We start from the raw sequence: 72,089 nt of genomic DNA on the forward strand, positions 1-72,089 counted from the left end.
GATCACACAGTCATTGATCACACAGCAGCTTAGGGATGCCCTTCAGGAAAGGTGATGTGAGCATCAGGCTGCCTGGCTTTCCAAAGTCCAAGGGAGAAGCGGAGGCTGGAGAGCACAAACAGGACTAGACCACACTTGGTGCATTTGCAGTACATCCCCTGTGCTTATATTCACAATAAAGAGGGGATGGGGGCTTCTGTTCATGGGGACATGCATTTAATAAACACTGCAGACATCATGTACCAGGGGCAGGGATGCACAGGTGGACGTCTGGGCAGAGCCCTGTCCTCCCACTGGCCACTCTCTGTTTTGGAGGACTGCGTGGTGAGGTCACAGCCCATCTTTGTGCCAAACGCTGCCAGAAAGGATTCACAGGGAAGCCGAGACCACTGGATTGTGACAATTATCCAAGTGAGGCCTGAACCAGCATGGCGATGGTGGGGGTGGTGAGAAGGAGATGGAGTCCAGAGACACCAGCAGGGTAGAATCGAGAGGGATATGGAAGCAGATTTCATGGGGTGGGTAGGAGAGGGGTGTGGGGAGTGGTCAGTCAGTAGGGTGCAGCGATGTGTGTCATGGTAATGGTGGTATGTCTGTTGGACCTCCATGGGTAATGTTAGAGTAGAAAACAGGATTTTTGCATATAGAATTTAGCAGAGGACCCTAGCCATGACTGAATTTTGCACGTGGATTTCACTGTCAGTGGTTAAATGGTACGGGATGAGGAGATGGGGGAGGACAAGGTCATGCCAAAAGAAGGTATAGACTGAGAAGAAGAAGGGGTGAGGTGGAGGTCATCAAATCTCTACCTTGGGCACTACTTTGAGTAGATTCAATGATGATGACTCATTAAGGACACAAGGTCACCAGGAACGAAGATTAGGTCAACATTTTTAGCTCTTAAACTTTGTAAGTTTCCCACTCTGCCCCACAGTCCAACAATCACTAGGTGCCCCCTGGACCCTGGCTTCATACTCCGAAAGCCCTCACCCCACATCCTGTGCTTCCCCATCTCACTTTTTCCCTTTAAGGCGCCTCCAATACTTGCTTTTGCGTGATTAAACTGTCCATGAGAGAGGTCCCAGAGTATGATTTACCTGGCCTTGTTTATTCATTTACTGACTACAAAATCTTTTTTCCCCCTTCTCTAAGCACTGAACATTAGATCTGTCCTGAGGAAGACAAGTTATTTGACATGAACGACTTGCTTTAGGATGATTTCAAAGGCAGCTGTGAAGATACCAGGATAAAATGTTGCCAGTGAGTAGGAAGCCCACCTATGCCATGTGCTAAACTCTCCTGGGAACACGGCGCCACTACCTGCCACACGGCAAGCTCAGCCTCCAAAGGAGGGAAGTAGCAATAGACTTGGTGTGTTTTCTTTCTTTTTCTTTTTATCAGTTTTATTGAGAAATAAAGTGACATACATCGTTGTATGAGCTTAAGGCATATAGCATGATGGTTTGATTTATATATAATGTGAAATGATTCCCACCGTAGGCTCAGCTAACATCTGTCTTCTTGGAAATACAATAAAAAGGAGAGAAGAATTAAGAAAAAAAGGAAAAAACATTCTCCTTGTGAGAACTTTTAGTATTTACCCTCTTAACAATGCTCCTGTATATCATACAGGAGCGTTAGCTACAGTCACCGTGCCACACATCACGTCCCTTGGGCTTATTTCGCTTATAACTGGAATTTGTACCTTTTGGCTGCCCTCATGCAATCCCCCTTGCCAACCCTCACCTCTGGTAACCACAAGTCTGATCTCTTATTTCTAGGAGTATATTTTTGTTGTTTTGTTCTCTGATTCCACATGTAAGATCAGACAGTATTTGTCTTTGTCTGACTTATTTCACTTACACGATGCCTTCAAGTCCCAACCCTGTTGCAAATGGTAAGACCTCATTTTTCATGGCTGAATAATATTCCACTGTTTATATGTACCACATCTTCTTTATCCATTCATCCATTGATGGACACTTCGGTTGTTTCTACGTCTTGGCCATTGTAAATAATGCTGCAGTGAACATGGGGGTGTGGATATGCTTTTGAGTTACTGTTTTCATTTCCTTTGGATATATTTCCAGAAGTGGAATTGCTGGATCATATGGTAGTTCTGTTTTTAATTTGTTGAGGATCCTCCATACTGCTTTCCACAGCAGTTTACATTCCCACCAGCAATGCACAAGGGGCCCCTTTTACTTCATCACTTGTATTTGCTCTGCTCTGATTTTTTTATTCTACGCCTGGTGTATTCACCATATACTCTCCCTCAGTACTCTATACTGCAGACGGAGAAGCACACCATTTCTGGTGGGAATAAACACATGTCAGCTCAAACCGATCCCACCTGTCTCCACAGCCTGCACAGCCTGTGTTTACAGAGACCTGGCAGCTGGCCCAGCCTCCTGCCTTCTCAAAACTGCTTTTTTCTGCCTGAGGCTTCAAGGGTTTTGACACCAGGAGACAGCCTGTCAGGGCACAAAGTTCCTCTCAAGCTCTATGTACCCCTGTGGCAGTGAGGGAAAGCCAGCCTGAGTCAAGGGTTATCTAGATGGGTTTCCAAGTTTTAAAATTGGTATAATGTGATGCTTAATTGGAATTATTTCTAGGAGCCTGAGGGATAGTCAGTTCTAATCAAGATAAAAAGTAATTAGTGGGCAACTGTGAGGTGGGAAAAAAAATCCAAAATACCTCTGACCCATTTGCTACAGTGTTTATGTCTGCTAATCGCTTCATGTCTTCTCACAACAAATTCATTTCTTTCATTAACAAACTTAACACTGCAGTTTATATTAAGACCACACAATCATGACTGGTCTGCAGATCCAAATGAAGGAAATAAAGTCAAGGGACATCAACCCAGTCTCACAGGGTGAACCTGCTAGTGCCACGTGAGGCTGCCATGCCCACACTTCATGCCCAGCACAGCTTGGGTCCTGCACGTCCTTGAATGGAAGTCTTCTATCCTCAGGTCTCACTTGGAAAATACCCAGTTTTCCTGCTTACAGAATGAGTCTCAGATGGAATGAAGGACCTTTTTCGGCAGCTCTGTTCTGTTTCAGCTCCAGTAAAAGTGCCTGTGCTAATCATATGGCAGGTGCTGTTCACACGGGTCTGCAATCATGCCATCCCTTCCCTGGAGCCCCACTTCTGTGCTGCTGAAATCGGATTGCTCCTACCTGCTGTCTTCTCACTGACATGCTCTCAGTCATCATTCTATGCCTTTGCTCGCACCTGTGTTTCAGCATGCTTCCCTCTGCTAGGTGTTCTGCATCTGTGTGCCTCTCTTCCCACTCAGAGAGTTCCAGCAAATATTCCTGAAAGCAGGACCGAACAAGCACACACAGCGAGTCTGTAAAGAGCTTGACTGAACTGAATTGAACAGAATTAAACCAATTCCTGTGTCCTTAATAGCAGGAACAAATTAACAGAAAATACTAAGCACTTTAAACATATTAACAGGTGCATATCAAGGGGTGCAAAGCTCATAGAATTTATTAAAATTCCATTCTTCAAAAATGCTTCTTAAGAGTGTGCTCTGTGTCAGCCATGGTCCTCAGCTCTCAGGATCCATCAGGGAACAAAGTGCCAGGGATCTCTGCCCTGGGAAGCTTTTAGTCTCATGACAGGACAGATCAACGAAGGATGAAAACAATAAGTTGGGAATTGGTTAGTGTGTTAGGAGTGATGTCTGCTATGGGCGAGAAGTAGGGCAACATAAAGGTGTGTGGGAACGCTGGGCGTGAGGACCGACTGCGAGTTTAACCGGATTGGTCAAGACTCGCCTCACCGAGTTGGTGGTGTTGGAGAAACATTAAGAGAGACGAAGTCGGGTATAATGACATCTGGGAGACGGTCTTTCCAAGTAGAGGCGATAGCCAGTGCAGGTATGTTAGCCTTTTTTGAAGAATAGCAAGAGGCCAGCATGGCTGGAGCAGAATGAGAATAAGAGAAAATTGATATTGGAGAAGCATTAGGGGTGTGTGTGTGTGTGTGTGCATGTGTAGGACTGTCAAGGGGTATAGCTTGTGTAATGCCTTGTGGGCTACTGTAAGGTTTTTGGCCTTGATGGCTAAGGAAATGGGGAGCCATTGCAGAATTTTAGAAAGAAAAGTAGCATGACTCATCTTGTGCTTTTAAGGATGCTTGTTGAGAGATTCTAAGCAAGGCTTGGGAGAGCGCCTCAGGGATGATAATGAACCTAAATGCGAGTCACTAAAGGCTCAGATTCCAGGGAAAACAGTACAGAGGCTCTGAAGGGTTCATGTTTTGGATATTTGGAGAGAGGTTCAATAGGTCACCTTGCTGTGGGTGAGACACAAAGAGGGACCCAGCATGACTCTCGAGCTTTGTCCTGAGCACCTGGAAGGATGGACTCACTACTGACTGAGCAGACAAGGCCCATTCCCATGCCTGAAAGAAGAGGGTCAAGGTTTCAGCTGTGGACAGACTAGGTTTGAAATATCTATCCAGTGACCACGTGGAGTGTCAAAAGACCACTCATACAACTGAGTCAGAAGCCCAAGCAGGAGGCATGAGCTAGGGATATAAATGTGAGAGGAATGGGCACTTCCATGGCATTTAAACCATGAAATATGATGAGACCACAAGAGAGGTTCCTACCAATAGACAAAGAAAAAGGACCGAACCCAGACAGAGCCCTGGGGAAGCTGAGAGGTTGAGGGGGAAAGGAGGCATCAGTGGATGAGTCCAATGTGGAAATTAACTCATCTTAAATGAGTCCTCTGGGAACAGAAGACGGAACTTGTGTTGTGGGACCAACACCCAAGCGGGAACGTGTTGAATGCCTGCTGCTCCGAGGTTGTGCGCAGGTGCTCTGGGCACTGCCTGAGGACCAGAGAACAATCAGATGGGAAGTGTAACAGGCAGAGGTACAGGAGACAGTAGGTGCCCATACAGGAAACATCATTAGTAATGCAAAATGTTGAAATGGGTGTTAATCAGAATGTGTAATACACTCATATAGAACATCAGAATATCTGCTTTCCCAAATGAAGGGGTTGGATGTACATCTTGGAGGACTTTGATGCGCTGATGGAGAGGCAGCCCAAGCCACAGGGAAAGCGTGCATGAAGATGCAGGCGCGCAGGGCCATGGCGGCCCTGGGGGGCCGAGAGAGGGGGGGCCGCAGGTCGGAGAATCACATCTGGACCAGCACGGTTCAAACCCATGTTGTTCAAGGGTCAACTCTATTAGCTGTTCTCTATTTATTCCATCACAGGAGATTTTATTTTCCTGAGAAAATGTGAGCACTATTTCCTTTGAGTTTACCTCTTCTGAGAGTCCACTTGGCTCTGACAAGATAAACAGAAGAAAGTCTGAAAAAAGAATCCGTGTCGACTGAGCACGTCCTCTCCAGGTAAAAGAACAGGATGGTGGAATTAAACAATTAGCAATCATCCCCAAAATACAGGTGGCAGGGAGCAGCACCTGGGTGGGAACCTGGGCTCCCTTCCTGGTGCCAAGGGAGATGCATTTGCAAGGACAGTGGGCATTTTTAGTCATCCTTGTATCAAAAGTCACGATGAGAAAATTGGCAAGTTCCAGTGTTTGCACCAATATGATTTCATCTGGCCTGGTTCAATGGGTCACAATATTTGGAATCCCTGTGGTCCCAAGGTAGACCTTTAAGTTGAAACTTTTATTTGATTTTTGGGATTTCACTAAAAATAGTTTCTTACTTTCTGATACATATTTTTCTTTCTTACCTTTGGAACACCACTCCCCAAACTTATCAGAGAGGAAGGGGAAATGCACCAGAGGGAGGCAGCAGAGACGGGAAAATGAAGCCACCCACCAGAAGACCTGTTGGGTGTTCAGTCCAACTCTGCTGAGAGTGTTGAGAAATTCTACTTATAAGTCTGTCTGCTTTGTTCTCTGGCCTGTGCTGAGCAGAAAGGAAAGAAGTATCAGCTTAGGGTCTATCTGAGCTGATATGAGCTGTATGCACAGAGTACATGCCATGGAAGAGCAAATATACCAAATATTCCAAACATACCAAATTGGCAGGCTTTACAGAGGGATGGAGCATGGATATTATATTGTGTGAGTGCTAAAGAAACACTAGAAGGAAAAGTGGAAAACTCTAGGCTGGAAGGTTGTGTCCTGGGCTCTTGCTAAAGCTTGGGACTAAACACGCCCTCTCACCCAGGTGTGCTCAACTTCGTTCTCTGTTAAAGGGGGACTTGCTTAGCTCACAAGGTTATCATGATGATGGTCAGATGATAAAGGTCTGTGTATAGGCTCTGCAACTTATAGAGCACTAAGGAATAGTGTATGAGAAATAGAACTGTTAGAGGGTTGAAATAATGGGTAATGTCTTGCCAATGGGTTCCAGCCCCGGGCAAGTTCACTATGGATTCAATGTGACCGACGAAATGACAGTAGAACATTTATTACCTGTCTTGTTCTCCTGGCGGCAGGTCGAGGGCTAGCATCTTTGCCTTGGAGCTCTCTATATAGCACAATAATAGCTTATTGCCTATGGGTGTGGAAGCAGTAGCCTAGCAATAGGCCAGTTATATCCTCAGGTGGTGTAAGTTCAGTGAGGATCCTGGCCATAGGATCCCCAACTTCCCACAGGAAGGAAAGCCTAAAGATCTGAGTGAAAATTTCAGGCCACTGTCACCTTAGAAATGAAAGCACTTTTATTTGAAATAAATTACTGAGGTGATAATCTATGTAAAATGCTAAGCACACTGACGTCACACAGAGAGCAGCCTATGGACACTTGTATTCTCTATTTTATAGTCAGATATCTGCTCCAAGGTGCAGAGCAAAAGGTAAAAGACTCAGTTGGGAACTGGATGCCTATTGAGCAGAAAAAAAATCAACAGGGTCTTAATTTTTTTTTTTGCCCATTTCTCCTGTAAGACCCCCTAGGCAAGTCAATACATCAGGATCCCACTCAGGGGAAGTTCTTTCACTGTTTGGTATGCCTATTTCTCTTTAACTGACTGAAGTACAGCTGAGCCTTGGGTGACATGGGGGTCAGGGCCACTGACCCCCTGCACAGCTGAGAATCCATGTATGACTTTTGACTCCCCGACACTTAACCACTAATAGCTTACTGTTGACTGGAAACCTTACCAACGACCTAAACAGTTGATTAACACATATTCTGTCTGTCATATGTATTCCATACTGCGTTCTTAGAATAAAGTAAGTTAGAGAAAAGAAAATGCTTTTTAAAGTTGTTGCAAATCTCCAAAAATTTTTCCAAATGAAAAAAATCTGTATTTAAATGGATTAGTGTAGTTCAAACCCATTTGAGGGTCAACAAAATAAAGGATATTAGTGGAAAGCAAGCATGTTTCTTTGAAACACTGTTCCCTCTGCATCCAAAAGTCCAGGATTTCTTGTATTCACATGCAACATACTTTCTATAAAGGCAAGTTTTTAAAAGTGTATTGATATTTGATTTCAATGACATAAAATTCTTATGAATTGTGTTGGGGAAGCGTTGTATAATTCCCTCGATCTTTGTCCCCACTGCAACAAAGAATTGAAGGGCAGAAACACAGTAGAGAAGGACAGTAAAAATTTTAAAGTTACTTAGAAAAAGTGCAGGTGATCTCACAGAGAAAGGAGTGCCCTGAAAGGTGATGTTTCCCCCCTTTTTAGTATTTTTCAGGAATATGACTATGGACTGGGGATGCAGATTTGTTAAGTGGTCCCTGAATACTTAAAATTAACTTAACACAAGGATTTTATTGCTCTGATTTTTCCCTGAGATACCGGCATCTTAGTCTGGGAACATATCAAACAAGACTGCCTGCCTAGCCCCCAAGGTGGGCTGAGTTATTGTCTGCTTGCTAAAGAGTAAGTTAAGAATCTTACTTAACTTCCTTGATTTTAAAAATGCAACCATATTTTTAAGATGGAGTCCTTCCTGTCTTTTACTGTGTTGTTTATGGCTGGGCCTGCTTGCTAAGTTAGTTGCCCAGGTTGCAAATTACTTGATTAGGGATGAAGGAAAAAAAAACAGAATATAGGTAAAGTTAAAAAATAAGCTGGGCCTACATGATTAACACAACAAAGACATGGGCTATGCTGAGGTACCCTCTGGGGAGTATTCAAATATTCCAGGCCAAGTTGTTCCTGGCTTTTTGAGCTTTAACTACTTAAATTTCTACCCTGCTCATATCTATTTTCCTGCCTAACAACTGGACAAATGCATAGGACTTGGTAAAACTGCAAGATCAGGTTGAATATAATATACACTGTAGTTTAGATGGAGGAAGAACTCCTCGATTAATAATTTGAAGACTTTACATATATATTATGCCCTTCCTTCAAAGAGGATGAAAGAAAACTCAGGCAATTGTTGAAGCTTCTCTCTTAGTGACAAAATACCTGCTGAGTGATCAAGTTTCTCTTTAACTATTCATAAAAGTGACCCCAGTTTACTTAAAATAAGCTTGCCCTGAACAGGCTCCCTGCTCACTTTTATGTTCTAAATGGAAGTTGCTTGGCATAAACACAATGGCCTAAATGGGAAGTGGCAGACGGCACGTTTGATGGACAAGCAGTGAGGGAGGAGATCAAACATGAATTTCACAGAGCCAGGTTAGCACACCGTAAACATGATACACAGATGCAGATGAAAAGAAAGCTCATGAATTATAGATGAGGGATTCATTGAACACTATTAAAATATGCAGACTAGGTGGCGGAATCCAGATGGAATACGTTCAAAGGACAGGTAAGTGAACGATACGGCCGACTGAAGGAGCTGCTGAAGTGCTGTGGGGAGACGCTCCCAAAATAGCAGCTCTGGGAGCAGATTTTAATTGTATGCATCTGAATGAGCCTACTGGCTGAAGTACACGCAACATGGATATTACACTAATAAGCAAAGGTATAGACAGTGCTGGAAAAATAAAAATAAAATGAAATAAAGGAAGATGACCAGGGGATACAGAGTTACATGGACAGACTGCAAATACAACTGGACCTGACAGTGGAATAAAAGCGATGCCCTTTCCTTTCAGGGGACACTCGGGCAGGGGCACGCTGAGCACCAGCTTGTTCTCGGAGAATGCCCTTTGCTTCAGTAATTCATAAACTCAGAAGAAACCACAGATATGCTGAAAACAGCCAAAGATGCTTGCTCAGAGAGTGGTAAGTTTCACCACAACTTACTGTCATTATTTCGGTGGAAACAAATGTCCTCCTCCCCTCGGGTGCCGTGCTGTACACTCGATGTTAATTCAGCCATAGCCTTGGTTCTCATTCTCAAAAAGTAAATGCTGGGGTTTTTTCAGTCCATATGATTGTAACTCAGCTTGTTAGTGTTTTGAAATTAATTTATATGGAAGAATACCTTAGTTCTTGGTTTTCATAGGTTAAAATATTAGCATATTTGATCTTGCATTTCTATGACCTTGTACACAGAGTCAGACACACAGTCGGGTCCAGCTGCCCAGGTGTGTACGGGGAAAGCAGTGGCTTACCTGCAGACACAGCACAGAGGTAGGAAGTGCTGAGGCTGTCAGGGAAGCTGGGAGAACATTCCTGAAGATAGTCCATGAATATTTTGTTAACTCATGAGATAAAGCATTCACAATAGGACTACCAATAGCAGCTAACTGTTATGAGGATTTTCCATTTGTCAGACATTTTGTGAAGTATTGGCAGGCATTATTGAATCTGCCAAACAGTATGACCTCAGCAGGGAGGGGCACGGGAGACCCCAGCCTCATCCCCACAGATCAACATTAGACAACCATTCATGAACACAAACAGCTCAGGAGGTCCTGGAGCCCCTTAAAAACCTCAGCAACGCTGCAGAATGAACACCTGAGAAGAACCACGGACGCGAAGGCAGACAGCTTCATTCCGCTTGCCCTTCCCCTCTCCTGCGCCGACACGGCCCAGGAGGGGGCTCCCCGCTGGAGGGGCCTCCCCTCGCTGGGAAAGGCCCGTGCAGGGCGCCGGCCTGGGCCTCCACAGCTGCGCCCCCCTAAGCCCCACGTGCCCGGCTGGCCGCTCAGCCGTGTTCCTGCACGCCCCTGGCCTGGCGCCCATCCCAGCCTCCACTGCTGCGCACAGCCCAAGAGGAGAAGGCAGCCACGGGGCAGCGTGTGCCCCAGCCGGGACCCCGCGGCGGCCTGCGGCCCCAGATCAGGCCCTGTTCTCTGTCGCCGCCCTGAACCGCTGTGCTCGCATGTGGTCAGCCCTCCAGCCAGGTACCTGCGCGCCTCCAACCGGACCCCCGTCGCTGGCTCTAGTGCCGTGACATGCGGTGAGACCAGCAGCTGTGGTCGCACATACCAACGGCCGGCGTCCCCACCACTGTGGGTGTCTGTCACCAGCCCCTGCCACTGGCCGCACAGCCCACTGTGTGCGCCAGAGGCTCCAGCCGCACTGCCGCCTGCCCCGGTCCCTAGGCACTGGCCTGCGAGGTGCCACCAAGGAATCCAACAGCCCTGGCAGCCACTTCAGACCCCCGGCGTTCTCGCCGAGAACCACGTGGCCGTGCCCGCTGGGGGCAGCCTGAGCCAATCAATAAAGAAGAAGGCCATTGTCCTCCGAATAAGTGCCGGCGATCTGGCTCTCGTGTTTTGATCAAGGGTAAAGGCAGGACATAAAACAGAGAGCTCTGACGTGCACCCCTAAGACGCTGAATTTATTTAAAACAGAAAAAGGGGGCATTATAGGCCTAAGGGAATGGTAAAAAAAATCAGTGGAAATTTTGATAGTGAGCGAGTGAAACAATAAGCTAGCTGGTTTACCAGAGAGAACAAGAGGGGGGAGCTCAGAAGGGTCCTGCAAGGGTAAGAGCGGAGCACAAAGAGCCATCTCAGAAACAACCACTGCGACAGGAGCCGCACCTACGAAGGAGTCAGGCCCCAGGGTGCTGTTGAAAATAATAGGACAATCAGCTGGCAATTAGTGGAGCTCAGCAGCTGGATGCTGTCAGAAGAAGGGACATGAAGAGCCCTATTAAAACCTCTGTCATCCAGGATGAATGTACTTTGAGGAGCAGCATCAGAGGATTTGCACTGCAGGATAAACAGACATCCATAAACAGACATGGGTTAAAATAGTTCACCCAGTCAGTAAACAAATTTTTTTAAAGTAAACAAAAATAAGAAGGCAGATGTGAGTAGACAGGAAATCAGAACTATTATAATACATTATCCATAATATCCAGGTTCATCAAACAATTATGAAGTACACACACACAAAAAAACACCAGACAGGAAAGTCTGACCCATACATAGTAAAAAAAAAACATAATAGAAACAGCCTGTGAGAGGGACTGAATATTGAGGAAACAGATATGGACTTCATAGTAGACATTATGTATATATATTCAAATTACTAATGGAAACCAGATTCAAAAGTTAAAAATAAAAAATTTACGACAATGTCTCATCAAATAGAGAATAACATCTTTTGAAAGACACAAATATTTCAAAAATGAAATTCTGGAATGGAAAAGCATACCAATTAGAATTAAAATTTACTAGGGCTCAAGAGATGTAAACTGGCAGAAAAAGGAATTAGCATAGTTGAATACAGATCAACAGAGATTGTGTGACTCAAATAACAAAGAGAAAAAAGAATGAAGAAAATTGCAAAGAAAATTCCCTCTACCAGAGGGAAAGGAGAGAGGAAAAGAAGAAAAAATAGTCAAAGAATCATTAAAATCTTCACAAGTGAAGTGAAAAACATTCAAATAGCTCAATGACCTCCAGGTGGAATAAATGCTAACAGGTCGACACACAGACCCGTCACAGCAATAATGTCACAAGCCCAAGACAGAGAAAATATTGGGAGCAGCAAGTGAAATCAACTTGCCACATGCAAGAAAAAAAATGTCAACAGCTGACTTCTCAGAAATAACTGGGACCAGAAAGCAGTGGGATGGCATTCAAAGTGCCAGAAAAAGATACGGGTCAACCAGATTCCTGTATCCCACAAAATTATTTTTAAAAAATGAAGATATTTGAAGATGAACAAATAAAAAAACCAAGAGACTTCATTGCTTGCAGATCACATGAGAAGAAATACTAAAGGACATTCTTCAAATTGGAAGCAAGTAGACAGTCATGCGAGTCCACTCACATTAATAAAGGGGCACCGGTAACAGAAATTATGTAACTGTGAAAGACAGCATTAATGCATATGTCACAAATACATAGATATTGCTGGACCTACAACATAAAATAGGTTATATTTATGAGTAACATTACAAAGAAGGTGGGTGGGGACAAAGTTACATTACAGTAAGGAAATGACCCCAGTTGGCAACTTGAATTTACCAGAACAAAAGAAAAGAAATAGAAATGATAAATAAGAAGATAAATATAACAAACACTCTACATATACTCTTGCTCCCCTTTCTCCTCTCCACTTCCTTAAGAGATGTAAAATTATATACAATAATAATTAAAATAATGTATTTTGGGGTTTTAATGTAGGTATACACATCAATTATAGCACAAAAAGAGGGAAAAGAGAATAGAGGTCTATACAAAAAAAGTCTCTTTTTCTCACTTGAATTAAATTAGTGTAAAGGTGAAGTAAATTGTGGTAAGATGCATTTTGAAAGTTCTACATTAACCACTAAGAAATAACTCAAAAGAGAAAAACAGTAATTAAATGAATTAAAATATTAATTAAAAAATATTTGCTTGAGTTAAAAGGAGTAGTAAAGGAGAAACAGAGGAACAAAAAGACATTGAGAAAACAGAAAAAGCAAAATGTGAGACATATATCAAGTATATCAATAATAACATCAAATGTGAGTGGATAAAATAATCCACTTGATTAGAACTTGTATTAAAAGATACAAGTTGTCAGACCAGGTTAGAAAAAAACTCAGTCCAACTACAGGCTGTCTAAAGGAGGTATTTTAGATTAAGTTGAAATTAAAAGAATGGAAAAAGATATGAAAACAGCAAACATATGAAACATATAATTATACTAATGAGTTATAATGGACTTTAAAGCAAAAATGTTACTGCAAAAGCAGGGACATTTTAAATGGTAAAAGAGCCAATCATTCCAGAAGGTATAATTTACCAATGTACCTGCACCTAAAAACAGAGCCTCAAAATAAATGAAGCAAACACTGACAGATTGAAAGAAGAAATAGACCAGCCAACAGTCACAGGTGAAGACCTCAGTACCCCACTTTCAACAGTGGATAGACCAGCTAGTGAGAAGGCAAATAAGGAAATAGAGGACATGAAAAACATTGCACACGGAGTAAATCTGAGAGACACTTCTGGAATATTCTACTCAAGAAGAGGGCATAATTCTTTATGAGTATTCTTATAAATATAAAATATTTACATATAAAATATTCTCAAGACTAGACCATATGCTAGACCACAAAGGAAACCTCAGTACACTTCAAAGAATTTAAATCGTGTAAAGTAGGTTCCTGACAACAATGGAATGAAATTAGAAATCAATATTATAGTGATTTGAGGGAAATTAATAAATACGCAGAAACTAAATAACACACTTCTATGTAACCAATGTGTCAAAGAAGATATGACAGGAAGATTAGAAAATGTGTTGAGATTAATGGAAATGAAGATTTATAAAATGAAATTAAGAAAACAATCCCATTTATAATGGAAATGAAGTAAAATACTTGGAATAAATTTAGTAAAAATATGCAAAACTTATACTTTGAAAACTACAAAATGTTGTTGAAAGAAATTAAAAGACAACTGAATAAATGGAAATAAATACATTGCTCATGGATTTAAAGATGTGGTGTATTGATACGGCAATGTTCTCACCAAATTGATCAACGGACTCGACACAGTATCTTTCAAAATCCTAGCTAGCTTCTTTGAAGATATTGGCAAGTGGATCCTAAAATCCTTTTGGAAATCAAAGGGATGCAGAATGATCCAACTAATCTTGAAGAAAAAAGAAAAGTGAGGCAAAACACTGCTCAATATTTTCCTGGAAGTCTCGTGTTAGTTCAGGCCTTTATAGACGCCCTTTATCAGATTGCGGGAGCCTCCTTTTGTTCCTACTTGGTAATTTTTATCATAAACAGGTGCTAAAGTTTGTCAAACACTTCTTTTCTGAACACCAACATTATTATTTAAAGTAAAATTAACATTAAAAATATTCATTCCTTTGTAAAATTATTGTGTTATTATGCTGGTTAATGTAATTGATTTTCAAATGTCAAACCAAACCTATGTTCCTTGAATAAACATCAGTTTGCCATAATGTACTGCTTTTTAAAAAATACATGCTGGATTCAATTTGCTAACATTTTGTTATGGATCACTCAGTCTATGTTCATGAGGAATATTGGCCTGTAATTGTTTTTTCATACTGTTTTGATCACTTTTTTGTATCAGATTATGCTGGTTTGTAAAATGAGTTAGGAGTGCTTTTTCTGCTTCTATTCTCTGAAAGCGTTTGTATGAGATTAGCATTTTCCTTAACTAATTGATATAGTTCACTGGTGAAGCCTGTAAACCTTTTCTTCACAAGTATCCTTTCACTATCTTCTGGTCTCCATCATTTCTGGTAAGAAATTGGCCATCCGTCTTGTAATTATTCTCTTGTATGTAATGTGCTTTTTAAAAATAATTTTATCTCTGCCTGTCAACACCTGGACTGGAATGTGTCTCAGAGTGTTTTTCTCTGGATTCATCCTACTCAGGGGTTTCTGAAATTCTTGGTTGTTTTAGTTCTTTACCTCATAAAATTTGTCAAACTTTTGGTTATTTTTTATTTCCAAGTACATTTTTTTGCCCCATTCCCTACGTTCCTCCTCTCCTTTTGGGGCATTATTTGCATGGATGTCAGGTGACTTCATAATGTTCTTCAGGTCAGTCTCAACTTATTTTTCCATTTTCTTTGATACAGATTGTATAATGCCTGTTTTCTACCTTTTGGTTCCTTCCTTGATTCCTTTTTTTGCCATCTATCTGCTGTTTAACCAGTACTTTGAGCTTTTATTTCAGATGTTTTACTTTTTAATTTTGGGATCCAAAATTGGTCTGTTTTTATCATTTTCATTATGATGCTGCTATTTACCATCTGTTCATTGACTATGCCATCTTTTTATGGATTCAGCATATTTATAATAAGTTCCTCAAAGTCCTTGTCTGATAATCCTGACATCTGTGTGAACTGAGATCTGCTTCTTTCGGCTGACATTTTTTTCCCTCTTAATTATGGTTTGTATTTTCTCATCTCTTCTTATGCATATTGCTTGACTGCATGACGATCATTATATCTATATGTACATTGTAGAGTTTGTGCTTCTTGTTTTGTTCTCTGAATATGATTGTTTTTTATTTAATAGACAGACGGAAATGACCAGCTGGATTTGAACTTGCGGGTGCTTGGTTTCATGTGGCATTGGTGAGGCTATGCTTAGGTTTGTGCTTTGTCTTGGGGAAAATCCTAACCCATAGAATGTGTTCTTTATTCATTAAGTATGGCCTTTCTTGGGCTTCCATAGGAATCCTGGTGGATTATTCCTCTAACTTGGTGGGAATAATACTATAAGTACTATCTTCACTTTGGTGGGTGCTGGGCAAATCTTTGTGCATGTGCTTCGGTTTCATAACTGTTACCTTCCATCGGATTCCCTGTTGTCTTCCCTGTGCACGTGCAGTTCGTGGGTCGGAGACAAGGGAGAGCCATGCATATACAGCCCTCAGGTGCTGTCTCTTCGTGGTTTCGGACTCTTTTAGGACTGTGCCCTCCACTTAGAGCTTCTCGGCTGCCCCAGATGAGGGCTTTGTGCTGTGTTTCTATGCCATGTCCTCAGAAAAACAGCTATGTGAGCATAAACCTAAGTCTTACATATTTTTAAAGATTTTTAAAAAACATTTTGTAACTTAGTTGCTATTAAAAAGTCTGTACTATTATTTTTTTTCTACTTAGTTATTAAGGATAGGTCAAATACAGATTGATTTGAGTACTTTGGTTTAAAACTAACTTTCTTGCTGACATCATAAATGTATATAAGTTATCTATTCAATTTTCTGTTCATTTCAATGGGGCATTACATTTGTTTCAAATAATAACATTACCTTCTATTTGCTTATAATATTTTCATAGTTTCACTTTGCTTGTGTAACTGAATTGGCTAGCATTTTTAAAATTCTTATTCAACTGTTATTATTTTTTTGTAGATACTATTTGAATCATATTATGGAGCATTTTACTAGTTTGCTAAGAGTGCATTTTAAAAATAGTAGTAGATATTGGCTGTCATTATGTTTTTTAAGTATCTCTTAGAACAACTACATCTGTTCTTTTTTGACCTAAAGATGTGAATGCTTTTAATAGATGTCATGATAATGAATCATTTATTTGTTCCAGAATGAATATTACTTGTTCTGAGAGTATTACTTTAATACATTAATAGGTTTTACTTTCTATAAGTTTATATAGAACTGTTGAATCTATTAACAAATTTAATTGTGTGTTTTTTTTCTTTTTTTTCTTTCCACCATTTTTTGAGTTAGTAATGCAAGGTTTTACACACACTAAAAAAATACCACAAAGCTGAGGTGTATGCTTGGGAACCCTTAAATTCTAAATGAATAGTTTTTTTTACTAATGGTGTATAAAAACTCATTTTTCAAGGTCTGTGGTTAATTTTTTTCAACTTATTTGTAGCTAAATTTCTTTGAGAACTTCTACCTCTTACTCATTTAATGTAAGTAGTTTATATTTTTCTACTTTATAATTTTTTAAAATTATTTTCATACAGATCCTAAAATGCAGTAACATTAGTGTATGTTCCTTTTGAATATTTTTTATCTGATTGTATCTATCATTTAATTGTATGTTAACTTCTAGTTTTGCAGATTTTTAAGCATATTTTTATTTTTATAGCATTTTTAGCTTAATGACAAAATTAAGAGGGAAGTACAGAGATTTCCCATACATCTCTGCCCTCACATGTGGATATCTTCCCCTATAATCAACATCACTCACAAGAATTGTACATTTTTTTACCTACCTGCATTAATCTACCTGCATTGGTACATCATAACGACTTCAAGTCCACAGTTTACTGGGGTTCACTCATGGTGGTGTACATTCTGTGTTTGGACAAAAGTGTAAAGATATATGTCCATCTTACATCACACACAGTATTTTCACTATTCTAAAAATCCTCCGTGCCCTGCCTATTCACCTCTCCTACCCACCCCGACCCTGGCAGCCTCTGGTCTTATTATTATCTCTGTAGTTCTGCCTTTTCCAGAAAATCATATGGTTGCAATCATACAGATTGTAGCTTTTCCATATTGGCTTCTTTCATTTAGTAATGTGCATTCAGGTTTCCTCCATATCTTTTTATGGCTTGGTAACTAACTCAATTTTGTTAGTACTGAACAATATTCCATTGTTTGGATGGACCACAGTTTATTTGTCCATCACCTATTGAAGGGCGCCTTGGTTGCTTCCAACTATTGACAATCATGAATAAATATCCATTTGCAGGTTCTGTGTGGATATAAATTTTCAACTCTTTTGGGTAAATACCACAGAGTGTAATTACTGGATCATATGGGTAAGTCTATGTTTAGTTTTGTAAGAAATTGTCAAACTGTCTTGCAAGGTGGCTATAAATTCTGGACTTCCGTCAGCAGTGGATGCAAACTTCCGTTACTCCACATCCTCCTTAGCATTTGGTGGTGTCGGCATTTGGGTTTTAGCCATTTTGGTAGATGTGTGCTGGTATCTCATGATTGCCTTAATTTGCATTTCCCTGATAACAAACTATGTGGAGCATCTTATCACATCTTATTTGTCACCTGTATTTCTTATTTGGTGAGGTGTCTGTTAGCTTCCTTTTTAATGAGATGGTTTTCTCATTGCTGAGTTTTAAGAAATGCTTATATATATCTTTGGAATAGTCCTGTATTGAATGTGTCTTTATTAAGTATTTTCTCCATGTCTGTGACTTAACTTCAAATTCTCTTGATACTGTCTTTAACAACAGAAGGCAGAAGTTTTTAATTTTAATGAAGCCCAGCCTTTCAGTTATTTCTTTATGGATCACGCTCTGGCATTGGATCCAGAAAGGCGTTCGCATACCCAGGTCATCCAGCTTTCTCCACCTGCTATCTCCTAGGAATTGTATAGTTTTGCATTTTGCATTTAGGTTTATGATCTATTTTGAGTTAATTTTCGTGAAAAGTCTTAAGTTCTGTCTCCTGAGTCTTGTTCACTTCTTCTTTTTTGTTTCTGCAGTTCGGAGTCCAGTTGTCCCAGCACCGTTTGTTGAAGAAACGATCTTTGCTCCGCTGTATTATTGCCTTGGCTCCTTGGTCAAAGGTTAGTTGACTATATTAATTTGGGTTTCTTTATTCTGTTCCATTGATCTATTATTTGCCTTGTGTCTTAATTACTGTTTGATGTGTTTTTCCTGCTTTTCTTTTACTTACTATATTAGCTTTTCCTTCTCTATTTTCTTGGCTTTTCAAAGTTTAACTACTTAGGTTTATTAATCAGTTTTAATATCATTTTGTTTTCTAATATGTTAATTCTTGATTTCACCTCTACAATTACTTCGGCTATTGTTCTTTTGCTAATGTTATATATGCAATAACTAGTTCACTTAGTTTACACTGCATCTAACTTGTCACTACAGGGGCTTTAGTATGTCAGTTTGGGTGTTGATATGTGCTGTTCTAATTCTAATTCTAATTTATAATCTAAATATTTAATTGCAAGTTTGATTCCTTGTATGATGAATTAGTTAAAAGAATCCTAATTTCCAAATGGTTTGTCTCTACTACTTATACTTTGATTATAAATACATGTTATATTTATTACAATGTAAATGGATACAATAAATTTCATACTTGTATATGCTGATTTTGTCTGGCTAATGCATCATTTTCACAGCATTTCCCTTAAAAATCTGTTTCTTCATATAGTAAGCCATCATTTAACATTTCTCTTGTTTTGAGTGTGTCAGATTTTTGTTATTGTTATTTGTTGTTTTTATGGATATTTTTAAGAATAAAAATTTATTACACAAAACTCATCACTCTGAAACTTTCACTTCCACATAATGAAGTAACCTGGGTACATTTTTAAAGCCAGCATCATGTAGCTACATACATAATCATTATGTATCAACATCTGTCAAGGGCTGACTTTTTATTTTTCATATTTATTCATATGTTGGTCAGACTAATATCTAAATGATACCAATGTGTTTTAGTTTGCATTTTTGTGACTATAATTCAGATTGAGCATCTTTATGTGCATTTATGAGCCTTCCCATATCATCTCCCATGAAATTCCTGTTCATGGCTTTCTGCATTTCATGTTGGATTGAGGGTTTTTGCTTTTCTTGTACATTTATAAAATTTGCTCTCATATTTTGAGTACTAATTCTGCTTCAGATTGCATTTATGGCAAATATTTTTCCCTTTTTGTGGTATGGATTTTAATTCTGCTCTGTTTTTTCTTTAATAAGTTCATAAATTTTAATGGAGTCTATTTCTTTTAGATAGTTCAGTTTCTATTTTACCGCAATTTTGTTTTGTTTAGAAAATCCCATCAACTTGGAGCAATGAAGATCATTTCCTATATCCTCCTTCAAAATTCTGAAAGTACTGCTTTTTATATTTAAGTCTTTAATCCAGCAACAATTAATGTTTGGGATGATATGAGGTCCAAGTACTATATCCTGGGTTTTTCCCACATCAATAAACAACTGTCCCAACATTATTTCTGGAATGCTGTACATTTTATCATTTGTTTATTCATTCAGCTGATATTTACTAAACACCTGTTTTGTGCCAGTCACTGTTTCATATATTACACTTATATCACCGACCATATTAAGGCATTTGGAAAATACTAGTGAACAAAACAGGATTCTGCTTCTAATGGAGCTTGTGTTCTAAAGGGTCACATATAAGGAACAGTAAACCGAATTATTACCATGCAAAGTGAGAAGAGGGTAAGTGCTGTGAAAATAAGGGCCGGCTAAGCTGGGCGAGAGTTTGAGGTTCAGACGGAGTGCTTGGGATAAGCCTCACAGAGCATACGATTTGAGCAAAAAGTCTGAGAGTTGAGTATATCTGGGCAAACAACATTACAGAGAGAACAAACTCGTCAAAGTCCTGTAAGAGGTTTTATTATAATATTCCTTGTTAAAATAAGAACTACTTTTTAGTATACATTTTACTTCAAAGATATGAGGATTATTTATCTCTCCACTTGTTTCTAATTTATATATTTTTTTACAGTATGGTCAGAAAATATATTCTCTATGATGTGGAATTTATTGAGACTTTTTTCTGTCTTAGAACATAGTTCTTTGTACATTCATCATATGCTCAAAAATAACCTGGAATCTCTATATATATGAATTTGAATAGTTTGTTAAATCTTACTAAACTTGCTATTATAATTTTCTTATTGCTTATTTGTTGTTCATTCTCTACCTTTCCTGAGGTTATTTTATAATTTTAATAACATGTCTAATTAGTTTTCTTGCCATGTATTTTGTCAATTATCATTTTTATAAAGGTTATACTGTTAGATACATATGTGCTGTTTTAATAACATGCACTTATCAATCCCTTTTTATAATATTTGCTTGTATTCTATATATTTCAACAATATATTGAAATTGTTTCATATTTGCTGAATTACCTTTCCAAATTTTCTGTATTCCTTTTTTTAAAATCATTCTCTTATGGACAATATATTGTTTTAATATAACAGTGAGAGTTTTTTGGGTGGTGCTAACCCACTTATATTTATTGTAATCTCTCTTACTATCAGAACTCATTTTTGCCATTTTGTTTTATGTATTTTTTAATTGACATGTTTCTCCCTTCCTTTTCCTGGCTGTCATTGGGCAGAAACATTTTATTCTGAGTATTTGAAAGCTATGTATTTTATTTTTTCCTTGGGTAGTTGCTGTATTTATCTTCCTGCCGCTAATGTGTTTTCTGTAATACAGTTTATATTCCTCCTGTAAACACAGCAGGCACTTGAGAATGCTCTCGGCAGCCTGCAATACCTCCTCCTCCGCACTCCTCATCCCGTTACGCTGGTATTGCCTATTGCCTACTAGACTTGTAATGCATTTTTATAATTACACAACATACATTTGAAAATTTTCGCTCCTTGTTTAATTAAATCTGGTTATTGCACCTTCATGAAGATCTGTTTTTTTTCCTCCCTGGAGAATTTTTAAATTTTCCTTTTATATTTAATCTTCTTAAGTTTCACTGGATTCTGTTATCATTGTAATTGACATGCTAAGATTCCTTTTCAACTGAAGCATTTCATCTTGCCTTAATGAAAATGTCTTATTGCTTGAAATATTGTGCTCTTTCAGATCCATGTATATATATGCATTTATTTCTCTGTCCTTTTTTTTCCTACTGGCATGTACTTTAATTTTTTAATTTATTTTTTCAATTGAAAGTTGATATATCATATTATATTGGTCTCAGGTGTAATGATTTGAGAATTACATACATTACTAAATGATCACTATAGTTACCATAGTTGCTGTCTGTCAGCATTGTACCTCTTTTATCTCTTAGCTTGAAAAAAGAAAATGACTAGGCCTTCTTTCCTGATGGTTTCTTAAAGAATTATCTGATCTGGGCTTTATGCTTAGTAATTTATTCTCTAGCTCTATCCTCTCTGCTATTTAATTCTACCTCATGGCCCTATATTTGTCTCAGTTTTTCTGTTTGATTTCTCTATATATCTGTGTGTTCCTGCTTCATATTACCAATATTCTTACATATCTGTTTTAGTACATCTATTATGTCTAACTAAATTGTCTATCTGTGGCATTAATTCTATTGGGCTTTGTAAGAGTTGCTTAGTTCCATATCTATGAATGGTCAGACTCACATTCACCTAGACGGTCAGCTGTGCTGGCTGCCAGCAAGGCCAAGTAAGAGCACGTCCAGCCTGAGCGCCCGCGCGTGGAGGCGGCCGGGCAGATGGAGGTGGCTCTGCCCTCCAGAGGACAACTGGCTGCCCACTTACAGCCTCGCTAGTCCTGGCCTCATGCGAGGGGCGGTCCCCTGCAGGTCCATGGACGGGGGACAGGAAGGACACATTCGCGGCCCCTCTTTGCAGCAAGAAACCTTCTTTTGGCTGAGCAGGTCCTGTGGTTTCTCTTCCTCATCACGGGACCCGGACAGGTGATGTTTCACCTGGTGTGATGAGCATTGAAAGGTGGCAAAATGAAAGCTTCCCCCAATTTGTCTCCTTTATCCTGGACTGTGTTTTCTCTTCCATCTACTGTTTTTTTTACAGTATTTATGCTATGCCAGATCTTTATCCTTCCCTCCCCGGAACTTGGCTGGGGCTGGGTGGGTAGGGGTGGCACCCACGGCTGGAGTTCGCTCCCCATTTTGCTAGGACTCTGAAGTCTCTGATAATTATAATGCTTTCCAAATATATGGCCGAGGCTCCCTCTTCATCTCTCCCATGGGCTACAGACTCTTGCAAGAAGTTTATTACCTGGGCATAGAAATACTCTGGTTTTTTTATCTTTAGAAATATTTTCTTTCACTTTTACTAACTCCATTTCTTATCTTTCTTAAATGCTCTTCATAAATTCTTTTGGTTTATTTGTGCTTTCTGTGAATTTGTATTAGCATTTAATATTATTAATAAAAATATTTATGATGAGGACTTTTCCTCCAAAAAAGTCCAGGTTCTGTCCTTAAGGTTCTTTTCTGATTTTCTTGCCTTCCAAGTAATATTTGCCCTTGAATTTTTTTAAGGAAAATATTTCTTAATTTTCAAATGGCTACTTCTTGTCTGTTGTTTTAGTTTGCCAATTTTTCCCTTGTTTATTTCTGCTTTTATTTAGTTGTCAAGACTATAGCTTTACAAACATCCATTTGAATATTTGTGGTGGAGATTTTTGATTGTCAAGTTCTTAAAGACTTATTTGTAAATGTACTGATGGCACTTTTATTTTTTAAATCAAAATCTCCTTGGTGTACTTGGTCTATTATTTGATGTATTAAGATTTAGGATTGTCATAATTTGTCATGAATTCTGTTTTCTCTCCTTGTCATATATATATTACTTTTCCTAGTTGAAGATTTCAAGTTATATTTTAATGTTGAGTTTATGTGGCTTTGTTCATTCTTTAATTTTTATCCTTCATTTATTGTTTTGCCTAACTATGTATACTTCAGTTATTTTTAACCCAAAATTCTTATTTTCAATGGAATTACTCTATCCTGTCATATTTAATGTAGTTGAAATATTTTATTTTGTTCCCTCTTATTTCATAGTAGATATTTCTTATCCTTTTTAAATTGTATCTTCCTTTTTAGTTCTCTTAGGTTGCTGTCCATGATCAATTCCTTCTTTTTCTTTAATTCCTCCTCTTTACATACCAACCACCCCCCTGCCCCTCGACACACACATGCACAAAGCATGCCTGCCCCTTCATTTTAAATCTGACGATGCTTGCAAAATTTAGTAGTGGTTAACTTTTTGGGTTGAATGATCACAATCATAAAATATAACCGCATACCTGTGTTTATGCTTTGTTTATATACTGTGCTGCCACCTCCATCGAAGATGAAGTATTTCTGAAAACACCACCTTCTACCTTCCTGTAATTTCCCTGGTCTAAAATGTCATGTTTGGCTTTTATTAATATTGGTTACAGTGCATCTCTATGTTCTTTAACTCATACTTGGAATTAATGTTACACATTCCTATGGAAATTTTTCTCATCTTTTCAGTCTTAACATAATTTCCTACTATTTTCTCCTTTCTTACTCATTTTCTTTTATCTTGATCTTTTTAGTCTGTATGGACTAAATTTGGGGAGGGAAGAGAGTGTGAATTGAGTGTTTTTTTTTTATTTTTAGATGAGAACATGAGGTTTATTCTCGATGCATTGCAGTCTAAAAATGTGGCTTTGTTTGTCCTGAAGAGCTCACTTACTCATGCAGTTAAACTTTTTAGTGTGCGAGGCAGGGTTTTGGACTTTGGGAACACAGTGGAAAATAAAATGGGTGGGATTATTTGTTCTCCTCAGCTTGTATGTTTTTATCTATGACAGAAATTCAGTGAATCATTAAAGATTAAGTGGAGCCGATGCCAACAGGTGCGGGGGAAGTTGAAGCGGCCGAGGCCCCAGGAAGCGCTGGGGTGTGGTCGCGCGAAGCGGGGCGGGGTGGCACTGCCGCTGAGAGGGTGACCTTTGAGCAATGTCTGCAGGACGTGAGGGAGAGAGTCGCTGATGGTGGGAAGCAGAGGGTTCCAGAAGGGGGAGGGCCGGGGTGAAGGTCCTGCTCCAGGGGTGAGTGCGGGGCTTGCCGAGTCAGACCAGGAGGCCTGTAGGCTGGAGCGAAGGCGGCCCGGGGAGAGAAACAGGCTGAGTGCGCAGACAGGCAGGAGGATGGGGCCTCGTCACCTGGAGGCACGGGTCCAGGACGAGCTCCGTCAGGGCCAACTCAGGATGGACAACGATTAGGTAGGTTTGGGCCGAGGAATGACCTGATCTGACTTACACTTTCTGGATCTTTGCAGCTACAACGGAGAACAGAGAGAAGGAGTATCCCGTAAACAGCAAGAGGACAGCTAAGAGGATATTACTGTCATTTTGATGAGAAATAAAGGTAATCTGATTATGGGCATGATCGTGAGTGGTAGAAAATGGTAGGCCCTGAATCCATCTCGAATATAAAGAAGACAGAATTTTCTGGCTCAGTGGATATAAAACATAAGAGAAAAGAAGAGCTAGAAAACTCTCTAGGGTTTGGGTCCGGGAAACGGACATGCTCGTCCCGCTGTGGGTGTGCAGGTGCAGGAGGAAAGCTTGCTGTCCAGGATCCGTCTATTTTGTTTGCAACACCTATTGGCCATTCAGATAGGAAATGTCAAACACACAGACGGACAGGCCTGGAGCTCCTGCAGAATTTAGACTGGCTGGACCTAGGATTCATGGCTTACGTATTTTTTCCTCAGAAATCTGAAGATGTTGACACTCTCTTCTCACTAGTAGTGTTGCAATTAATATCTCATGAATTTTATAATAGATTAAAAAAAGAAAAAAGACAAAATTTCTACTACATTCAATGCACATGAGGAAAAAGAGTTACTAATGATTCTTAATAATAAGCACCTGTATTACAATTATATATCTTTTCAAGAAAAAATCTTACAGTTAGATACTGTTTTCTTAAATCACATTACATACATGCAGGTGTTTGAATCTTCTTCAGATTCAGAGTATAAAGCGCTTTCTGCAACACACCAAGCCGTGGGCGGTTACTCACAGGGATGGGGCAAAGGTAGCAATTTGACTTTGAATATAGAGCAAGGGTCTTGATCTTTGACGTTCTTAGCAAGGACAATCTTCTATTAAAAAGCACATCACAGAATCTTTGACGTTGCACTTCTTATTTGATTAAATCCACTGGTTTTTCTTCTTCATAGAATTGAATATCACAAGATATTAACTTATCTTGGAAGTTTGCTGGAAAGCTTTGGCCAGATGCATGACTGCTCATGGGCAGCAGGTCCTTCCGGTACATCAGTCAGTGAGAACAACCTTTCCTAGATTCCAAAGTCAACTCTACTGCTCTAGATAAGGGGCTAGGTTTGCACACCCCAAGCCTCATCATAACCTTGTCCATATATTGGTTTGTGCTTTAATATGGGTTTTAGAATCTATCCTCTTTCAAGTCAACCTTCTCCACATCCCTAACTCAATTTTCTGCCATGTCAGTTCTACCCTTTACCATTTTTTATGCAGTTGTAAATTCTTCACTGGAAATATTTTCCTAACTTTTTTTTTTAACTCAGCTGGTTTCAAATTCATCTCAGTTTGGTGTCCTGTCTCATTGATTCAACAAGGCCATGCTTCTTTGATGTACATATAAAGCAGTTTCTGTATAAAATTTTACTCTGATTTATGGAGTTAGTCTCCAAGAGTGCTTTTCATCGGTCTCTTGCATGCTATATTTATTTTTTCTTCTTTTATGCTATAAAATTTCTTCACAAGAACCATGCTTCTCCTTTGTTTATTCACATTCCTATTACTCAAACCTAAGGAAACCAACTATTTGTTCCAAAATATTGTTCAGTTTCCTCTTGGTTCCCCCTTTTTCTTTTCCTGGACACTGTTAGACTTCTCCATTTTGCATTTATAATGAAGGACGAAATGATTTAGGCTTATGATTTAATTTATTTATCTAGAGGAAAGAGAATGACATGAGTTCATCTGTTGTAACTGGGGACTGTGTTTCTGTGGTTTTCTTTTTCTTTTGGGAAGTCCATTAGCCAAACACTTTTCTGTTGGGTGAAGACGGAATCATTTCCCTGCACTATAATCAGAGGTGAAATGGCTCTGACCGCAGAAGAATTCTCATCTCTCTCCTGGTCTTCCCTCGCCTCCTGGTCTTGACCTTCTAGGTTAGAGAATGTTCCTTATTAGGGTCAGTGGATTTTGTCCCTATATCAAGAATCTTTGTCAGAAAAGAACAATGCAGCTTGGTCAAACATCTAATTCTTTTTCAAGAGAAATGATCTCATAGGGTATCTCCTGAAATCTCCCCCTTTTTTTTTTTGCACTTGCCCCTCCAAACTAGAGGTAATGAGTGCCATTTTTATTGTAATACTTAATTATAGTTTCTGTGATAGTAGCTGTGTTTTAGGACCTCAGGACCTCTTTTTTTTTTAATTGAAAGAATAATAGGATCTTTCAATTTGGACCATCTCCATGAGATTGCAAAAAAAAAGATGTTCTTTAACTTTTGAAGGGGTGTGTGTGTGTTCATTCAATATGTTCTCTTTTATCCCAAGCCCTCCCATCTTCTCCAGGACCATGGATGTTGGAATAGCCTATTTTCTGATTAAGTTTCTTTTTTAGTTCAGTCAGTGAAATTAGATGAAAAGGACTATTAGAATAGTACCTTTCTCTGGACCATTTTTGAGGATATGTTTTAGGAGCTATGATTTTTGTCTTACTATGTCAGATTTGTTTCTTGATCCTTGACTCTGTTATTTCCAGATATAAGTCTGGATTACAGGGTAAAAATGATGTGAAGGACAGCCACACGAAACGGCCGCCAAATGGGATGTGAATGAGGAATACTTGTTGCAAGTCCCTGAGCTGGGTAACTGCTACTGCGACCTGATCTGACTGACGCAGTGTCCGTGTGGATGGAGGTTTCCCTCTGCATTTGTTTTATTTTGGTCACACCGTTGCTTTTAAGGAGTTTAGGAAGATTTTCTATGCTACCATTTTTCCCCATGTATATGTTCAATTTAATTTAATTTAGTAATTGAATTAAATAGAATTGAAAGATATTACTAAGTTTAGCATACGCTTGTGAATGCATATACCCCCACAAAGACAGATGAATGGAATTACTCATGTTTTCTGTTTATATCTAAATTCAATTGATGTTTTGTCTATCACATTCCTGAGTACTGTTCTAGCCCAGTTTTCTTCTGACTTCAACCTGAGTCCTTTTCTCTCTCTACAATGATGACTTTCCTTTCTATTCCTGTTTCAGAGATAAGGCATACAGGCATAATTAAAGAAGAATGTATAAATAATTTATACATTGTATTAAATTGCATATCTAAAATTGATTATAACAATCAGGTTTATATATCATGAAGCAGAAAGTGGCTGACGTGGGCAAGTTATCAAGCCAACCTTGAATGACTTACTGAGTCTGCAGGAGGGTGAGTAGGAGACCAGTCAGGTGGGAGCAGAAGTTGTATTAGTCTTCCTTTGGTGATCTGGGACTCTATTGTCACCACAGATAAAGTTCATCAGATATAAAATTTTGGAATGTAAGGGAAAATTAAATAGTGCCAGTTTCTTTCAACCGCCACTGAGAAAAATAAGTATTCCATAATGAGGAAAATCTTTCATAATATGAAAAAGGGCATATATATTAGAAGGATATTCTGCAAAAGAATTCCATTTTTAGGAAATGTTCAACTGCTACAGACTCCCACATATCAGGTAAAGAGGACAAGTCACCAGTTTGCATTATCTATACTATTCAGTTTTGAACTTAATTATACGTAGCTCACCGAAGGCTCCTGTCTTTGGACATTTCTGTGCTACCATCTGTCTGAACTGCCTTCTTCCTATGTCACAGGCAAACTCTCACTCATCTTTTAAGATTTGGTTTAGTCTAAATTAGGGAAATCTCTTTGGTGCAGCTATTGTATTCTCATAAAGCCAGCTGCTCTTTCTAGCAGTTGTCACATTCTGTTATCATTAAAACAGAAATTCCTTAGGGACTCTTAGTAGGTGTTGCATAAATGTTTACAGAATGAATGAAAGTTAGAAGGAATAGAAAGGAGGAACATATTAGATGGTTTGAGTCAAACAGCAATTAAATTTGGCAGGGTTAGAAACTGAATTGACTTACATCTTAAAAGGATCAAAGAGTTACATATAGATTAGCTAAAACCTTAAAAAAAGACATTGCCAAGTGCTGGTGAGTATGCAGAGCGACTGGAACTCACAGACACTGCTGGTGTGAATGCCAGAGGGTAGAGTTACTTTGGAAAACACTTTCATAGTTTCTTATAAACATCATCAAAACACTCAGCAATCCCACTCCTAGGGCTCACCCAATAGAAATGAAGTCATTGGTCTCTACAAAGACCTATAAACAAATATTTATAACAATTTTATTAAAAAAACAAATTGGAAATGGCATAAATGTTTCTCATTGGTAGATGGAATTATGGTATATTCATACAATGCAATATTCTCAGAAATAGAAATGAATGGACTACTGATACATGCAATAATAGGGATGAATTCCAACAGTATTATACTAAGTGAAAGAAGTTAGACATGAAAGACAGTGTATGAGATGATTTCATTCATATGACATTTTAAAAAGGCAAAAAAATAGAGACAGAAATCACACGGCTAGGAACCTCTCTGGTGGAGGAAAGTGCTGATTGAAAGGGGACCAGAGGCCCTTTCTTCGCTGTGTAGGGGCTGTTCTCTATTTTGATTGTATCAGTAGTTCAATGACTGTATATGTTTGTTCTCTTCCCTCAAAGGAAGCAAATGTCCTATGCATTTATTATGTTACATTATTTATGCATCCTCACTAAGCTATATTAGCTAATATAAATTATGAAATATCCAGAAAATTAAAACACGCATTTTGCTTGCTTGCTTTGTGCCAACACCATGCCGTGTTCTCCACAGTGCCCCCCGTCACTAAAGCAATACCAATGTCATCATCATGCTACTTCTGCAGACACGCACCTAAAGAGAGAATAATGTAAATGCAGTCGGTAGGTAAGCTCTGGGATCGGGTCCCTAACTGGTCCATCATGACTGACATGCATCGCCAGGGTCCATACAGGCAAAGGGCCTTTGCGCGTGTTGCTCCTTCCTCTTGGAAGTCCTGGCGTTCTCTTTCTAGAAGGGATTGTTTGCATCCTTAAGGTCCCAGCCTAAGTGCCATTTCATCAGTTATGTCCCCTTACCACTCCATGTGAGGGGGATATCGTGTCCCTTGCTATTATTTTATTTATGATTTATTCTTCATTTACACGTATTATTTTCTCCCAACAAAGAAGCCCAGTATATTTCTCAGGATGTGGTAAGTCCTCAAAACATATTTTGAATAAATGAATGAATTGAAGTTTGGCTGCCATAAGCAGGCACAGAGAGAATTGCTATAATCTTGTTCAAAAGGAAGGACCACAAAAGGAGACCTTTTGACTTTCCAAGCTGAAAGCCGAGGCCTGCATATATTAATGAAAATCAATAAATAGCAATGGGCTCTCTAGAAAGACACAAGCTAGGATTAAATCAATTAAGAATGTTGTCTCTATGTAAATTAGAAACATCAACTAAATTAAACTGCTGAAAATGGGAGATTAAAAGAATATTAATGAGCTGATGGAAACTTGATAAGATTTCCAAAATGTTTTATTTTTTTAATGTTTTTACTTTGATGAGAACTAAATGTAGGGAAAGGCATTTTGCAAGAGTCTCCTCACAAACACAACTTGCTGAAGGGCACCGCCTGAGACGTCCGTCACCCAACGTCACGGAAAAGACAGGTTGGGACCTTTTTTATCTTCCACCCACATCAAGATTGAAGCAGGATTCTTTCAAAGATGAATGCGTCCTCCTGTACAAATGTTCCCTGCTGGCACTATTTCTGAGGTACTCATTTTCCTATGATAGGTGCCTTCATATGGTGTCCTCGATACCCCCAGCAGCAAGTTTCGGGGTCCAGGGGACTCTCCGTTCTTCTGCTGGGACTCCATCTCCCACCTCCAGAAACATGCCCTAGCAGGAGGTTCAGTTAGAATGGGCCTTCCACACAGACCGGCCTCCCAGCACGCACGCGCGCGCACACACACACACACACACACACACACACACACACACACACACACGCACTCCTCTCCCGTCCTTCACCCCCGTTTCCCAGACAACACAGTACATTCATGCATCTTCTCTGCACGAGGATGCACACCCCTGCCTCTCTCCCAGTTCCCCTGAGTTCTACCCGCTTCTAGAACTCAGGCTTATCAGCAGTGCCCCGCGTTGCCTCACCCTGTCCTCGGGGCATTTCCGCCACTGTCTTGCTCCGACGTAAGGCTGACTCTGGGGACAGGGCTCCCCTCAGAGGAAGCTATGACTTTTCTCCTTTCTGCTGGCCCTGCAAGTCGCGTTCTCCTACCAGGGCCCTAGACGGCCCACCAGTCCTGCAGCCGACGGCCTTCCTGTGGTTCCGTCCTGCCGGGACAGCGCCTGCAGGCCAGCCCCCCTGCCCCTGCGCCTCCCGAGGGCGGCCGGGCGCACCTGCGGAACAGACCCGGACGGCGCCCTGCGCGCCCCGAAACGCCTGGTGCGGAAGGGGGTCCGGGCGCTGCCGGCAGGGCCGATACGGGTCTGTCCCCGAACACGGTCCGCGTGGCCGAGGGCCTGCTTCACGCCGCGAACAGCTGTCCAGCCCCCATCACCCGCGAGCCCTGCTGGGGTCACCGAGGGAGGAGGAGCCGCCCGCGCGGACCTTCCCCCCCACCGCGGAGCCCCCCGCCCGCCCGCCGGCCCTGCCCCCCGCACCGCCCTGAGCGTCCGCGCGGCCACGCACCTGGCGGCGGCCCCCGTTCATTACCCCCGGTCCCTCGTGGGCCCCTGCCTGGCGCCTTCTGGGGGCTCCTGGAGGGCCTCCCGGCGGTGCGCACAGCGGGCCGCACTCCTCCAGGCAGCCCCCCGCCGCGGCCCTCGGGTCGGCCCGCCCTCCTCTCCGGTTCCCCCCTGCCCGCCCCCCGCGCTCCCCCCCAGGCGGTCCAGCGCCTCATGTTAGATGAGCCCGCGGACTCAGCCCGGCTGGCGGTCCCTGGGGAGAAAACGGCCGGGATTCCCACCTGGCCCTGGTCGGCTCGCTCACCGCACACGTGCGGGCGATGCGTTAGCGCTGACCGTGCAAGCAGCTCCCCCAGGGCCCCGGCTGCACGGCGGCAGGAGAGCCGAGGCCTGGGAGGCGGCAGCACCGAGGACAGGGACAGGGACGGCTGCGGGGACAGAGAGGCCGGAGAGGCGGCAGCACCATGGACAGGGACAGGGACGGCTGCGGGGACGGGAGGCCCCAGGCAGACACCGGCTTGCTGCACGCAGACCTGCTCCGAGTGGACGGGATTCTAGTGACCGACCTGCCACTGTGGGAATATTCAGCTCCACTGGGCTCCACTCTTCCTTTAACAGACTAAACAGGTTAAAACCCCAGGACCTTTGACGTTGTCTAGAATGACTTTATCCTAGTGTCTCTTGCACGTACTGGGTCACTCCCATCTCTGCTCATGTGTCACCTTGTCATCGAGGTCTTTGATGACCATATCTAAAACTGCCTTCTCTACTGTCCAGCTCTTATCCATCAATACTTCCTTCATAGCACTTTCTGTTACTTAAAGTTGTATACCTATTGGCTTGTTCATTTACTGACTTTCTTTCCTGTCAGAGTGTGAGGGCAGGGTTCTGGCATACTTAAGGGTTCCATAAAGATGCTTTTGAAAGGATACATTAATTAGAATGGCCTCATCTGCTCTTCACTATGTCTTCTTAAAACAGATGATATTGACACCTGCTTACCAATCAGGAAGCACAAAGAACTCCAAGGATAGATATTTGGGTAGCCAGGATTCAAATCTGTGTTAACCGATAATTCATTTCTCCTAGGAAGTCATTTGTGATCTCTCATAGTAGAGAAATTCTTCCCAAAGAGCTTCGGGTTATGCAAAGGATACCAAGAGGCACACACAGAAGTGATCATGCGCTGATTTGTCTGTCTCCTTCAGTCCAAAGTACTTTGAGGGTAGGTGGGGCATATCACTTACCATCTTATTCCCAATGTTTAGGGTAATGTTTGGCACACAGCAGGGGTTCATTACTAGGTGTGATTGTTGAATGATTCCATTCGTTCATTCATGTCAAATACATGAACAAATAAATGAATGAACACAAAATTAGCCCCAATAGGCAGTATAGTGGGCGATGAGGCAAATGCTGGAGACTACTGATCACGGCAATGGCACGAAGACATGACCATAAAATTTCATTTCATTTAAGACTGTACAAATAATACAGAATCTGCAATTTCAAAATTAATATAAATATAATTTTATATTAAACAAAACTCTGTCATGGTATAAACTATTATTTTAAAAAAATAATTAAATTGGGCTTCTCCACTTTTAACCTGATTCTCCTATGTTTGGAGATCAGACAAAGTCTTATTACCGTGAATCGATGGAGGGATGGGCGGGTGGGTGAATGGGGTGGGTGGGTGGATATTTCAATGAACAGATAATGAACAAGTGAAAGGAGATATAGTTTATTATAAGAGCAATTTTCCCACAAAACTGGCATTGAATTGGAATTTCTAGCTGTCATTTTGTACTAGATCTAGGAGGGAAAGATGGCAGCAGGGGCTGTAGGCTTTTTCAGAGGGTTCTGTGACTAAATATTAATTTCCCATCAGATGTAGACATGAAGAGTCAAGTAAGGTCTTCCCAAGGATCTGCTCTCACAGGGCTCATTGATAAGGTAATTTCTTTTCATTGTTACCCAATCAAAAAGTGATTCTTACTTCCAAATGTGGTGAACCATGTAATTCCATCACTGCAGTGTACCGAACAGTGCTGGTGGGTGGGAGAGCCTGAGGACCAGGCACGGGGGTCGCAGAAGAAAGGGGACCACGGTCTGTCTAGGCTGAGAGCAAGGTGGACAGTCAGTGCAAATGTGCTTATTGGGAAAGCCGTGCTTGTGGAAATTTACGGCTAAAGACTTCTGAGTAAATTCTCCATATATAAAAAAGTGAAGAATAATAGCAATATTATTATTATTAAAATCACAAATTAAATACAAGTATTTACATCTTCACGTGAATGAACCATGCTTAAATCCAAGCTGCCTTTCATTTCTTTAGGTTGAGTGTTTCTGAAAGGAAACATAAACAGCAAAAGTCCATGTGATTTTTCTTTGCTAAGAAATACATATCTGGGAAAAATAATTATGGCGTTGGGGTCTAAAAGGTGGGCCTCTTTGTTCTTATCCTCATGTGATGCTATGTGAAATGAATTTTCTCCACTCAAAAGCTGAGCAGAAGTCCTGTTTTCAAATATTAAGTGACAAACTTCAGTCTTGCATTAACACCTGAATAATCAAAGTCATGGGGTCACGAATGAATCTTCTCTGAAGAGGAACCAACGTGCGGGCTGCCTTCAAAGGCCTCAGTGCGGACCTGTGAGCAGACAGACCCGCAAACGGCGCCCCTGGCTCCCTCCAGAGGACCATCTGCGGCCCAGCGGTACCGTGTTTGTTCAGTACTGGGGTCTGCACCACACGCTCTTTCAAGCGCACGGCAGGGAGGGCTGCATGGGAGGCAGTTAAACGAAGCAGTGGACTCCTCACATGAGACTCCACTGCCCCCAGGTCACAGAGAGCCCGCCAAAGAGGGGGGGACACCGACTGCTCCCCCCAACATGCCTCCACTCACTGGTCAGCAAGACTTCCATCAGCAGAAGGGAATTACCCGCTTCTGAAGACACCCAGCTGATGCTGACAGCAGAGACCAATGTGGAATAAAACGAGAAAGATACCAAAGAAAGCACCTGTGCTTATATTCTGGTGTTAAAGTGGTCTTCTTTTACATAATGATTGAAGAGATGGCATTTAAAAAAAAATTTTTTTTGGTTCTGAAAGTGCCTTTAACACTAAACCATACATTAAAATGTTATGTTAACTATGAAGGTTTAGATTCTTTATTTTTGAGATGAATGTTCCTGTTTTATTGTTAACAGAAGGTTGCAGTAAAGAGAGAGTTCCTTTTCTTTTTCTTACATTTAGCTTTAATTTGTTTATGGACTCTTGGTGTAAGTGATGGTGGGAGGAAGATTTATATGTTGTGTACTATCACTGTTTTTCCTATAAATGCATTTTTAGGGTTTATTTTAAATCCTCTATTTAAATTTGACAGGGAAAAATTGACACAGAAGCTTTTATTATTTTTTAATTTATATTTTTCTTACAGTATTTCTGTAAATACTACCTCTATACTTTGGGAAGGAAACATTTATTTGAAAATTTTTTACTCTTTCACTACTTTTGAAGAGAATAGTTGCATTAAATGATTGTTACTGACATTAACATTATTAGAAGTGATTCCCTACTTTGTGACGTGTCTCTTAGCTACTTTTAATGTACTAACTTTGAACTGATTTGGATTAAACAAAATTTAAAAGTTTCATTGTTTGAATTGTTACAAATTTGAAGTATGAGGGTTAGTGAAAATATTGATCCCTTTTTGCTAACCAGGTCACTGTTGGAAGCGACCTCTAAAATTGACATTCATTTATAGACTCGAATCTACTTTTTTTTACTGAGGCATAATTGATATGTAACACTATGAAGCTTCAGGTATAGAATGTAGTCATTCAATACTCGTATGGAACTGCAAGATGATCACCACAAGAAGCTTAGTTGCCATCCATCACCATACATAGTTGCAGTTTTTTTCTCTGAACTTTTTGTAAGAGGAGATTAGTCATGTATCCTGGTAATGGAGACCTAATGAGTTCACAAATGCTCTCTAAATTGTGTTGGCACATAGTAAGTGTATAAAGTACTTATAAAAAGTGTTTGCTATGATTATTGTTACTGACTTACTTAAATCAGGAAAATTTAGTGGTAAATACCGTGGTATTTTGGAATTATGGGCTATGGAAACACACATCTGCATTTGGGTCCATTATATTCTAACTATATGTATTTGCAAAACAGTATCTCATCTTCTGGGTCCTGTTTTTTCATGTGTAAAAAGAAAATATGAATAGAAATTATTTGAACAAGTACTATGAGGACTAAATAGGGAGTTTAAAGATTGAAAGGCACAGCTGTTAATAAATACATAAATGCATGTACATACATGTGTGGTGACGTGCATGTGTATGTGTACCTGTATGTAATATGTATGTAACCAGGATGTCCCTGGAGGTCTTGTAGCCCCTGAGCTGAAGAGGGGCTCAGAGGGCCGTGAATTACCCATCCCCTTGGGAGCCCAGAGCCCTCGTACCCTGCCCAGCACATTCCTAGGCATCTTCCATTCACTGCTCAGCCCGCTTCAAGCTGCTTCCTGCTGTGAGGATGGATCATCTCGTCGCTACACGCTTCCTCTGCCCAAAAAGGTAATTCAGTCCATTCAATAATATCCACTCAAAATCATCTCAAAATGGAAGACTGACCAGAAAGCAGGACAAACAGCTGGGGTGGGGCGGCCGGACCCCACGCAGCCGAAGAGCTGGTGGCAGCCCCCCCAGGGGACCTGCATTTCTCCACCTCACCTTCTCCTCTGGTTTCCCACCTACAAGTTTCCTCTCATCTCTTCTCACTCAAAGTAAGTGTTACCTTTTTTCATGCAAAATAATCTGGCCGACTTTTATTGTCTTGGAGAGTTTCAATGCCAAAGTACAGAAATAGAATTATGTTTCTGTCTTAACACCTCATTAGTTAGCCCCTGAAATAAGAGTGGATGTGGAGATGTAACTAAGCTTGGAGGGAATCTTGAAAGATATGACCAAAATATGAATAATATGTCAAACTTCGAATTATATTTTGGGAGCTTCAGGGAGCCCTTAATTACTACTTTTTCATTCATTCTGAATGCTGAGACACATAACTGTAGCTGTTTCAAGAACATACTTTTAGATCTTTACATTTTAAAATATTTTACCATAATTTGATGGATGAAAAACGTTCAGTCACTATCGTGTGTTGGGTTTATGTTTCTTTAGTGAATACACATCAGAAATGATAAAAGGCCAGTTTGACTCAAATACGCACATCAGCAAGAGCTAAAAATTAGAATTGTATAAGAGTGTCTCCAAGCGCTGTGGCCATGTTATCTCCGTGAGAATGGGGTTTCCCCCCCTGGAGCACGGGGGGCGCATTCGTGGCTGCCGAGCAAACAGGAGCTCTTGCCCCTGTAAACACGGCTGAAGAGCAACGTGGGAGAAGCGCACGGAAAGGGAGGGGCAACCCTCCTCCCAAATTTAATTTCAGCTGAAATTAAAATATACATGACTGAACCTCAGGTTGGTCATTTGTAAGAGGAGATAATAGCACGACTGCAGGATGACTCTGAATGTTCCAGAAGATGAAATCAGCAAACCACAGGGAGCAGCTTGCATCGCCCGGATGCACAGTGACGGGCATTCCCCTGAGGGCCTCTCCCCCTCATTTTCCTCCCATTAGTTTTTAGAGATAGTCATTGTCTCCTGTAGTCTGACTTTCCTCTCTAATGGTCCTCTGCTGCAAAAGTAAGTTAAACATGCTGATTTTATTCCGTTGCTTTTCTTGCACCAAAATATCCTCCAGCCCAGCCCTGCCACTCCCCTCCCCCATAGCCTCAGAGGAGCATTTTGATCCCTGACCATTTGAGGCCATGGTACATGGGACGCCAGAGGGCCCCCGGTGATGACATCTTTGAAGAAATGCAGCCAGTACTCTTGCAATTTATTCTTCAATTTATTCTATCAATGAATGGATTCTGTTTGCCTAAGAAGATCAGTAGTTGAGCAGAGAACTTTTCTGTTGAACATTTTTAAGTGAGAAATGTGGAAGAGCTCGGTTAAAGAATGGACTGAGAGATAGTTTGGAGACCTTCAACAGCGAGTGTAAGAGGCCATGTGTGATGTCACCACCTCCAGGAAGCTCAGAATATCAGCTCATCTCCACCTGTCCTATTCTGAAGGCTGTCAGCTTTTGGAACCAGCTGAAATTGAGGTACACATAACACAAACCTAACAAGCTTACAGGTCCTTACTTGGTCCTGGAGCCCACTCTGTGCATCAAGCCCCTTCAAGGGCAGACGGCCCATCCCCTGGTGCAGCTGTCAAATTTGCTTTGTTGGAGAAATTCTTTTAACATTACTTTAGTGCCCTGGCTGCCAGGAACAGATGAGACTGATGGTGGCTGCCTTTGATCTGCAAATTTGCATTTGTTTGGAGTCTGGGCAGCTGCCAATGCTGACCCAGGACCCACCTGTCAATTTCCTCCAGCAGGATTTACAGGTGCACCTGTACCGCAGGTGTACAGAGCCAAAGCAGAGCTCTGGGGGCAATGACCACCTTTAGGTATGCAGCCCACTTTGATTTCTTAGAAACACAATTAAGCTAGAAATAATAAGTGGCAGCTATGGCAGGCGCATTCCTGATTATTTTTATGTTTTATATTTACAATGTGAACTATTAAAGCAATTCATGACACACACGTGGGGGCTCCTACTCCTCCGGGCGGCTTTCTTTCTTTCTTCTTTCCCCCTTTTTACCTGTAAACATATTGCTCGCTCACGTGTTTCTTTCTAGAAGGACCAAATACATTTAAATTCTTTCTCAGAGGAAACAAAGACAAAGCCGACTTTGCTTCACCTGTGTCATATATCTCCTTTATATCCCCATAAAAAGCAAGTGCTAAGATGCTCTTTCATCCCAACACCTGCATTTTATGATTCTTATGATATAATATATTTTATTTGTGACTCCTTAAAGTGGATTTAAATGCAAACAAAAGAAATGGGATTCATTTAAAATGAAAGGAAGAATTGGCAATATGTTTGTCTGGACTAATATTTTTAAATACCTATCCACCCAGGGAAGATTAATACGAGTTCTAAAAGACAAATCCACAGACAATCTCAGCTGCCATTTATCTCTTATTCTTTTCATTATTGTTCAGTATGGAAAATGTTTGACCAAATTACATGTCAGTCTTTTAAGGGCAGGCATTATAATATTCAAATCTGAGTAGTCTCTGCTTAAGAAAAAAAGAAAACTAGGCAAGCCCCACCTTTTGTATAACTCAGGCCCTCTGTAATTAATTATACTTTCAAGATGACAAAAATAAAATTCCAAACTGAAATTGTTTGCAATACCTCTTGTAATTGTTGAATAATGACATGATTTTAAGTGAAGCTTCATAATGAGTTTTCTTTTCTTCTTTAGTATCACAGGAATCAAGGTCTGGGAACAGATGCAGCATTTCCAGTCCAGCTTTAGGACACCGGGGAATGTTAAGGGGAAAAATATACGAGTAGAGAGGATCTACAACAGGTTGGCTAAAAACTACACCTCGCACTCAATTACAAGACTTTGGAGAAAATTACCCCTTTGACCCATGCTCCCTGTAGGGTAATTCAGAACCAAATACAGACACAAAATGATGGTGACTGACCAAAATCAACTTTAAACATGTGTCTCTATAATTATAAACATGAGAGAAGAAACCGCAAAAGGTAACCAAGGGCGATGGATCACTGGACTGAAGGGAAAACCACCCTGTCCTTACAGAGTGTACTTTCAGGGTTGGGAGGTTGCTGAGCTCTGCATCCGGTGCGGGCTTCAGGCTGGCCCTAGGGGCTGTGTACCTGCAAGCAGCAACCTTGTTTCTCTAGAGCTCAGTCAGTCCCTCCAAACGGTGGAGTGAAAAAAAATGGACCTTGTGAGATTGTTTGGTGAGTAAATGTCAAAGTCCCTCATGTAAAGCTGTCTGCTATGCTCTGAAATGACTGGAAAGGAATATTGGCCCATTGATTCAGTAGAAAGAATACAAGATTATTCTTTGGGAGGTAAGGGGTCCAGCTGTGGTGGAAATACTTTTTACTGGTAACACTTGGTGGCCTTTCAGCCAGTACCATGATTGCCCAGTATGGACAGTAAAAGGCACCTTCTCTCCCATGTCCCTTTGCCCTGTGTGTTTGGCTTCATGATGTCTTTGGGTAGAATTTCAGCTGGACTACATGTCCTTCACTGTAGGTCAATGTATGGAAGGCTTTGTATTCTCTCTTGTTAATGTAAATCACCTCTCTGAACACAACAACAGGAAAGAGGCGGGAATAAAGGTGTTGGAAGGGATGAAACAAACACCTGAGCCCAGGTATTTGGTAAGCACAGGGCGGAACAAGTGGGGGAGGGAAGGCAGACGGCCTGGTTTAAACCTCTGCTCCATTCCTTAGAAACTGTATGACTCAGTTTCTACATCTGTAACGTGGGTGATAATTTAGGAGTGAATCACAATGAAGCAGAGAGGAGCATTAAATGAGTTAATATTCACAAAGCATTTTAGACTAATATCTATAAATACTATTAAATTTTAGAAAAAGATGTGGAGATAAGTAACAATCAGATTATCTTTATAATGCATGCAAGTTGCCCCTATTTAAATTGTCTTGAACTTGTGAATTAGGAATCGTTCCCCTAATTGGCCATTTTAAAATGGATGTGATTGCTGCCAGCTTTATTACGATGAGCGCACAAATGGCTGATATGATTCTGTCCCTTTAATAACCTAATTAAAAAGAGAAAAGGCAACAAGAACAAATAAGTTGTCTTCACACATTTCAGTCATTAAGAGGAACCCCTTGGAGTGACCATTTGAAATGAAATTAATTAAGTTGTTCTGCATTGACTGCAGGTGGACTTTGACCCACTTAGTCACGGAGACACATCCAAGGCTTCCCAGAGGCCCACGGGAGCTGCTCACGCCGGGCATGTCCCCGAGGATGAGGATGGTCTCTGGAGAACTGGGGGGACGTCCACCTAGAAATTCAGCACCAGTGGGAGGAACTGGCCGTGTCAGGCAGGCAGCTTTAAGAGGACACACAACTTCACCCATCAAACTATGGAATAGGGTATTTAGTTTTTTTTCAAAGAAAGGGTTCCAGCTCCAACCAGAGTTTATTCTTTTTATTTACTTCTGAACAATATGATTTTTAAGTAAAAAGTGTGTTTCACTTGTAGAATCCTGTCAGTAGGGGAGCTACATCTAAATTCGAAAGAATGGTTTAAGATAAATTGAAATGTGACACGATAAGGCAGATTAACACAGACCACGGGCCTCGGCCGCAGAGGAAGCCCTCGGAATTCCCTGGGAGCCTGGCACAGGGCCTGGGTGACATTTTCTCTCTCTAAGCTTCTGCTCACTTGCAAGATCAGAACGCTTTGAGCAGTTCTGAGGATTAGTTCTCCCGCAAAGCTGCCTGTGATTATATCTGACATTTAGTAGGTACTTAAAAATATTTATTCCCTTCCCTGTATTACCATGAAAGGCAGGCTGAATATATGAATAACTACTAGGTGCTAAGAAAAGCTTAATAATTGCTTGTTAAAATTAACTGTTAATGCGTTGGGTGCATACATCTTCAGCATTTTTGTATGATGATGGCCAGAGAGTCATGCCACCCCCGTCTCCCACCATAGCATGATACAGACATTTTCCTCAAAAAATATTGAAGATAGAATTTTGGATTGAGTGAGTGATCAGATTTCCAACTTTCCTTGTTATATACCGCAAATATATTACACATTTTTTCTTTTATCTCTATACTTTCATTATTCCATAAACCAAAAAGAGCATTAAGTTATGGTATTTAGATAGAATCATACAACCTTTAGAAATACCCCACTTTTCATATTTGAAGATTTAATTAAGCTGAGTGAGTAGAAAACTGCCAAACCATTAAAAAATGAGAAGACACACGAAAGGGGATTATTTTGTATTCTGTGGTCAAACTCAAGGGAAACCTGCTGAAGGGGGAGATACATAGTGCCCCTCTGGGTGGGGACTGTTTTACTTAATGGATCATCAAACATTTATTATAAAAAGAAAAGGTGCCTTGGATGTAAGCCATGTCTTTCTTTCAGGAGAGGTGGTTTCAAGCAGTCTGTGAACAGGTGTCCGCGTGCTGAGCCTCTGTCAGTCATCCTGCCAGCGAGCCTGGTTTCTCACCCTGAGCTGTTCCTCACCCAGGCTCCAGGCGGGGGGGGGACCATGTCTGTCCACTGGCCTCCCTAGTTTCCCCTTTCCTGCAGAAGGTGACAGATGAAGGTCGCCTCTCTCCCTCCGACTGTGGCACCCCCGTTTCCCTCCAGCTTCCTCCAGGGCAGTGGACACGCGGTGGGGGAAAGCCGCTGGGTGTCTGGGGGGTGGTGTGGTGTGCCTTCTCGCCCTTCCCTCCGGATGCCTCTCTCCCGACCCTCTTCCCGCCCGAACGCTGGGCATCCCGATTTTGACTGACGTAACCAGTGGCCCCACTTCCCTCAGCCGTTGTCAGTCTAGAATGCCCATTCCCTCCTTCCCTCTCCTGCTTGGGAAGCACCTGCCCCGTTCCCTCCCCAGCAAGAAACAAGTGGAGCATTGCCTCCTCTGCAAACCCCTCGCAGCCCCTGGCCCTCCAGCCACACTGCCCCCGGGCCGCTTGGGCCTCTCCTGTGCAGCACCAGCCGCTGGCACACTGGTGTCCGTGCAGGCGTGTGTCCTGCCCTAGGCCAGGAGTCCTCTGGCTGCACCGACTCCGTGTTAGTTCCTTCTGCGCTCTCAGGACTCGGCCCATTCAAACAATGGGATTTAAGCCACTTAAAACACACGAGTAAACAAAATGTAACAGAGTGAAAAAGCCTGGCATCTCCGCCTTCACAGTGTCTCTGTCTCCTTTGCTGCTTAATCTTTGGGTCAGAAAGCTTCAGCCATAGGAATAAATCCCTTAAGTTCATTCGCCTCCTCATCCGATCTTCATCTGGAGTCCAGGTGGTCAGAATCACAGGAACACTTTTATTTCATCTGCACAGATCTGTCTCCTTGGGCAGAGGGCAGAGAGAGGAAGGGTCATCTGGAGGGGAAGGGGGGCATCTGGCCTGATTCTGTTCCTTCCTTCTTGTCTCGATCCCCCACCAGCCACGCACACGGGCTTCAGCCTCCGTTTCAGTCTTTGATTGTGAAGCCTGATTAGCTCCATTGATCCCTCCCTTCACGCCCTACCGGACCTGTTTGTGTCCTCAAAGGCAGCGGCCTCCCGCCAGTCTTCCTTGTTCCCTCTTTCCCTGGGCCATGGCAGCCCTTCCCCGTGGCCCACAGTCCCTCCTTCTGTGATTCCCTGAGCCTGACTGTCAGGTTAGCTCAGGTGACGGTCGGCTTGGTGGATGAACAGAAAGCCTCTGATCTCAGATGATTCTTCTGCTGAAAGGAGGGTTAGCACAGCCATTGATAATGCTAAATATAGATGATGTTTGTCATTACTCTCTGCATAAGAGATAGATTATGTTTCAATTATGTAAACAACAGTATGGTGTAGCCGGGAGCATTCTCATTTTCTAGAAGTGGACACGGAACTCGATGAACATGAGCAGTTTATCCAACTTTACACCACTTAGTGGCGAAAGTGGAATTTGTATGTGTGGCTGTCTGATGCCAGCATTCTTCCCCAGATCATTACCATCCAACACAGAGTATAATAAAAGGGGCAAAAGGGCAATTAGTGGTGAAGAAAGAAAATGGCACTGAATTTGAGGAGTGCGTGTCCCTGGGCTGTTCGTATTGGGAGCTGCTAACCCCCAGTGTGACGGTGTTTGGAGATGGGGCTTTGGTGGGCAGTCAGGGTCGAATGAGGCCATGAGGGCGGGGACCCTACCTGACGTGGTTCGCGGCCCTGTGAGAAGAGACTGCGAAGTTGGCTGTCTCCCCTCACCGTGTGGGAAGACAGGGGGATGGAGGCTGTCTGCCCCGCCGGGAGGCAGCCTGACCATGTTGCACCTTGAACTTGGAATTTCCAGTCTTCACGTGGTGAGAAGATTTCTGTCGTGTAAGCCGCCCAGCTTGTGGTGCTTCGCTGAGGCAGCCAGAGCTGGTGGAGGCAGAGCTTGTTGCGGAGCAGGAGCCGCGAGCCATGTAATGAGCACCCGGACACCGGCAGCGCCCGGCCCTGGTAGGAGTGCGGCTGGAAGAGGCGTGAGGGGCCTGGAAAAGCACGCGTCTAGTGGTTCTGGTGGGTACTGGATGGGAATGGGGCATGCTATTGTGAACTGGAAAAAGGCAAACATGAAAGCATGTCCTGCTGTTTTGCAGAAGGTAGACCTTAGAGCAGTGGAACGGGATATTTAGCAGAGGAGATTTCTAAACAAAGTGTAGGCATGCCTTTGACCTTCCTGACTGCTTATAGCAAAATGCCAAAGTAGAGAGATGAACTGCAGAAAAAATTTTAAGCACAAAGAAACCAGAACTTGAAGGGTTGAAAAATTCTAAGCTTGTCCATACAGCACAAAATAAGAAACCATGTTCTAAACAGAACACTAAGGGTGTGGCTGAACAATCATTTGGTAGAGAAACCGTGAACTTGGTCAGCCATCTCAACCAAAGCCAGGAATGGAGTTGGGAGTAAGCCAGCAGAGACACTGCCAGTTTGAACTAAAGGGTCAGGGAAGGCGGGATGAGACAGAGACCGCCTCTTCCCATCATCGAGGAGCAACCTGCTGTTCAACTGGGTGTCTGTGTGCCTTTGTAATTCTTTCCTACGCGGGAAACCATTTCTTCACTACTCCTCAGACAGTAATCTATTCATCCTGCAGCTGAAATGGCAGTTCTCTTGTAAATTCTTCCTCAATCTCCATGATCAGGTTCAGTTTCTAAGTCTCTGTGTTACAACTTTATATTCCCTTGATTTGCATCATCACTGTGCTTATTTTATTCTTGTTGCTGTGTGTCTTTTTGTCTTTGTTTCATCTTCATCATGGAACCCAGGAGTCCTGAGACCTTACGGCTCTTACAATATTTTCCCCAATTCCTCCAAAAGGCCCCTCTCTTGGACCCTCCAGATGGCCGGAATGTCCACATTCACGCCTACCAGAGAGCCTGACCAACTACTGCCCTTTGCTGATTGGGTTTCCTACCCTCTCCCTGTTCATCTGGAAGAACTGAACACAGAATCCATGTTATGTATGTTTACATCCCTCAGGCTAAACTGAATTCCCTACACCACGTAAATGTTCATAAATTACGAATGAATGAATACATGAACAGGGGTTGTAACTTAATAAAACTTTATTGACTGAATTCAGTTTAGAAATTCAGTTAAAGTCAAGGAACAGTTTTAAATATTCAGTTTGTACAAAAGAGATTTACTAGGTGCTGAATGCTAGAGATAATAAATGGGTTATTATGGAAAATTGCAGTATCTCTTCCTCAAAAGCTCCTAAAGATAAGACATTATTAGAGTTCGAGCCCACCAATAAATGAGCTATATCTTGAATAAAAAGAGTATTGTCTAGATCCCAATTTGTATAGCAACATAATTTTTTAATTCAAAAATTGGCAATGCTAAAATGTTTATTATTATTATATATTACATATTATATAATATGATTTATATTACTATTTTCTGTTTTTGAATAGTTGCTTCAAACTTTATTAATAATGTATTAATAACATTTATGCTGGTATTATTAAGAAATGTATTGGAATTAATGTTTTTATTCAATGAAATGATTTTATAGACAAATTATGTTATATGTATTATTTATGATATCCACAAGTTATTGGGTGATTTCATTGTACAAAAGCCAATTACTCCAGGTCCATGATTAAAAGACTGGCGGCATTTAAACGTAGGGATACTTTTGAGCTTGAAAGGCTATATTGGAATTAGGTCATGTGGCAAAGTGCTGAGGACAAGTGAAGAAGGGAGGTGACGCTCCTCAATGTCAGCTGTGACAAATTCACCCAAGGGTGATGACACTGCGGCAGGTGAAAGTGGACGCATAGGTGCCATTGCCATGACATGTGGCAGAAGGGTGGACGCTATGTCTGTGCTTGTCTCAGCGTTATTCTTTATGCAATAATCTCTGTTATCCTCCCCCTGCCGCACTGTTTTATGGTTATTTTCTGATGTTTTGCCAAATAACAGAATACATGTTTGCTGTGCAATCACCACACAGTTTGTCCTCGAGGCATCCCCTGTTTCTACTTCCAGGCACCTGACACCTGCACAGTCTTCCATGGAGGAAGCCGGAGAGGCCATACGGGGGCCCCGGATGGAAGACGTGGACCCTGCGCTCTGAAGGTGAGGCTGATTCGCAGGGTAGTGGTGCTGTCGGCAGTAAGTCATTGTTCTCTCCTGCCTTCTTCCTGTATTTTCTCTCAGAAGATTACTGATAGACAGGTATCTGTGAACCTCTGCCTATTCTTTAAGATATCCAGCTCATAATGTATAATAAAAATATGTTTATGTTTTCCCTCTGTAAGATTAAAATGTTTTCTTCACCTTCCTTTACTGAAAATGCATTTCAGATTCAATAGAAAAGACTTTTCCAGATCTTCTCATAGCTCAAAAAAGCCATATAGAAAACACTGATCCATTTATAATACAATACAGTTTATATAATGGGATATGAATCATATTTTTGTACCAAGTAGAAGGAGATTTGACAGTCGGAGATGGATTCCTCAAAGCTGATGCTGAGGAAATGTCTGTAAAAGGGAATATGTTTCCTTAATCACTTTTCTTAGAGCGCTGGGGAGATACTTGCACAGTAAAAATGTTAGAGTCAACAAAACTGAACTTCACCCAGAGGTGGAGTGATGCACTTGGCATGGGGGTATTATGGTAACACGGGATTTTAGGGCATTTTTCTGACTTTGTGAATTTCTCTTCTCTAATATCACCTTTTTCCCATGGAGTTTGCAAATGAAGTTGAATTCCTTTTTTCCCTCACTCTCTTGCAAGACTTTAATTAGATCTACAGCTCCCCAAACTTTACCTACCTGCAAAGTTGACACTAAAATCAAATTTCCCCAATTAAAGCACACATACATTTCAGTTTCCATCCAGTTCTAGAGAGCAGAGTTTTGATTCAGCAAATAACTGATGTGATGTATGTTTAAACAGTAACATGGGCGCAAATATGGGAACACCAGAGGCCATGATGTTAGATCTTAGTCCTGGGCTGAGGGCAAGCGCATGGTGGGATCTTAGCCCCATATTTGCCCTTGAGTTTCTGAGTGACCTTGAATAAGTTACGAAACATCTGAAAACTGAAACAAGTTTCTTTAAACCTGAGATGAAAGGCTTACACTAGATACGTAACATTCTTTCCAGGTATAAAATTATAAATTTAAAGGGACTGTTGAAACTGGGAAAACAAGCCAAGAATTTTGCCAGCCCCGTCAAGGTAATACCAAGGCCCTGCTGACCACAGACCACCCGCCCGTCGGCTCTGCAGACGTCCCAGTGGGATGGATGGACGTGAGCAAGTTGAGAGGAGAGTGTAGACATCCTTTGGGTGCAAAATCTTTTATAGATGCCGTGGAGGAAAAGAGGCACTTTTGCAAAACACATTATCACTTAAATTATTTTCCACTCCCACATCAAAATCACCCATTTAAAAAAAAAGTTCCAACAAATCAAAAAATTGAGCAGAAAGGTGGTAATGTGAGAATTCCTGATGTTTCTTTTGACCGGCGTATGTGTACGGCTGTGCTGACTGCATAGTTAGCAGATATGTGTTTTGTCCCCAGTGGCTTGAATATCTTTGTAAAACAACAAGAGAACCCTGAAATTTCTCAGGTGCTTTCCACTGCTTACAAAGCACATATTTTCAAACTTTACTTTTATGACAAGGCAACTGTCAGCTACATATTGTAACATATATTCTACACACTTAACATATGTGTCACTGCTGGTATTTATCAGCTGAATTCCAAGGAAAATCGGGAAGCACCCAGACTCCTACTTTTTTTCTTCTTCTACAAAGTCAATAAAAGTGTGTCCTAGTTAATGGGCCCTTCGGATCAAGGGTCTGGCCGAATTCACCAAAGGATTGAGAGTAAGTGTCTTGGGTGAGTGGCTACTTCTGCTTGTCTGCGTTTTGCTGCAGTGAAGTTATCACTGGCACCCTCACCATTCCATGGCAACAGCTGATTTTAAGACGTACTGCTTTATCCATTTCCAGCCCCACAATGCTGGAAATTACCCTGAGCTGCTGTAGTCATCCCTTTAATCCCTGTTGATTGATTTTTGTAAATCTCAGATTAGCAGAAATGAGCGATTAGGATGATGACAGTGAAAAACAGATGGTGCTTCATTTGAGGAGAAATGGGAAATTATAATTTACGTCTATGGAAGTTAAGGAATAGCAGCTAAAAGCAAATCCAATGAAACAAACTGTGTATTTATTTAAAACATAAAAGCAATGCTTGTAGATTGTCCCACTATTGTGAGAAAGGAAACTCGGAGATAGAGACAAAAATATTCATTTATCAGTGCGGTTGTGAGGCGCTCTTGATGGCAAGGGTTACACAGAAGCAAGAGTATGTTGCTGAGAGAAATGAAAGGTCAGTGCTTGGAGGTCAGAGAAGGCGACGTGACGTTGAAATGAGGCTGTAGCGGAGCACAACCCGCCTGGAGACAGCAGTGCCGCCGAGACTGGGAGGAAACACACGCTTCTTGTGTGAGCACCGAATCACCCAGTATGCCGCTTAGTTTATGCAAATAATCCTACCAAGTTTTGCTGAATTAGGTTTCTTTTTCATTGTTCTCACCTATTTGCATTACTCAGTTTTGTTCAGTCAAAAGAGTGAAGAAAACAAAATAAAACATAAAAATAAGCATAAACAACGTGGCATCTATTCCTCCAATTGATATATTTAGCTGAATATATATTACAGTGAATCTGTGTATCCCATTTTATTTCTCAAAGATACAAAGTCACCAGACTTTTCATTTGAAAATTAAATGTCTTTGAGACTTAGAATCCCTCTCTGAAAAGATGCTTTCCTTTCCTCTTTGAAATCTCGCTCTGATGTAACTCAGTCGTTGGGATGCTGGCCAGAGGATTCAGCTGTGGTCAGCATGCCTGGAGAAGGAGGAACGGGGAGCCGGCTCTCTCCCCGGGGCGGAGCCTTCCAAGCTGTGCGCTTTCTCCCTGCCGCAGGCGCCGCAGTGGAACTCAGGGCATCCAGCCCCAGGGGTCCTGGGCCCCGTGTCCGGGTGGCATGAGCCCTGGGGACACGTCAACCTCTCTAGATTCAAGAAGGTGTTTTGTGGATGTAGGAGAGCTACCACCCTGGAAAGAGATACTCTTTTCCCAAGGTGCTTCTGCTTGACCATATTCCAGGGTGCCTGCTGTGGGAGCTGGGGCTGAAGCCTGCACCCCCCGGCCCTGGCGGCCGTGCACTCCCTGCACAGTGTGATCCTCTCCGCTGTGCACAGGCGTTTCCCCGGGGCTGGTTGGTGTGCAAGGGTCTCTGCCCTCTGCCCTTCTCCACTGGCCCCGGATGTGCAGAAGCTCTCTCCCCTTCTCAGGCCCAAGGAGCTTGTCTAGTTCTCATCCGAAGGAAAAGGGGACGGTATTGTGACAGGCCCCCTGGCATAGGACTCTGGTGTCCTGGGAGGTCTCTGGGTCCCGTTTTGCGGTCAGGCCGGCCCACAGGGCTGGTTCTGCCTGGTGAGGGCGTGGCCTTGGCCAGCGCAGGTGAAGCACTTGCTGCTGGTGGTCTTGGAGCACATGACACCCTTGAGGCGGTCATGACGCCGGCGGGGCAGCCACAGTGCAGTGCGGGTCCATCATAGGGCAGGTGAGTGACTGTGGGGAGCCCAGCCCCCACCCCACCCCGCCCCACACTGAATCATGGTGGACACGGGACCCAGAAGTAAATAAATCGTTATTGTGTTGCAGGATATCAAGCTTAATTGGCTTCCAGCTCAGCCTGTCTTTGCTCATGCGGGGCGCTGCAGGTGATGCCCGGCTTTGAGGAGTGGCCCACGCAGGCCCCGTGGCGCCCTCAGGAAAGCCTGTGGAGCAGGTCCCTGGCAGACTCGGAGGGCAGGTGGCAGTGCCCCAGTGTCATGAACAGGTGAGAACACGGGGAAGCTGGGGGCTGGAAGGACTGTGTGGAAGGCAGGGAGAAAGAGGAGAGGCTGCCCTCTGACAAGGGGGGCAGGTGGACAAGACAGGGCCCAGGCTGGGGGCGGGGGGCCATTCGACCAGCTGAAGCCGGCGAGCGTGTACAAGGCCTTTGATCCTGTGAGTGGGCGGCAGCACCTGGAGCCTGCTGGCCACAGGGACAATCACCTTATTTAGATGACAGCTAAGGCCACCCGAGGAGGGTACTGACATGATGCCTACTTGTGAATGGATGGTCAGCCCGGAAGGCAGGCGGACCCCAGTGTCAGGCGAGGGAGCAAGACTCCTCTGCATGTGAGTGGACGGGGACACGAGGTCCTGCTCCAGCGCGCCCAGGGACGGGGTCTCCGTTTCACTAAGTCACTTGTCAGAGGCCCATCATGATGGCAGAGCAGGGGCACCCTGAGCCCAGCTCCCCCTCCTGCCACAGGCGCTCCAAGGCCACAGCTGCACAGGAAATGGCCTCTCCGAGAACAACCTGCAGCCCAGCAGAGCAGCCGTCCCCAGCGAAACATGTGAAGGAAAAGCCACATGGGGAAGGCAGGAGGTGGGGAGGCGCGGTCTGATCAGGATCCAGGCGTCTGCTGCAGCGACCCACACATGGAAGGGCTATCGCAATGCAGAGGACCCCATGTGAGGGGGTTCAGGCCCCACCCAGTCACCTCTGCCCTGGGAAGATGAGCCCCGACAGCATCTGGCCTTGAAAATCGGTGGGACTTAACCCCAAGAGAGCTGGAAGACTACAGAAAGGCAGGAATTTGCTCTAAAAGGGACCCCCCACAAACACGCTTGCTCAGGACCCAGCACAGAGGCAGTGGTTTGGAAAATGCCTGGGTTGTACCTGAAGATTTATTGACTAATTTTAGGGCATGTGCCAGAGGGACAGGGTTTGCAAGAACTTTCTCCTGCGCTGGCAGGTGACCTTGCTGATGCTCTCTGTCTACCTGGCTCTCCCCTCTGGACCCGCCTCGGCTTTCCCCTGTGCTGCCACTCAACCCAACCTGCGTTCTCTGACAGGTTCCCCTCCAAAGCAGCTCAGAGTGCAGCCTTAGCTGGGTCTGGTGCCCTCCCAGCCCCATGCAGTTCCACCCTGCTCTACCCCAGACCTCAGCCTGGACCAACACCCCCCAGAAGTGTCTCCTACATCATGGAAATAGCCCCACCCACCAACATGCCTGGGTCTCTCAGCTGGCCACACCGCGGGCCAATGGCATATAACCAGTGGACCCTGAAAACTTTAAGACCCTGATAAAACAAATTAAAGGCATCACAAATAAATGAAAAGATAAATCTGCTCATGGGCTGGAAGAATTAATATTGTTAAGATGTCTGTATTGCCCAAAACAGTCTGTAGATTCAAAGCAATCCCTATGAAAACGCCAATGACATTTTTCACAGAATGAGAAAAAATAATCCTAAAATTTGTATTAACTACAAAAGACACTGAATAGCCACAGCAGTCTTGAGAAAGAAGAATAAAGGTGGAGGTATCACATGTCCCATTTTTAAACTGTACTACTAAGTATTAGTCATCAAACCAGTATGGTTGTAGCACAAAAATGGCCACATAGAACAGTGAGACAGAACAGAGAGCCCAGAAATAAGCCCATTATATGGTCAATTAATTTATGACAAAGGAGTCAAGCATGTACAGTGGGGAAAAGACAGTCTTTTCAATAAAAGGTGTTGGGAAAACGGGACAGCCACATGCAAAAGAATGAAACTGGACCCCTATCTTGCACTGTACCCAAACATAAACTCAAAAAGAGATAAATATAAGGCCTGAAACCACAAAACTCCTAAAGGAAACCATAAGCAATAAACTCTTGTACATCAGTCTTAGCAAGTATTTTTTTGGATCCATCTTACCAGGCAACATCAATGAAAGCAAAAACGAACGATTGGGACGACATCTGACTAGAAAGCGTTTGCCCAACGAAGGGAGCCATCAGCAAAATCAGAAGGAATCCTGCTGAATGGGGGAAGATTTCTGTTCATGATGGACCTGATAAGTGGTTAATCCTCAAAATATATTCACAACCCATATAACTCAACACCAAAAAAAATTAAGTATCTGATTAAAACATGGGCAGGTGACCTGATTAAACATTTTCCCAAAGAAGGCATACAGATGGCCAATGGGCATATGAAAGGATGACCATTAATCATCAGAGAAATGGGAAACAAATGCACAATGAGATATCACACCAGCCAGAATGGCCGCCATCCAAAAGACAAGGAATAACAAATGTTGGTGAGGATGTGGGGAAATGAGAGCGCTTCCCGGTGGGAAGGAAAACTGGTGCAGCCACTGTGGAGAGCAGTATGGAGATGCCTCAAAAAACTAAAAATAGAAATATCACATGATGCAATAATTACACTTCTGGATATTTATCAGAAGAAAACAAGAACACTAATAAAAAAGACACGCACCTCTGTTCATTGCAGCATTATTTACACTGCCCACGATACGGTAAGAGCCTAAGGCCCATCTGTAGATGAACGGATAGAAAAGAGGCAGTATGTTTACACAACGGAGTATTATTCAGCCATAAAAAAGAAAGAAATCCTGCCATTTGTGAAAACATGAGTAGACCTAGAGGGTGTTATGCTAAGCGAAATAAGCCAGACAGAGGAAGACAAACACCATATGGTTTCACTTATCTGTGGAATCTAGAAACAAAACGACATGAGAAAAACAGCAGTAGACTCATAGACACTGAGGAGTGACTGGTGGTCACCATGGGGGAGGGTTGAAGTGGATGGTGGGGAAGGTGAGCGGGAGAAAGGGGCACAAAAATCGCATAGTGTAAGTTGGTCACGAGGATGGAAGTGCAGCATGAAGAATATAATATAGTCAATGATTCTGTGACATCTTCCTATGTTGATAGACAGTAACTGCATTAGTTGGAGTGGGATTTAACAATGTGGGAAACTGTTGAATCACTGTGTTGTTTACTTGAATCCAACATAATATTGTGTATCAACTCTATTTCAATTTAAAAAAATGGTGAAAAAAAATTTCCAGGATTTCACTGTCACAGAACGCTGTTATGAGCAGCTCTTACGTATCACATTGGTAACACTGCATGAGGTGAATAGAAAAAACACATCCTTGTCTGCTGGGTCAAAGTATATGTACATTTTTATTTTTAAAGACACTGCCAAATTGCCCTTCAGAAATTTTGCACCAGTTTACACTCCAACGACTTTTATGAGAGGACTTGTCTCCTCACACACTTGCTGGTAGTGGGAATCATTAAGCTTTTTCATTTTTATTTTTCCAATAGAAAAATCCTTATTTTATTTTTGTTCTCATTTGCATTCTTTAGCGGCTGCGGATGTCAGACATCCTTTCACATGCTCAGCGGCCATCACTCTGTACACAGCAAACTGTTCACATTTTCTTTGTCCATTTTTTATCTTGGGTTAGTCATGTTTTTTCTTATTGTTTTATATATATTATTTTAAATTAATGAAATTAATCTTTTAATCTATCAGTGTGTTGTGATTATAATTTCCTACTTTGCCTTTAGTCTTTTGATTTGTTTGTTTTATACTCTAAAGATATTGGTAGGTAGTGTAGTATTACCTGTTAGACCATCTAGGTTTGTATTACAATTTGCTGTTTTACTAGCATTATGATCTTCGGCATGTGATTGAACCTATTTGTTCCTCAGTTTTTCTCATCTTTAAAATGGGTATATAGTAAGATATCCACTCATAAGGCTTGGTGAGGGTGGGTCATTTACACATGTAAAAAACTATAGAACAATGTATAGCTTATAGTAGCTATGTTCGCTTTTACCTGCTTCTCCTGTGGTCAAATTTGCCAATCTTTTACTTTATAGATTCTAGAAAATAAATCTTGCTTAGAAATCAGGGAATTTTAAGACATCAATTTTAATTTTTTTTGATAAGTATGTAACAGGAACAAATTACTATTTTTCTGATGTATTTGGTCCATGACTTTATTCAAGAGTAATTGAATATAAGTCTGAGTGCATGTCATGGATTATGTGTTATCCCACAACATGGAATGTTTCAGAATTTGCACAAATAATAAGAAAAAATGCCGAAATTATTCAGAAGTGTGCATGCACAATGATGTTTGAGCTGAGGCTTATAATTTCTAAGTAGTAGGTGTAGAGGGACTAGTTCTTCTTGCAGATAATCTTGTTCTCTTTCCTCTGAGGGACCAGTATGCCCCAGACATGTCCTTTATCTTCTGCAAACATTCAGCTCTGGGATGTGGAAGGTGCCTCACACGGTTTGGGTGTTTTTCAGATGACATACAATGAAGGGCATGATTTGCACACCTATGCTGAGAGTTGCTGGGGAAGGCAACACCTGAGTAGTAGACAGAGCACCAAATAACCCGTCCACTGGGGAGCTGAAGTAGGAGTGCCGGGGTCCAGAGGGTTAGCGTGTCAAGAACGAGAAGAACTGCCTGGTACCCCCGGTGGACAGAACTCCCTGGCGGTGTCCCTGAGGTGTTAAAGCTCCTTCTATGCAGATAATGGCTGGTTCATGGAAAGGACAAGACTAATGTACTGTCAGTGGGGCTGGACAGGCTTTTAAATTATTGAAAAGCTCTAAAGGGAAAACACAAGCCCCTCTCCTTCCCTTCTCCCTGGCCCAAATATTTCTCAGAGTTTCATGGACTTGGAAGTGGAGATAGAGCCAGACACAATATCTGGTGCCATCATTAATTAATCTGAAGTTTCCTTGCCTTTAAATGTGGATGTTGATAGGAAACAATCAGGATTAGTAAAGAGGTGACACATGTGAGTGATGGAGCCCACGGCTGCCTGCTGGCGTTTATGCGTTTGGTGATCACTCTCCTCAGCATCACAGACATAGCGGGGGAGATCACCATCCTGACGGCACATTTGAAGGGTCATACCCAGGCCAGAGCCATCCTACAGGGGGTCCACATGCTTGTTGTCTTCAGGGATGTGTTAGAATCCTGCATGTCACAGAGAGAGCAGCAACCAGGACTGACAGGCGCTTTTCTGAGCTCTCACCCTTACCCGACCCTTTGCTAACATCCCGCCCTCACCTACAGTGGGAAGCCAAATCTTGGTAACCCCTGTCCCCTGAAATTGTTCTGCTCAATCTTTTAAATAATTTACTTAGAAAGCAGTCCTTGGGGGGTTATAGTGCTACGGAGTAGGGAGTATGGAAATGGAGAGGGCCAATCTTTAGGTAAAATTCCAGCACTTTCTTTCAGTAACTGACTTAGCAAGTATTACTGAGCACACATCATGGCCATTGTTCCATGATAAGCTCTGTTACTTAGTGCCTTTGTGGTGCTGAGCAAATTAAAGATTTCACCTGTACAGAGAATTATAAGCTATATTAAATGAGATAATGTGTTAAAGAAACTGGAGCCTGGCACAGAGCAGGTGCTCATTAAGTGCCAAACAGATGTCACGACACCATTTGCAATAAAATACATAATAATGTATTTTAAAATGTGTTGTGCTGAGTTGACCTGCAGTATGTGTTGCACATAGGTAGATCCCATATTGAATCTACTGAATATTAATGGTTGTCAACCTTCTAAGTGCTGTGACTTTCAGAGACAAAAACAGGTCTTTCTCTATGAGGCAGGCTCTCTCTTAGCACGACAAGGTATCTGAAAGTTGTAGCAAATTGTTATTCCTAGCTCACCACTGGCCACTCGACTTAGATATCATGGCCTTGAGAGGATAGATAATGAAAGAGTTTCCTGGTATTACAAAATCAAATTCTATGGGATAAGGACAAAAGAAAAATAACCAATGTTTTAGAAAAAAAAAATGCCTCCCAGATATGTAATAGAGATTTGCTTATTTGACTCTCATAAAACCTTATAAAATGGATAATATCTCCATTCTTCCCAAGAAAAATTAAAACTTGGGTAAGTTATATATATTGCCCAAGATTACCCAGTTAATAAAAGGCATTACCAGAATTTGAAATCAGGTCTGTTAACTTAAACACCAACAAGTTTGTTAACAATTGAAGATAGAAAAAAAAAAGATAACTTTTTTAAACAAAATAAAGCATGAGGGTAACAGAGAAAAACAAAAAGCAGGAGAAACAGTATTGTCTGAGGTGAGACATGGACGTGGGAGGAGGGGATGTATAGGCCCTTTTCTGCCTTTAGAATGTGCTGTTACAAAAAGGGTTATTTATTGCAGAATCAGGGATTCCTGGAAGTGTATCATGCACAAAAATAATTGATGAGAAAAAAATGATTCAATGGTAAAAGAAGAAATAAAGCAGAAAAGAACAGTAAAAGGAAGACAATTTTGTTAGGGGCTAAGAGTCGGATTCAGGCAGTTGGCTGCAGCTTGGTGACCAAGAGTCACTGAGCAGAAGAGGTCTAACTGGGAGTCACTCTTCCCAACACAATGTTCAGTGAAGCAGTTTTGGTGCTAGATTTGACTTGGGACTCACTGTAGCCTGTGACCCACTGAGCAGGACTGTCAGGGACTTTCTGGAAGGCTGGGGGAGGCTAGCAGAGCGCCTGCGGCACTGTGGGGTCAGTGGGGGTGATGGAGCAGTGACGGCAGCTGCTCCCCTGGGAAGAGGCTGGGCTGACTGAGGCTGCATTTCTCCCTGCAGGCTCCGCAGGACCATGAAGGAAAGGAGGGTCACGATGAGGATCACGCCAGACTGGACGAGCAAAGTTCAGGCATTTGAAAATGTATGCGCATGCCGGGACCTGGGCGTAGATGTCTACAGGAGCTTTATTCACAGTCACCAAATACTGGAAGCAATCGTGTTCCTCAACTGGTGAATGGATACTCAAATTATGCTACATCCATAAAATGAAATGTTTTCAATGATAAAAGGAAATGGGCTATGAAGCTTTAAAAAGACGTGGATGACTCTCTTACATGCATGTGCTAAGTGGGAGAAGCAAATCTGAAAAGGTACAAACTGTGCGATTCCAATCATACGACATTATGGAAAAGGCCGAATCTCAGCAATGGTTGTGGATGATACTCTGTAGCGGCTTTAGGAAGAGGAGGGGGTGGTTACGTAAACCACACGGAACGTTTAGAGCAGTGGAATTATTCTGAATGACACTGGAGATATATGGTGCTCTGCATTTGTCAAAGTCAGAAATTTGTAGCACACAGAATGAACCTTAATGTATGCACACTGAGAAATAAGACACGTACGGAGGGTCAGGAGATCTCAGGATAGAATGCAGAATTTGACAGAATCATCTAGCTGTGTTAGGAACATATGAGGCTACCTCACTGAATGGAGTGGAAGAGAAGGGCACTCACCTAGTAGCTGCAGATATGAGTGAAGTCTGTAAGTCCAAGGGCCAAAGGAGCTGTTCATCAGCTCTGGACTCTAGCTGGTAAAATCGTTTTCCGTGGGATTACTGGTTAGTGATTCTTACTGCTATGCAAGTGTACTGAAGTCAAACAGTTCAGTGACCTGAGCAAGGAAGGTGGGTGATGGGGGCCCAGTTCTCTACTGCTGGAACGGGCGGTTACATAGAAGCAGGCAAAGGAGGCCAGAATAATCCACACGGGGATGGATTTAAATCAAAGGCATCAGTACGATGCAAATGCATATGGATATGTGTGTATTCTCAGGTTGGTGTGCACACGTGTCTCTCCTTGCTCTGTCATCTGGGAAAGTCCAGAGCTGGCAACATCCCAGGCGCAGTGAGTACACCTGATGCCCAGATACTATCCCGAATCCCATTCTCCAGTGAAAGGAACCAGGTCTCCTGGAGAAATGACTGACACCAGGATCCGTGCGGGAGGAATACGGTCTATGCCTGGAACATCTTGTAGGGCCAGAAAATAAATAATGTTTAAAAAATCGCAATGATAGGGACGTGTCAAAGGGACACAGGACTCACTGAAGGAGCTTCCACGTGCACAAGGAGACTAATGGGGTGGTGTCGGGTCATGACCCCAGCTATAGAGTGAATGACCAATGGTCTGGACTGGACTGTTTGATTTCAAAAGCTACTGAATAAATGAATAAATGAGGGAGAAGAGACAAGTCTCTCATGAGAAGAGTTCCAAATGATTTATGTAGCCAATTTGCCCTGGAACTGGTGGAGCATATCTCCCCACTCTGTAAAAGGGGCCTGTGCATAGTGACTTTCTTCAAAAGCAAGAAAGTGAAAAAGAGTAAATTTACAGTGGAAAAACTGGCAGAATATTCTCCTAGCTAAGTGATCAAGGTTGAGATCGGTGGTGATGAGCTGTGTCACTGGCATGTATCCTCGATACACGGTCATGGAAATGGCATTTTATCTCTGGTGATCTTTCTCCCAAAAAACCACCCCAGTCTAACCATGAGAAAAACATTGGCTGCATACTCACTGAGGGATATTCTAGGGGGTACTTGACTTGTGATCCTCAAAACTCATGATCATCAAAGACAAGTAAAGCCTGAGGAACTGCCCCAGGCAGGTGGGGCTTCAAATGTCTTGGTGGTGTGATGCCGTGTCCTCCTGGGACCCTGTGGCGAGGGAAGAATTGGGGGGTGGGCTGAGGAGACCTGAACAAAGTATGGACTTTAGTTAACAACAACAAATCAATACTGGTTCATAAATTATAGCAGATGTACCATCCTAATGTATAATCTGAGTGTGGGGTATATGAAGATTCCATTGCTATCTTCACTACTTTTCTATACATTTAAAGCTATTTTAGGATGAACATTGTGTATTTCTTAAGTCAGAAAAAAAATTAGATAAATATTGTTCATATGTTGCAGTATTTTGAACTGAACCCATCACTAATTTTCATGAGAGCTTCATAAATCTCAGGGAATAAGTATTTGCTGATTCAAAAGGTTGTCTTATGAAAAGTATAAAGAGTGAAAAATAAAGAGAGGTGAGCAATATTTCAGCTTCATGGAGATCTGCCATATTTATTTAGGAAAGAACAATCCATAAGCACAAGTTGTCTTTTAAAATACAAAGTTTGCAGATATGCACACATACTGGCTCAGCACAAGAGAGAATATTTATATGCCACTTGTTCTAAATTCTGTCTTCAGCGTTTTAATATGTGCATGATTTTCCCAGTTTACACTCTTTATCCTTGAAGAGGTTCAGTGCAGAATGCAGCCTGTGTATCACAATTTTAACAGAATGATGCTCCCTCCTTTCCTGGAAAGGTGAACAATATTTGCAAAAGCAGGTATATGAACCAGCATTGTGTTCTAGAGAAATTCTAAAACGTGGTGTGATGAAGAGGGGCATGGTGAATTCAACAACCAAGAAAAGTCAGTTTTACATGAGACAAGTATTCTCAGCCTGGGTTACAAGCCACTTCCTTCTTCACCTTTAGCAGACAAGCTCAACTTCCTCACAGAGCAAACAGATTATTTGACAGTAACTTTTAGTTTTTTATTTTTATTTTTATTGAGATTCATACAATAAAATGCACACATTGTAGTATACAGCTTGATGAATTTTGATATGTGTGCACAATCATATAACCATCACTCAGATCAGGATATCAAACATTCTAATTTATGTCTTAGAGTCTGTTTCTGTTTTATTGTTTTTTATTTTAAATTCCACATATAAGTGAAATTACGTGGCATTTGTCTTTTTCTGATTTATTTCATTTAATGGAATATCCTCTAGGTCCATCCATGTTTTTGCAAATGTCAAAATCTCATTCTTTTTAGTAATGGCTGAGTAATATTTCATTGTATACATGCTGTTTATCCATTCATCTACCAATGGACATTTAGGTTTCCATATTTTGGCTACTGTAAATAGTGCTGTGATAAACATAGGAGTGTATGTATCTTTTTAAATTAGTCATTTTGTTTTCTTTGGGTAAATTCCTGAAAGTGGAATTGCTGGGTCATATGGCATTTTATTTTTAGTTTTTTGAGAAACTCCCATGCTATTTTCCATAGTGGCTGCACCAATTTACATTCCCAGGGCAGGGGGGCTCCCTTTTCTCCGCTTCCTTGTCAACACTTGTTATTTCTTGTGGCGCTGATACTAGACAGCTGACTGGCCTGGGGTGATCATCTCACTGTGGTCTGTGTCTGCATCTCCCTCATAATTAGTGATGTTCAGCATCTTTTCATGTGTCTGTCAGCCATCTGATGCCTTCTTTGGAAAAATGTTTATTCAGGTCATTTTTTAAATTGGATTATTTGGGTCATTTTGGTGTTAATAATATAATTAGTTCTTTATATATGTTGGGTATTAGCCCCTTATCAGATGTGTCATTTGTAATATATTTTTTCCCATATAGTAGGTTGCCTTTTCATTTTGTTGATAGTTTCCTTTGCTGTGCAGAAGATTTTTAGTTTGATATAGTACCAATTATGTACTTCTGCTTTTGTATCTTTGCCAGGGAGACAAACAGAAAAAAGCTACTGATGCCGGTTCCGTCGCCTCCGCCCGCCCCGCCCGGGCACCGGGCCACCGGAAGCGCGCGCCCGCCGTGCCCTCCCCTCCGTCGCGGCCCGTCCCCGGGCACCTCTCAGGCTCGTCCCGCGTCACCCTTCATTTCTGCCTCGTCCTTAAACGGGTGTTACGTGGTCTGACCCTGCAAGCGGTCTGTGCGCTTGCTGCGAGTGTCCCTTCTCCCCGGGCTCTTCTGCCCCGTCCCCTTCGTCATGTCTACGTCCAGCAGTTACTCTGGGATCATCTCCCCTCGGAAGCTTTTCCGACGCCGCGGGACTGGGAGGACACGCCCCCTCTGTGCTCCCCGAATGCCCGTCGGTGTGTCAACCACCCGTGCTGCCTGCAAAGGAATCTTACTTCAAAGGCACTTCAGTCGGTGGTTCCAAGCTTCGCCGTCCATCAGAGGCACCGGAGGCTTTATTAGAATATAAATAGTTTCTGACATGCACGGAGTTTTTTAATCAGTATTTCTGGGATGGGGCTTGAGTGCTTCTGGGACTGGGTCTGAGAACACGCCCCCGTTTAAGTGGTGGTGCGGGTGTGGCCTGACTTCGGACCCCAGGTGCTGCTGGCTGAGGCCGGCTCGGCCCCGAGGCTCCCCTTGCGCGAGGCGGGAGGCTGCCTTGGCTCGGCGCTGGGTAGGAAGACAGGCTGTGTAGGCCTACGGCTCTGAGAAGGCGCTGAGGCCAAGAGCCGGATCATTACAAGTCTGCTGTACGTTTAAGAGTCATGTTTCCTCAAAAGCAAAGAAATGGCTTGGTCATTTCAATTAATAAAGATTCCCCATCATAACCATTATAAATGATTCTAATAGTACACTTATTTAAAAGCTGCAACATATTTCCTATATGATCTAGTGCAAAATCTTGATTTTCTACTTAATGATATCTCTCTAGGACTCAAGCTCTTTACTTAAGGAGTCTTATTAAAATTGGTGATCAGTTAGTGGTGAGCTGGCTCACCCCCAGGACTAGGAATAAGGAATTAGATACATTCTTGCCAAGGAACGCTCAGCAGGACGTACCTACAGGAATGATCAGACATGTGAACCCATGAAGCTTTGGGGAGAGCATGCAGTGAAGATCAAGTTTTAGTGTCCCAGGTGGTCCAGTCCTGGGGAAGATGCCAAGCATGAGGGAGAATCCGGACCCAGTGACAGAGAACTGAATGGAGACCATCAGGCAGGTGTGGGTTCAAGTTCCAGATATGCTACTTATCAGCTATATGGGCTTCTCTGAACCTCTGTTTTCTCTGATGTAAAATGGGCTGTACCATAGAGGGATCAGGATTTTTGTGAATAGACCAAACAAGGAATTCCTTTTTTGACACACTGAAATAGCAAGAAATTGTGGTAGTTACCACTACTACGAGGTATGTAGTTAAGGGATCCAAGAACATCTGCAGTGCACTCCCAAAGCTTCCTTAGGAAAAACACAAATTCTTTTGGTCTCCTTTCTGCTATATCCCCCATCCTCATTCTCATATTTCTCCACCTGCTACTCAATCTTAAAGAGGAATTAACAGAACCATCATTTTCCCAGAGAGACTTGTGTGATTCACTCAGGCTGGGCCTCGGCTCCAGGGCGCAGTGTGGTGATGTCATCTCTGTATATGCACTTGTCTCCTCCTGCAGGACGCAGTATTGTGATGTCATCTCTGTAAATGCACGTGTCTCCTCCTGCAGGACCCAGTATCGTGATGTCATCTCTGTATATGCATGTGTCTCCTCCTGCAGGACACAGTATCGTGATGTCATCTCTGTATATGTAAGTCTCACCCCCTGTAGGGCACCAGTCGCACCGGCTCCTTTCTTGTTTCCCAGTGTTCACCATGGCCCATGACACAGATGAGACACTCACTTTGTTGGAGTGAATTAAACTTCCCCTGACAGGGAAATGATGGGCTTCATATTCTTTGTAGAAGAGAAGCTCATTGTACTGTTTAGAGCTGGCCAAGGCCACAGCTGTGTAGAAACAAGGTCTCCTTACTTTCTGTCAAATGTTCATTTTACGATTCTGTGTTGAGTTCATATGTAGTGTTCTGTATATTCCAAAATACCTTCTTATCACCCATGATGGTGTATAGTGAATAACAGAACTGAGGAGACATAGATCATGAAATGAATGAGAGAGAAGAGTGCAAGAGAGAGAAAGAGAGAAACAGAGACAGGGAGAGAGAGAAATCCCAAAGAGACCTAGCCATAACGTCTACACCCAACTACCAATGCCTTTCTCTTTACCTAGTGGGAGAAGGAAACCAATATTGAAGAAAAGATATAGGAGGTGATAAATCTGCGACCATCTTTGGAAGCGAAAAGTCCTTCAAGGGCATGGCGCTGCCAAAGCCTAGAGGCAGGGGAGTCATCACCCAGAGCCCCTCCGGATCAGAGAGCCAGGAGTGCGGCTGGAGACTAAAATGATTTCTGAGGGACCCCAAAACAGGCAGCCTGGCTAAAAAGCAGAGAGATCTCCCACATTTCAGAAAGTTAGTGGTTGATTTTTAAAGAATAAAGAAACCTCTGAAGACTCTCCTGGGCTCAAGCCCCACATCTTATAGAGGGAAAGTCCTAATCCTGCCCTCAAAATATTTGAAGCCAGACCCCTCCTCCCATACTAGAAAACAGAAAAGAAACCAAGTGCTATTTTCCAGAGGTAAATAAGTTTATTTGGTCTTCACTGTTCAGTTGAACCCACTGGCATGCTAACAAAATTTATAAAACATGGAAAGAAAGCAAGAAAATAGATTCTATAGTCAAGTGGAGAAACAGTCAATATAAGTAGATCCAGCTTTTTAAAATTGTTAGATAAGGACTGTAAAACACTATAGTAAATCTATTTAAAGATCTAGTAGAAATTTGGGCAACATGCATAAGCAGGTGAAGAATTTGACAAAAAGACAGAAGGTATAAAAAAATACCAAAGAGGGAAGCAGAACTTGAAAAACACATCAGAAATGAAAATATATTCACTGACACATCATCACACTGGCCACAGACTATCCACAGTGAATAAAAGTTATCCAAGTTGAAAAGAATAAAACAGGAAAAGTTAAAAGAGTAGAAGACTTGTGAGATGTGTGAAAAATATTTAAAGGGTTTTGCATGCATGAAATTGGGGTCTCAGCAGAAGACTAAGGAAAGAATGAAACAGAAAAATATATTTGAGAGACAATAGATAAAAATTTTCCCAAAATTGACAACACAACACACAAACAAAAAAACAAACAAAAAATGTGTAAAATCCAAAAGATGGATATTAAAAACAAACAAAACAAAACAAAATGTCTGTGCACATCACAGTCAATTGCTAAAAAGAAAGATAAAGAGAAAACTTTAAAAACAGTAAGAAATATAAAAGACATTTCCAATAACAACAGAATGACATTTCTAATGTGCTGAATGGGGAAACAGAGCTCTGCGCCTAGAATTCTATGCAATGAAATAGCCTTCAAAACTGAAACTGGGGGACTTCTGGATCTGTCCGTGAGGTAGTGACAAGGTCCAGGACTAACTTATCACCATACACAACATACAAAAAAAGGAATGGACAAAATAATGGACACAATGTCTGCCTATTACAGACATTGGCAATAGGCAGTTCACAGTTTTCAGTCCTCTATCCTTGTCACCAGAAAAAATTAAATGGGACCGACTTATGACAATGCCCAGACCTTCCACTGCAAGGTGATTTTTAGAGCATGGGAGGAGGAACATGAACCAAGTTTGGAAAATTCAGCAAGGTGAGGAGACAGAGATTGCAGTTCATGATCCCTGAGCCAGCCGAGGTTTGCACAGTAGAATTCTGGAAGGGAGGCAGAGCTTCAGAAATTGCACAGAGTAATATTTTGCAAAGGCAGGCTTCTGAGGGAAGGACAATTTTGAGAGAGCTGGAAGATGAAGAATTCCCAGAGCTCACAAAGAGCCAGGAATCATTTGAGCTCTTCCAGGCAGGGTGGACAGGCCTTGCTACACACATGAGGATCTCAGTACTGACCAAAGGGGCTCTCCCTTAAGAGTGGATTTTTATTAGCCATAGAATTAATAATCTATATTTTTCTTTAAAGTGCTTAAGAACAAGTCTTAAAAATATGAAATTAATCTGCAAGAAAGAAACACATAATCCAGCACTCAGCAACATACGATCAATGTCCAGTATCCAATACAATTTTGTGCTACTAAAAGATACAGGAAAATGTCACCCATGCCTGGAAAAAAAAATAGCTGGTAGACAGATTCAAACAAAGACAGGTAATGGAATCAACAGACAAGGGTTTTAAAACAGCTCTTCAAACTGAGTGCCATATGATTGAAAATGTAAAGCAACGCATGAATATAACGTGAAGAAAACAGAAGCTAGAAACAGATCTAAATACAACTTCCAGGCATGAGAACATTATCAGAAATTTTAAAATTGAGTGGTAGAAATTAATAGAAAATTAGACACTGTGGGACAAAAGTAGTAAAATTGAATACATGACAATGACATTGTCCAAATGAAGCACAGACAGGAACAAAAAAAGCTGACAAAATGGGTAGAGTTACTGTTACCTGTAAAATATCAACATACATAATGTGATTGTGATTAAAATCCTAAAGGAAAAGGAAAAAAAGAGGGACAGAAAAATCTTTGGAAATCATGGCTAAAGATTTTTTCAGATCTGATGAAACCTGCGGACAGAGACAGACGAGAAGCTCAGGGACCCGGAGTCGCGTTAACGCGGATGAGGAAACGACCCCAGCTCTTTAGAATCACATGTCTGAAAAACCTGTGAGAAAGGACAGATCTTACAGTATCTGGAGAAGAAAAAAGAAATTGTTTATGCAGAGCTGAACAAAGATAATGATTTAACAGAAGAAAAAGGAAAAACATCAATAAACTAGTAAGTATAGGACATAGATACCATAGTAATGAATATTACCGAGGGCAGAAGGTATTTTTTTAATAATGATAAAGAATCTTTTCATCAAGAAGGCATAAATAGCCTTCTTAAATGTATACTCAATAGAACTTTAAAATAATGGAACAAAACCTAGCAAAATTAAGATAAAACTGGCAGAATAAGATAGAACCACAATTATAGTTGAAAATTTTAACCTTTTTTCCCTCAATTGTTAGAGCAAATTGGCAGAAAAATCAGTAACACTACAGAGACTTGAATGAAACTACAGACCAACCAAACCTGGTCGATGTTAATAAAATTCTCTATCCAACAGCGTCATACTAATCAGTTTCAGGTTCAAAATAAACCCTGGCCATGATAGACCATATTCTGGGTCATAAAATAAGCCTCAATAACTTTAAAATGCTTTAACTCTTGCAGAGTATGTGCTTTGACCTCAACAGATGCAATTAAAAGTCAGTAACATGAAGCTGTCTTGAATATCCTCAAATACTTGGAAACTAAGCAGCATACTTTTGAGAGACCAATGAATCAATGAAGAAATTATAATAGTAATTAGGAAATAATTTTAACTGGATGAAAATGGAAATCATAACAGATCAAAATGTGTGGGATATACCAGAAGAGAAAAGTTTATCATTGAATACCTATATTAAAAAAGAAGACTTGTCTAAAATCTGTGACCTATGTTCTCACCTTAAGAAATTAGTAAAACAGGAACAAATTCAATCTAAAGAAATAAATAATAAAACTAAGAACAAAAACTAAAATAACAGACATTCTCAAAACTAACAGAGAATAATCAATGAAACAAAAACCTGATTCTTTAAGAAAAATATTTGTTTTTATTATAAATGTCTATCTAGATTGATCAGGAAGAAAAGAGAGAAGGAACAAATATCATGAATGAAAGCAGGGGGACAAAGAGACATCTTTAGAGATCCTACAGATACTGAGATAATAAGATAATATTATGGACAACTGCCTAACAAAACATTTGACAGTTTAGATAAAAATTACTAATTTCATGAAAGAAGAGAGCTACCATGAAATTACTCAAGAAGAAAAAGAAAATCTGGATCATCCTACATGTTTTAAAGAAATTGGATTTATCATTAAAAATAAAATTACAATGAGATGTCACCTCATACCAGTTAGAATGGCTATTACAAAATGACAAATATTGGTGGGGATGTGGAGAAAAGGGGACCCTCCTACACAGTTGGTGGGAATGTAAATAGGGGCAGCCACTATGGAAAACAGTATGGAGTTTCCCCAATAAATTAAAAAATAGAAATATCATATGACCTAATAATTCTATTTCGGGGTATTTACCCAAAGAAAACAAAATCACCAAAAGACGTATGCACCCCTATGTTTATTGCCACATTATTTACAAGAGGCAGGATATGGAAACAACCTAAATGTCTCTCAATAGAAGAATGGATAAGGAAGAGGTGGTACATATACACAATGGGATATTTCTCAAAAGAATGAAATCTTGCCTCTTGAAACAACATGGATGACCTAGAGGGTATTAGGCTCAGTGAAAGCAGTCAGACAGATTAAAAGAAAATGCCATATGATTTCAGTTATATGTGGAATATGAAAATAATAATAATAAACAGACAAACAAAATGGAAATAGACTAATACAGAAAACAAAACGGTGGTTGGCATAGGCGAAGGGTGAGGGGATGGGGAAAGAGATAGAGAAGATAAAGAGGCACAAACTTCCAATTATAAGATAAATAAGTCATGGAGATGAAAAGTACAGCATAGGGAATAGTCAGTAAGACTGTGATAAGTTTGGTGACAGATGGTAGCTCCTTATCATTGTGAGCATTTCGTAATGTGTGTAATTGCTGAATCACAATGTTGTTCACCTGAAATATTGTACCCAATGTAATATTGTATGTCAACTATATTTCCATAAAAATGTCTAGTGACCAATTGTCTTACTTATCACTGAAAGAAAACCAAAATAATTTTTCCTTTTAAACATGCTGTTCTAGGGTGCAGAACTTCTACAATGTGGCTTCCACACTGAAATAGCTGGTGTTCTAGTTGAGATTATTAAAAGGCCTATACACATCATGACATGCCCGATGTTAGATACATAAGGGGTAGTGAGAATCCAGAAAGCCCTTTTTGGAACAATGCAGCAGGTGATTCACCAGAAGGCATCATTTAAGCAGGACTTGAGCAGAAGCAGAGACAGAACATGTGCTGAGTGGTCAGTAGGTCCGTTTAAGCAAGTATGCTTTGGTTAGAAAATGGAGGGCATTTCTAGGAACAAAGGAGCATTTTATTATGAAATATTGTGAGATAAGATGGGACAAGTACTTTGGTGTTACAGAGATAATATTGGTGGCTTTTTATTCCTTTAGAATAAACCATGATCATCACACTCATTCTCCACGATCATTCTCCTGCCCAACGTCTCCCAGTTTATTGTCAATCTCTTTGTGACTTTAATGCACTTTTCACTGTGCCCGGAATTTTACACACTCCATGTCAGAAACCTATCACAGCCGCTCTGAACTGAAAGATAGTTTACTGACAGCACCCAAGGTCAAGTAAGTTATAAGCAGCAGACGGGAGAGTTCTAATTGAATTCTACGACTCTCAGCAACCATCCTGTTCTCCTGCTCTCTGATTACAAACGAGGTTTAGTGTCTGCCTCTGGGCATCAGAAAATCCTCCATGCCCGTTACTGTCCCACAGCGTGGCAGGCTGAGCTTTGCACGCCCCGTCCATTTCCAACCACATTTAGATTTAATAATCATGATCTTGTAAAAAAGATGCTTCTCTGGGGGTTGCCCTCAATCCCCACAGTCTCCATGTCCAGCAGAACATGGAGTTAATGGTCCATGACGACTTTGAGAAAAATTTCACTGCGTAGTTGGAAACCAACACTTCTGAGAGTTTTGTTTCTTAAACTGCTTGGAAGCTCCCCAGAAGTGAGTTTCCTTCAGCCTATCTCACAGCTCCCACCTTGGCCCTGCGCTAACTGGAAAGAAAACCTGAACTGTGTTTGGAGGAAAATTTAAGGGTTATAAGGCCTGCAGATTATTTTTTACACACCATTTCATGAAATATTGAAAGTTTCTAACAACCCAAATTACAAAATGAATGGGGATGTATGCTCCTGGCCACCTGTGGTTCCTCCTATTTAGCAGCACGATTTCCTGGTTTCACAGACATAAATCATGTTTTAATGCTCTTCTCTTCCAGATGTTTGATCTCCTAAGGAGATGTGGGCTGTACTCAGTGGTTTTAGTGAAGGAGAGCTGCACAAATGTCAAGCCAGGGAAGGAATGGCCCGTCGGCTCTGGCAGAGACACCATTCAAATAGCATAAGATCTAACATTCTTTACTTTAACGAGGATCCTTTGAGGTTGTCCTTGTGTGATTTCTAGAACCAGGACGACGCCCCTCACAGCTTTGTGGGTCTTCAAATCCTCTGAGAACAGGCTTTGCCGGTGGGCTAAGGCAATCAGACCCAGCAGGTTAAGTTTCCCTTGGAGAATTATTTTTAGCATAGCACACTGAGAAACATAACAAATTATGTCTGTCTCTTGACAAGAGACATGGGTAGAGAAAAATCATTCTCCTGATGAGTGGTCCTTGGGTCTCTCTGAGATAAGACGTTCTTAACTCTGGGGAAAAGGTGTGTTCTAGCACTGTCTTCTGCTCTTGCCTTTTTTACTCACTTTTCCCAAATAGCAAGCGCATTGTCATTTCAAAAGCACGTAGTCAGTGTTTATCTATGTCTCTTTTCCCTTGGCCACTGTATATATAAATACATCTACTGTGTAACGACTTCCGTTCTAAGGCTTGGGATTCAGCAGTGATCTGAGTATTTAAAGGCCCCGTACTTCTGAATCAGGTTAGAAAACAAGGCAATTAAGAACAAATGTTTATATCCAGTGATAAAGCTTAGATGGAGTCAACATTGAAAAAATAAAATAAGAGGAAGGAAGGAAGGAAGGGACGGAGGGAGGGCTGCAGAGACGAAGGAAGAGAGAGCGAGGGAGGTGATCCACAGTAACTGGGGTGCTGTTTTCTGTTACATGGAGAGTGAGATGACTTTGGGGAGGTGCCCTCTGAGCAGCCACATGTAGTAAGTAAAGGAAGGAAGCCTGGGTACAAAGGGCAGAAGAGGAACCTGTTAGTGCAGAGCTCTGAGGCCGGGGGTGCTGGCCGTGGATTCAGGGTGGGAGGGTTGGAAGGCCCAGATAAGTGGGGTTCTGTGAGCAATGGAAAAAAGAAGTTTGAACAGATCATTTCAGTCCAAGGAATATTATGGAGCTTTTCTGTCATTTCAATTATATTGTGTTGTCAGCATACCAAAGATGCTGTATTCCTTCAGTAAAGGGGCTTCTTTCTTTTTAACAGCATTTCCCATTGATGATTTCCTCGTATACCATTTATTAATATTATAAGAAATTACTGCTTTGTAGAACCACATATCTTGAGAATTTTGCGAGAGGAACAGTTTTTACTACACGATTGTGATAACATTATTTTGACTCAGAGGTCATATCTGTGTTTTCCAAGTTCTAATTAAAACATCTTCCCATTATTTCAAATCTTGACCCAATCAAATATATTCAGTTGCTGTTCCAATTCTCTACAGGTATTGCAAATAGTAATATATGTCCTCAGTCCACAATCTAAGAATTAGAAAAAGATACAATTCCTTGAGATGTGGTCTTAGCACCTGTCAGCCACCTGGCTCCAGAGCAGCCGTGAGCACTTGGGTGACGTGCGCACATCAGAACCTTCTGCGGGTCTCGGCTGTGCTCACGTCGGCAGTTTATGTTCTGTGTGGGTTCTGTCACCAATTGTAATTGTTCCTTCATTCTGTACTTTAAAAATTGAATATATTTTTAAATTCTTTTATTTCCGTAGTTATGTGTATCTAAAGCCAATGCAATGTTGGAGAAAAATAAGGAATAGATTTTTCAAAATATCCCTGCCATGTGCTAGACACTTTCTATTTGTGTTCATACAGGCAGTTTCATTTCATGCTGATTTCATGAATCATGAAGTAGGTATTGTTAATTTCATTTTTTTTAAATAACAAAGTTAAAAAATAGTGTCTTGCTTAAATAAATGTAGCAGGGAGATAACAGAATCAAATTTCAAAAGCACTTTATAATGCCAAGATCAATAACAAATTATATTCATAAACCAATGTTTATATTCCCCAAATACAAAGATTAATGAAATGATCCTTACCCTCAGTAAGTGTATTGTTTACTTTAAAATAAGGTTAATGTCTAGGATTGCATCTGTAGTAATGATACTGACAATGTAGGATGTGTTTGACACGCACCAGATTTTATCTTTTATTTTTAAAAGCCCTATATTTACAGGTGGGAAAGCAAAGTCTCTGATGGATGAAATGGTTTACCAGAAGCTGCAAAGGGTCAGAGCTGAAATTCCAACCCAGTCTTCCTGACCCAGTCCTTTTCCACGGAGCTCCTGCTATCTCCCTGTGCTTTACCTCTACCTTTAAATGATAAATGCCCTTTAAGTGATAAGCTCAGTGAAGCTGGGGGCTGAATTACCTATTGCTTAACTTTAAGGTATGAGCACAGCCGTGATTTTTTAAAGACATATGTTGAACTCACTTATCCTGCCTGATGAACATATGAACACAGTGCATGTAGTGGGGAAGAAAAATGTGCAGGGGGGAAGAAAATAGTCTTATGCAAAGTGAATGCAGAAAGCAGGGTGGCAAGTTCTGCCTGATTGAAGAGCAGAGGAAAAAGATTGGTCTGATTTTCTTGAGGATGAACCCTTGGTCTATCCTCATTTCACAAAGGAACAGCGTATCTCAGAGAATGAATGTATCTCCAGATTTTAATGTCATCACTGTGGAAGGCACTGGAAGGTGTTGCTGTGACCTTCTCAGCACTGGAGGATTTCTTGATGTATGTTCTGTTGATGAAAATTCAGAAGACCAGAGGAGCCGATGAAATATAGCGAAGTGATTCAGAGAGTAAATATTAGGTTCCGTGCCTGATTGCCTCATATTTTAAATATTTCAATGCTCCCTGCATGACTGGACGGGAGCAAAGTACTCAGTATTTAGCAACTTCAGCCACAAAAACACCTTAATAGCATCATTCAAAATGTGTACTGTCCCCTTTAGAGTAATAGGATTTTGATGATAGTAATCAAAGAATGCTGCGTTTCTAGATTGGAGGCACAGCCACATTGAGAAATGATGACTGTTAAGGACATTTCTTTTCAGTAATTGTGTGCTTCGCTCTCTCCCTTTCTCTGATTTAAGATCCGTGACAGTGGGACTGGAGGGGGCAGGGTTATTCCCCTGATAGAATGGGCAGTAATATAGGGAGGTAGATGCCAGTGGCCGAAATATGTAAAATATGTGATCTGCAAAAATAAGATGCATTCTGAGGAAAAGCCAATGGGGAGGATTGAGATTAGAAGGAGGGTGGGCTGCATACTAATGAAAGCCAGCACTCGGAGACCTGGGCTGTTAACCTGGAAAGCAGGATTTAGGTGGGAGACGTGGGGAAGGTGCCACAGGCTGGGAATAATGCACAGGGCTTGCCTCACGGGGCAGGATTCCTGTATTCATCTTACCTTTAATGAAGAAAAGGGACCAGGTGCAGGAGACTGAGAGATAGCAGCGTTTAAACACAGAAGCTTCCTGTTGTCTGTGTAATGAGTTGCTGTCGAATCTGTGTGTTAAGTGCCCTGAGGGTTAACACTTCCCAGAAGTGGAACAGTGAGGCTGGGAAAGAAAACTCTTTTAACTCCAAGCATTCAGGTCCTGTGGTGCACTGGGCTTTTGCCCATAGTAAGAGCTTCCCAGGTGCCACATAAAATATAGACAAGTGGTTCACTTGGGAAGGGTTTTGAGCTGGGAGCCCGGCAGCGGAGGCATTTGTTTTAGCTGGGCATTTCCAATTATTGCGATCTTCGTCATTCTTTGAGATGCCATTTCCACCTTGAAGATGTCATGTATTTGTGGATATATGTATAACATTTGTTGACCACAGCTTTGCTACTTAATTTTAAGTGACGTACTATTATTTGATCTTTGTAAAAATCCACACGGGGTTGTTGTATTATACTCACTTTGCAGATAACAAAACTGAGGCCTAAAGAATTTAAGTAACTTTTCACAGTCACATTCCAAAATCTGGTAGAGCTGAGACTAGAAAGGAAACGATAAATAGAATTATTTCATGACATTTTACTTCCTGATAAATGAAAGAGAAGCAACAGTAACAGAAAAGACTTCATATGACGTGTGGTAGAAACACGGCACCTGGGCCGGGCCAGCTCTGCTAGCAACAATCAGGTTTGTTGCACAAATGCTTTACCTTTTTTAAAAACTGTAATTAGTTATTGAAAGAACCCCTATAATTTGCAAGTGATTTTATTTTAGATGATCAGATTTCATCACATTTTTCCTGCCCTTTACACGTTCCTCTTCCCTTTCCCATCCCCCCAAACAGAGAGACTTGTGAAATTAAACA

The 72,089-nt window shown here is 41.6% G+C and overlaps 1 long non-coding RNA gene across 2 annotated transcripts; it reads left to right on the forward strand.

Moving 5' to 3' along the window:
• The first annotated feature begins 9,737 nt into the window (after positions 1-9,737).
• Positions 9,738-33,076, forward strand: LOC140850634 (uncharacterized). 2 transcript variants are annotated; one of them, XR_012133584.1, is made up of 8 exons: positions 9,738-10,217; positions 18,241-18,324; positions 24,547-24,635; positions 27,632-27,714; positions 29,216-29,308; positions 29,978-30,187; positions 32,210-32,345; positions 33,012-33,076. It is a non-coding gene; the product is annotated as an uncharacterized lncRNA (long non-coding RNA). The 2 variants fall into 2 exon arrangements; XR_012133585.1 differs by having other exon boundaries at positions 29,216-29,304.
• The last annotated feature ends 39,013 nt before the right edge of the window (positions 33,077-72,089 follow it).

This window comes from Manis javanica, chromosome 7 (assembly GCF_040802235.1).
Source record: "Manis javanica isolate MJ-LG chromosome 7, MJ_LKY, whole genome shotgun sequence".
Lineage (NCBI taxonomy): Eukaryota > Metazoa > Chordata > Mammalia > Pholidota > Manidae > Manis > Manis javanica.